Source organism: Mobula hypostoma, unplaced genomic scaffold (assembly GCF_963921235.1).
Source record: "Mobula hypostoma unplaced genomic scaffold, sMobHyp1.1 scaffold_115, whole genome shotgun sequence".
Lineage (NCBI taxonomy): Eukaryota > Metazoa > Chordata > Chondrichthyes > Myliobatiformes > Myliobatidae > Mobula > Mobula hypostoma.
The window spans coordinates 3,375-75,463 of NW_026948263.1; the positions used below are offsets into that span (position 1 = coordinate 3,375).

The 72,089-nt window shown below is 43.6% G+C and overlaps 1 protein-coding gene and 2 pseudogenes across 1 annotated transcript; 2 read left to right on the forward strand and 1 right to left on the reverse strand.

Moving 5' to 3' along the window:
- Positions 1-41,039: 41,039 nt before the first annotated feature.
- On the reverse strand, positions 41,040-57,104 carry LOC134342252 (probable G-protein coupled receptor 139). Its single transcript, XM_063040215.1, has 3 exons — positions 57,038-57,104; positions 43,796-43,972; positions 41,040-41,920 (listed from the first exon to the last, which is right to left on the reverse strand). The coding sequence occupies exons 1-3, from the start codon at positions 57,075-57,077 to the stop codon at positions 41,046-41,048; spliced, it is 1,092 nt and encodes a 363-aa protein (XP_062896285.1). The 5' UTR covers positions 57,078-57,104; the 3' UTR covers positions 41,040-41,045.
- LOC134342251 (probable G-protein coupled receptor 139) lies at positions 48,146-52,649 on the forward strand (annotated as a pseudogene).
- Positions 57,105-61,904: 4,800 nt separating the features above from the next.
- Positions 61,905-69,722, forward strand: LOC134342253 (probable G-protein coupled receptor 139; annotated as a pseudogene).
- The last annotated feature ends 2,367 nt before the right edge of the window (positions 69,723-72,089 follow it).

The window sequence follows — 72,089 nt, forward strand, 5'->3', positions numbered from 1 at the left end:
TGATTGGGTCTCCCATGCTGTTTAAGGTCTAGATGGTTAGAGTTTGTAAAATGTATTCAGGAAAGTTTTCTGAATCAATATATAGAGGTACCAACTAGGGAGGATGCAATATTAGATCTCCTATTAGGAAATGAGTTAGGACAGGTGACGTAAGTGTGTATAGGGGAACACTTTGGTTCCAGTGATCATAACACCATTAGTTTCAACTTGATCATGGATAAAAATAGATCTGGTCATCGGGTTGAGGTTCTAAACTGGAATAAGGCCAAATTTGAAGAAATGAGAAAGGATCTAAAACGTGTGGATTGGGACAGGTTGTCCTCTGGCAAGGATGTGATTGGTAAGTGGGAGGCCTTCAAAGGTGAAGTTTTGAGAGTGCAGAGTTTGTATGATCCTGTCAAGATTAAAGGCAAAGTGCAAAAGAATAAGGAACCTTGGTTCTCAAGGGATATTGGAACTCTGATAAAGATGAAGATGGAGATGTATGACATGTATAGGAAACGGAGCAAATAAGATGCTTGAGGAGTATAAAAAGTGCAAGGGTGATAAGGGATAAAATTGGTCCTCTTGAAGATCAGAGTGGTTGGCTATGTATGGAACCAAAAGAAATGGGGGAGATCTTAAATGTTTTTTTTTGTGCCTGTATTTAAGAAGGAAACTGGCATGGAGTCTATGGAAATAAGGCAAACAAGTAATGAGGTCATGGAAACTATACAGATTGAAGAGGTGGAGCTGCTTGCTATCTTGAGGCAAATTGGAGTAGTTAAATCCCCAGGACCTGGCAGGGTATTCCCTCGGAACTTGAAGGAGACTAGTGTTGAAATTGCAGGGGATCTGGCAGATATATTTAAAATTTTGGTATCTATGGGTGAGGTGCCGGAGGATTGGAGGATAGCTCATGTTGTTCTGTTGTTAAAAAGGGTCTAAAAGTAATCCGGGAAATTATTGGCCAGTAAGTTTGACGTTAGTAGTAGGTAAATTATTTTATGTAGTACTAAGAGATAGGATCTACAAGTATTTGGATAGACAGGGACTTATGAAGGAGAGTCAACATGGCTTTGTGCATGGTAGGTCATGTTTAACCAATCTATCAGAGTTTTTAGAGGAGGTTACCAGAAAAGTGGATGGAGGGAAGGCAGTGGATGTTGTCTGCATGGACTTCAGTCAGGCCTTTGACGAGGTCCCGCATGGGAGGTTAGTTAGGAAGATCCAGTTCCTAGCTATATATGGAGAGGTAGTAAATTGGATTAGACATTGGGTCAATGAAAGAAGCCAGAGAGTGGTAGTAGAGAATTGCTTCTCAGGGTGGAGGCCTGTGATGAGTGGTGTGCCACAGGGATCAGTGTGGGGTCCATTGTTATTTGTCATCTATATCAATGATCTGGATGAAAATGTGGCAAAAGAAAATTGGATCAAATTTGCTGATGATACAAAGATTGGATGTGTAGTGGAGAGTGAGGAAGGTTTTCAAAGCTTGCAGAGGAATTTGGACCAGCTGGGAAAATGGGCTGAAAAATGGCATATGGAGTTTAATACAGACAAGCGTGAGGTATTGCACTTTGGAAGGACAAACCAAGGTAGAGCATACAGGGTAAATGGTAGGGTACTGAGGAGTGCAGTAGAACAGAGGGATCTGGGAATACAGATACAAAATTCCCTAAAAGTGGCGAAGAGAGCTTTTGGTACATTGGCCTTTATAAATTAAAGTATTGAGTATTAGAGTTGGAATGTTATGGTGAGGTTGTATAACGCATTGCTGAGGCCAAATTTGGAGTATTGTGTACAGTTTTGGTCACCAAATTACAGGAAGGGTATTAATAAGGTTGAAAGAGTGCAGAGAATGTTTACAAGGATGTTGCCGGGACTTGAGAAACTCAGTTACAGAGAAAGTTTGAATAGGTTAGGACATTATTCCCTGGAGCGTAGAAGAATGAGTGGAGATTTGATAGAGGTATATAAAATTATGGTGGGTAGAGATGGAGTGAATACAAGCAGGCTTTTTCCACTGAGGCAAGGGGAGAAAAAAAAGCAGAGGAGATGGGTTAAGGATGAAGGGGGAAAAGTTTAAAGGGAATATGGGGGGGGGTTCTTCACACAGAGAGTGGTGGGAGTTTGGAATGAGCTGCCAGATGAAGTGGTAAATGCGGGCTCACTTTTAACATTTAAGAAAAACTTGGACAGGTACATGGATGGGAGGTGTATGGAGAGATATGGTCCAGGTGCGGGTTAATGGGATTAGGCAGAAAATTGTTTCGGCACAGCTGTAATGTTCAATGGTTCTACGATACCGGAGAGGGCACAGCCTCCAGTGGTTCGACAGAGCTCGGTCCCGACGATTTTCCACTGCAACCGGCCCCCGATTTACACGAACCCGACATCAGCCCCTTTCTCACCGGAGAGCCACGGCGACACCTGGGTTCGGAACTGCGCCTGCATCCAGCAGGAAGCTCGGAGTTTGCCACAGCGCCACGGGCGCCCGGGGGTCTGCACATCGCCGTCGGTTGTCGGAGGTCTCCGCAGCGCCTCCGGTAGCTGGAGCATCGCCGCCGGTTGTCGGAGGTCTCCACAGCGCCACGGGCGACCGGAGGTCTGCACATCGCCGTCGGTTGTCGGAGGTCTCCATAGCCCCACTGTTTGTCGGAGGTGTCCACAGCCCCACTGGTAGCCGGAGGTCTGCACATCGCCGCCGGTTGTCGGAGGTCTCCACAGCCCCACTGGTAGCCGGAGGTCTGCACATCGCCGGCGGATGTCGGAGGTCTCCACAGCCCCACTGGTAGCCGGAGATCTGCATCTCGCTGCTGGTTGTCGGAGGTCTCCACAGCGCCACTGGTAGCCGGAGGTCTGCACATCGCCACCGGGTGTCGGAGGTCTGCACATCGCCGCCGGTTGTCGGAGGTCTCCACAGCGCCACGGGCGACCGGAGGTCTGCGCATCGCCGTCGGTTGTCGGAGGTCTCCATCGCCCCACTGATTGTCGGAGGTCTCCACAGCGCCACTGGTAGCCGGAGGTCTGCACAGCGCCACTGGTAGCCGGAGGTCTGCACATCGCTGCTGGTTGTCGGAGGTCTCCACAGCCCCACTGGTAGCCGGAGGTCTGCACATCGCCGCCGGTTGTCGGAGGTCTCCACAGCCCCACTGGTAGCCGGAGGTCTGCACATCGCCGCCGGTTGTCGGAAATCTCCACAGCCACACTGGTAGCCGGAGGACTGCACACCGCCACCGAGTGTCGGAGGTCTGCACATCGCCGCCGGTTGTCGGAGGTCTCCACAGCGCCACTGGTAGCCGGAGGTCTGCACCTCGCCGTCGGTTGTCGGAGGTCTCCGCAGCGCATCCGGTAGCCGGAGCATCGCCACCGGCTGTCGGAGGTCTGCATATGGCCGCCGGTTGTCGGAGGTCTCCACAGCCCCACTGGTAGCCGGAGGTCTGCACATCGCCGCCGCTTGTCGGAGGTCTCCACAGCGCCACTGGTAGCCGGAGGTCTGCACATCGCCGCCGGTTGTCGGAGGTCTCCACAGCGCCACGGGCGACCGGAGGTCTGCACATCGCCGCCGGTTGTCGGAGGTCTCCATAGCCCCACTGGTAGCCGGAGGTCTGCACATCGCCGCCGGTTGTCGGAGGTCTCCACAGCGCCACGGGCGACCGGAGGTCTGCACATCGCCGTCGGTTGTCGGAGGTCTCCATAGCCCCACTGGTAGCCGGAGGTCTGCACATCGCCGTCGGTTGTCGGAGGTCTCCATAGCCCCACTGGTAGCCGGAGGTCTGCACATCGCCGTCGGTTGTCGGAGGTCTCCATAGCCCCAATGGTTGTCGGAGGTCTCCACAGCACCACTGGTACCCGGAGGTCTGCACATCGCCGCCGGTTGTCGGAGGTCTCCACAGCCCCACTGGTAGCCGGAGGTCTGCACCTCGCTGCCGGTTGTCGGAGGTCACAACAGCGCCACTGGTAGCCGGAGGTCTGCACATCGCCACCGGGTGTCGGAGGTCTGCACATCGCCGCCGGTTGTCGGAGGTCTCCACAGAGCCACTGGTAGCCGGAGGTCTGCACCTCGCCGTTGGTTGTCGGGGGTCTCCGCAGCGCCTCCGGTAGCCGGAGCATCGCCACCGGGTGTCGGAGGTCTGCACATCGCCGCCGGTTGTCGGAGTTCTCCACAGCCCCACTGGTAGCCAGAGGTCTGCACATCGCCGCCGGTTGTCGGAGGTCTCCACAGCCCCACTGGTAGCCGGAGGTCTGAACATCGCCGCCGGTTGTCGGAGGTCTCCACAGCGCCAAGGGCGACCGGAGGACTGCACATCGCCGTCGGTTGTCGGAGGTCTCCATAGTCCCACTGGTTGTCGGAGGTCTCCACAGCGCCACTGGTAGCCGGAGGTCTGCACATCGCTGCTGGTTGTCGGAGGTCTCCACAGCCCCACTGGTAGCCGGAGGTCTGCACATCGCCGCCGGTTGTCGGAGGTCTCCACAACCCCACTGGTAGCCGGAGGTCTGCACCTCGCTGCTGGTTGTCGGAGGTCTCCACAGCGCCACTGGTAGCCGGAGGTCTGCACATCGCCACCGGGTGTCGGAGGTCTGCACATCGCCGCCAGTTGTCGGAGGTCTCCACAGCGCCACGGGCGACCGGAGGTCTGCACATCGCCGCCGGTTGTCGGAGGTCTCCATTGCCCCACTTGTAGCCGGAGGTCTGCACATCGCCGCCGGTTGTCGGAGGTCTCCACAGCGCCACGGACGACCGGAGGTCTGCACATCGCCGCCGGTTGTCGGAGGTCTCCATAGCCCCACTGGTAGCCGGAGGTCTGCACATCGCCACCGGGTGTCGGAGGTCTGCACATCGCCGCCGGTTGTCGGAGGTCTCCACAGCGCCATTGGTAGCCGGAGGTCTGCACCTCGCCGTCGGTTGTTGGGGGTCTCCGCAGCGCCTCCGGTAGCCGGAGCATCGCCACCGGGTGTCGGAGGTCTGCACATCGCCGCCGGTTGTCGGAGGTCTCCACAGCCCCACTGGTAGCCAGAGGTCTGCACATCGCCGCCGGTTGTCGGAGGTCTCCACAGCCCCACTGGTAGCCGGAGGTCTGAACATCGCCGCCGGTTGTCGGAGGTCTCCACAGCGCCATGGGCGACCGGAGGTCTGCACATCGCCGCCGGTTGTCGGAGGTCTCCATTGCCCCACTTGTAGCCGGAGGTCTGCACATCGCCGCCGGTTGTCGGAGGTCTCCACAGCGCCACGGACGACCGGAGGTCTGCACATCGCCGCCGGTTGTCGGAGGTCTCCATAGCCCCACTGGTAGCCGGAGGTCTGCACATCGCCGCCGGTTGTCGGAGGTCTCCATAGCCCCACTGGTAGCCGGAGGTCTGCACATCGCCACCGGGTGTCGGAGGTCTGCACATCGCCGCCGGTTGTCGGAGGTCTCCACAGCGCCATTGGTAGCCGGAGGTCTGCACCTCGCCGTCGGTTGTTGGGGGTCTCCGCAGCGCCTCCGGTAGCCGGAGCATCGCCACCGGGTGTCGGAGGTCTGCACATCGCCGCCGGTTGTCGGAGGTCTCCACAGCCCCACTGGTAGCCAGAGGTCTGCACATCGCCGCCGGTTGTCGGAGGTCTCCACAGCCCCACTGGTAGCCGGAGGTCTGAACATCGCCGCCGGTTGTCGGAGGTCTCCACAGCGCCATGGGCGACCGGAGGTCTGCACATCGCCGTCGGTTGTCGGAGGTCTCCATAGTCCCACTGGTTGTCGGAGGTCTCCACAGCGCCACTGGTAGCCGGAGGTCTGCACATCGCTGCCGGTTTCGGAGGTCTGCACATCGCTGCTGGTTGTCGGAGGTCTCCACAGCGCCACTGGTAGCCGGAGATCTGCACATCGCTGCTGGTTGTCAGAGGTCTCCACAGCGCCACTGGTAGCCGGAGGTCTCCACAGCGCCTCGGGTGGCCGGAGTGACGACTAAGAGATAAATCACAAACCCGAGGAAGTCTGCATATGCGGGAAATCCAAAACAACTCTCACAAAATGCTGAAGGTCAGGTAGCATCTATCGAAAAGAGTCGACGTTTCCGGTTGAGATCCTTCTTCAGGACTGAGAAAGAAGAGGGGAAATATCTGAATAAAAACTGGGCGGCTGAGGAAAAGGCTTGCACGAAGGTGATAGTTGAAGCCAGGTCGGTGGGAAACCTCAAAAGCAGGAAGGTAAAAACATCTAATAGCAGAGGAGATTAGAGAATAGGAGAAAGGGATGGAGGAGAAGACCCAGGGAGAAGTGAAAAGCAGGTGAGAGTAATGAAAGGTCAGAGGAAGTAAATTGTGAATTGCTGCCTCAGCTGCAAAGACTGTTTGGACAACGGAGAGAGTGACACCCCCGAACTCCGCATCACATCCATACACACGAATCTGTGCGAACTTCAATGACCAGAAAATATAATTCCTCTCAGCGATCAGCTGTCTGAATGAATAACAGACTTTAAAGAGAAAGCGTATCTATGGTTCACATTGTCAGGGTGTTGAGTTTACCAGGAGACAGAGACTGCAGGGACGAGAGGTTTTCTGTTGACTAATACACTGTGTGTGGACCCCGCTGGCAATTCTGGTGTTGTGACCCGAATCGAGACAAACACCACGCTGCCCACTCCACCAACAACACGGCACAGCCGGACACATAACAGGGGACGTTACATCTCACAACACTGGATTCAGTGATGAAACCCGTGATTAATGTTGTTGTCCCACTGAAATCATAAGAAACGTCCATTCAGATGTTTTTAAATACCAGCGCTCCCCCACAGGTGACGTCACACAGGCGCACCCACGCGCCTAACGTGACACACCAGGGTCTGCCCTCACGTGCGCGGTGTCTTACGTCACCCACGCGCTGGTGAGCGCGAGCTTGGTCAGTTTAACGACTGGGCTGCTAATCACGTGATCAGCCCCTTCCCTCCGCTGTCAACTGAGGATTCAGGAGCTGCCTAAATCCAACTGGTGCACAGCGATGTCAATCACGGATTACAACCAGTCGCGGAGGCGGACCAGCCGAGGGGGCGTTACCCCGTTGACCCCGTTTCCCGCTCAAGCTCGAAATCACCTTCAAAGCGGAGCAAATCTTAAAGTAAATGTCCGCTTTCTGATTTATTTCCATTTCCCTCCGAGGGAAGTTGGGGCGTTTGTGAAGCGTCTCCTGCGGCCGGAGTCTGATGCGTCGCTGAGAGGTAGGAGGAGACCGCTCGGCCCGTCGGTTTGATGCCGGTTCCCCGGGGAGGGAGAGGGGGATTTTATTGAAAGGATGAAGACGGTGAGAGAGGGGGCGGACAGGATGTTTGTCCCGGTGGGGACAGGAGGGGCTCATCTGTGGAAATGTCTGAGCCCACGGTGGTGGCGATTCACCACATTGGGGGGCAAACACCGGCAGACTGTTGCCCTGCAAGCGGGGCCAATGGTCCGGGCAAAGTGACAAATATTTGTGTTTTGTTGAGATTGTACCGGGAATATGGTGTAAAATCCCGCTCCCCACACTAACACGGGTTATACAGACCAAAGAACAAACTGCCGGAGGAACTCAGTGGGTCGGGCAGCATCTGTGGAGGGAAATGGACCGTCAACATTTCGGGCCGAGACCCTCCCTCTGGACTGAGAGTGGACGGGAAATAGTCAGAGAAAAGAGGTGAGGGGTGGGGATGGGGCAAGAGCTGGGGAGTGAGAGGTGGATCCAGGTGAGGGGGAGGTGGGAAGGTGGAAATAGTGACAGGGGTGGGAGGTGAGTGGTTGGGGCAACACGGGGCTGCAGAAGATAGAAATTAATTCCATAGAGGGTTAACAAAGAGGTTAGAGAGTATTTGTTATAGAGAGTGCAATGAAGATTCACCAGACTGATCCCTGGAGTGGTGGCGTCATCATATGAAGAAATATCAAATGCGATAACCCTTTCATTTAGAGAATCGAGGATTGAGAGGTGATCACATTGAAATGCACAACATCATTACCGGTTGAACCAGGGATCCCAGTCTCTGAAAAAGGGGGTGGACTGTCCGGGACTGAGATGAGGGGAAATGTCTCCACTCCGAGGGTGGTGAATGTCTGTAAATCCACACCACAGAGGGTGGTGAATAGTCGGTGATCGTCCTCACATAAAACAGAGGCTGGCAGATGGGTGGAGACCGGAGGGATCGAGGAAATGAGGATCGGACAGAAAGATGTAGCTGAGATGGGTGAGCAGCCAACATCTTGTTGATGGTTTGAGGGGCTGAATGGCCACCTCCTGCTGTTTCAGTGTTCCTGTCAGTGAGGACAGAGGAATGTTGAATTGAAATTAGAAACATAGAAAAACTACAGTAGAATAGAAGCCCTTTGGCCCGCAATGCTGTGCCGAATATGTTCTTATTTTAGAAATTACCGAGGGTTACCCATAGCCCTCTATCTCTCTAAGCTCCATGTACCTATCCAAAAGTCTCTTAAAAGACTCTATTGTATCCGCCTCCACCACCGTTGCTGGCAGCCCATTCCATGTACTCACCACTCTGCATGAAAAAACTTACCCCTGACATCTCCTCTGTACCTACTCTCCAGCACCTTAAACCTGTGTCCTCTTGTGGCAGCCATTTCAGCCCTGGGAAAAAGCCCCTGACTATCCATATGGTCAATGCCTCTCATCATCTTATACAGCTCTATCAGGTCACCTCCCATCCTCCGTTGCTCCAAGGAGAAAAGGCAGAGGTCACTCAACCTATTCTCATTAGGTATGCTCCCCAATCCAGGCAACACACTTGTATATCCCCTCTGCACTCTTTCAATGGTTTTCACATCCTTCCTGCAGTGAGGCGACCAGAACTGAGCACAGAACTCCAAGTGGGGTCTATTCAGGTTCCTATAAACCTGCAACATTACCCCTCGGCTCCTAAATTCAATTCCACGGAAGGCCAATGCACTGTACGCCTTCTTTACCACAGAGTGAACCTGCGTAGCAGCTTTGAGTGTCCTATGGACTCGACGCCAAGATCCCTGTGATCCTCCACGTTGCCGAGAGTCTCACCATTAATGCTATATTCTGCCATCATATTTGGCCTAACAAAACGAACTACCTCACATTTATTTGTGTTGAACTCCATTTACCACTTCTCAGCCCAGTTTTGCATCCTATCAATATCCCACTGTAAGCTCTGACAGCCCTCCACACTATCCACAACACCCCCAACCTTTGTGTTATCAGTAAATTTACTAACCTACCACTTCCTCATCCAGGGCATTTATATAAAGAGTAGGGGTCCCAGAACAGATCCCTGAGTCACACCACTGGTCACCGACCTCCATGCAGAATATGACCCATCTACAACCACCCTTTGCCTTCTGTGGGCAAGCTAGTTCTGAATCCACAAAGCAATGTCCTCTTGGATCCCATGCCTCCTTACTTTCTCAATAAGCCTTGCATGGGGTACCTTGTTAAAGATCATCTGAAAGTCTAAGCAACCAACATGCACTGCCTCTGCTTTATCTATCCTGCCTGTATTTCCTCAAAGTATTCCAAAAGATTTGTCTGACGCAATTTCCTCTAAAGGAATCCTGCTGACTTTGTCCTGTATATAACTGCCATCATCATTCGTCCCCAATTACAGTACCCAAAAATTTCACACTTAATACACTCAAACATATTCCTGACCACTGAGGTCAAACTAACAGACCTATAATTTTCTTTCTTCTGGCTCCCTCTCTTCTTAAAGAGTGGAGTGACATTTGCAACTTTCTGGTCTGCCAGAACTGTTCCAAAATCCAGTGATTCATGATAGTAGTGACTCATTACTTTAAGAGAAAACTAAGGGGGAAATTATTTGATCAGAGGCAGGGAGAGTGTGCAACCAGCTGCCAGAGCAAGTGGCAGGGATGATTTCAACCTTTAAGAGAAGTTTGCTTTGGTCCATGGATGAGAAGGATATGGAGGGCCATGGTCCAGGTGGAAGTTGTTGGAACTCGGCAGATTAATACTTTGGCACAGACTAGATTGGCCGAATGGCATTTTCCTGTGTTGTGGTGTTCTATGATTCTAATGCCTTCACAATCTCTTCAGCTACCTCTTTCTGAACCCCGGGGTGTTCACCTTCCGGTCCAGGAGTCTTATCTACCTTCAGGCCTTTCAGATTCCAAAACACCGCCTGTCCTTGGTAAAAGCATGTATCCTCACTTCTGCCCCAGATACTCCTGAATGTTAGGCATTTATGTAATAAGTTTAATGACACAATTGACTTCAATCTGCAGGAGGATTGGGAAAGTCAGATTTGTGTGAGATCCCAAGAGAGGGAATGTATTGAGTTCTTATGAAATGGGTTTTTAGAGCAGCTGATGGTTGAGCCTACTCGGGGAACTGCTATCTTAGATTGAGTGTCGTGTAATGATCCAGATCTTATTAGGGAGGTTAGTGTCAAGGAACCATTACAAGGCAGTGATTATAATATGATTGAATTCCTACTGCAATTTGTGAGAGAGGAGCATGGGTCACATGCATAGTATCTCAATGGAACAAAGGGAATTACAGAGGCATGAGAGAGGTGATTCCACAGGTGGATTGGAGAAGGACACCGGTGGGGATGATGCCAGAGCAGAAATGGCTGACGTTTCCGGGAATAGTTCATAATGTACTGAACAGATATGTCCCGCAGAAGTAGTTCTCAAACAGTGGGGCTAGGCTACCGTGGCTGACAAAGGAAGTTAAGGACTGTATAAAAGTCAAGGAAAGTGCATATCAGGTAGCAAAAGTGATTAGGAAGTTAGATAATTGGGTAGCTTTTAAAATCCAACAACAAGCAACTAAAAAAAAGCTATTTGAAGGGGAAAGATGAAATACGAGAGCAAACTAGACAATAATATAAACCATTATAAAATTGTGAAAGGGAGGTGAGAGTCTATATTGGACCACTGGAAAATGATGCTAATGGGGTAGAAATGGGGAAGAGATGGTAGATGAACTTGATAGGTACTTTGCATCCGTCTTCTCTGTGGAAGACACTGGCAGTGTGCCAGAGATCCGTAAGTGTCAGGGAGCAGGAGTGAGTGCCATTGCTATTACAAAGGAAAATGAGCTCAGTCAAACTCAATTTCTTAAAGTGGATAAGTCAACTGCCCCAGATGGACTACATCCCAGAGTGCTGAGAGAGGTTGCTGAAGAGATAACAGATGTATTGGTCATGACCTGTCAAGAATCACTTGATCCTGGTATGGTCCTGGAGGACAGGAAGATTGCAAATGTCATCCACTCTTTGAGAAGGGAGGAAGGCAAAAGAAAGCAAATTATAGTCCAGTTAGACTAACCTCAGTGGCTGGGAAAGTGTTTGAGTCTATTATAACAGATGAGGTTTTGGGGTACTCGGAGACTAATGATAAAATAAGTCAAAGCCAGCATAGCTTCTGTACAGGGAAATCTTGCCAGACAAATCTGTTAGAGGAAGTGATAAGCAGGATGGACCAATGAGAGGCAGTGTATATCATTCACTTGGATTTTCAGAAGGCATCTGATAAGGTGTCACACATGAGACTGCTTACCAGGATAATAATCAGAAGAAATACTGGCATGGATAGAGGAATGGCTGACAGTCAAGAGGCAGCAAGTGGGAATAAAAGGAGCCTTTTCTGGTTGGGTAGCAGTGACTAGTGGACTTCAGGGGTCAGTATTCAGTCCGCTACTTTTTACATTGTTTGTCAGTCATTCGGATAATGGAACTGATGGCTTTTTGGCAAGGTTTGCGGATGATACAGAGATAGGTGGAGACGTTGGTACTGCTGAGGAAGCAATGCGATTGCAGCAGGACACAGACAAATTAGAAGAACAGCAAAAAGTTGGCAGATGAAATACAATATTGGATAATGCATTTTGGCAAAAAGAACAATAGTGAACTATTATCTGATTGGGGAGAAGGTTCAAACAACAGAAGTACAGAAGGAAATACGAGTCCTCAGGCAAGACTCCCAGAAGGTTAATTTACAGGTTGAGCCTGTGGTAGAGAAGGCAAATGCAATGCTGGCATCTAAAGTGAAGTAGAAAATATAAGCAAGGAGATAATGCTGACAATGTATACAACGCTACTTAGGCCGCAGTTATTTGGACCCATATCTCAGAAAAGGTGTGTTGTCGTTGGAGAGAGTCCGGAGGATGTTCAAGAAGATGATTCCGGGAATGAGGGGTTAAGATATGAGGAGTGTTTGCCAGCCTTGGGCCTGTACCCTGCACTGACCTATAGTTAATAAATGCAAATGATGGGTGGTAAATCTCACTGAAACCCACCGAATGTGGAAAGCTCTGAATAGGGTGGATGAGGAGAGGACTTTTTGTATGGTGGGGGTAGCCATAACAGAGGGCACAGCCTCAAAACTGAGGAGCGACCTTTTAGAGTAGTTAAGGAGGATTTTATTTAGTCAGAGAGCAGTGAATCTGTGGAATTCTCTGACACAGACGGCGGTGGGGGCCAAGTCTGTGGGTACATTTAAGGCAGAAGCTAATAGTTTGCTGATCAGTCAGGGCATTACAGGATATGCCGAGGAGGCAGGTGCATGGGGTTGAGTGAGAACCAGGATCAGCCTTGATAGAACAGCGGAGCAGACTCGATGGGGCTGAATGGCCTAATTCTGCTCCTGTGTCTTATGGTCTTATACAGCTAGAGTCTTACAGAGTGAAGATTGACACAAAATACTTATTACATTCAGCCGCTATTTCTTTGCTCTATTAGTGACTCTCCAGCATCATCTTCCAGCGGTACAACATCAGCTCATCAACTCTTGCCTCTCTTTAACTCTTTATATATCTGGACTTTTGATACTTGATATCACTGGCTCACATATCTTAATTATTCATCTTGTCTCTCCTGTGTGTTTTTTTCAGTTGTCTCCTGTTGGTTATGTAAAAGCTTTCCAATCCTTCAACTTCCCACCATTTTCCTGCTGTATTATATGACCCCACTTTTGTTTTTATCAGAAACAGGAGAAAATCTGTGGATACTGGAAATCCAAGCAACACATACACAAGATGCTGGAGGAACATAGGAGGCCAGGCAGCATATATGGGAAATAGTAAACAGTCGATATTTCGGGCCGAGACCCTTCATCAGGACTGGGGGATAAAAGCTGAGACGTCAGATGAAGAAGTGTGGGGGTGAGAGGGGTAGAATAAGTGGTAGGTGATAGGTGAAACTGGGAGAGGGGGAGTAGTGAAGGAAAAAACTTCTGAGGATATAATTTCCTTAACGATTCTCGAAACATCATTGCTAATGCCTCCACATCTCTTCAGCCACCTCTTTCAGATCTCTGGGGTGTTCACCATCTGGTCCAGGTGACCTATTTACCTTCAGACCATCTCTGTTTCCCAAGAACCTTCTCCCGAGTAAAGTAACTTTACACATTCTGACCACTGACATCTGGGACTTCCATATTCCTGCCAGTGTCTTCGACAGATAAGAGTGATGTACAATACTTATTCAGTTCATCTGCCATCACCTTGCACCCCCACCCCATTACTACCTCTCCACCATCATTTTTCAGTGGTTTGATATCCACTTCCACCTCTCTTTTTCACCATATGTACCTGAAGAAAAATTTGGTATCCTCTTTAATATTACTGGCTAGCTCACCACTGTATCCGATCTTTTCCTACTTAATTATTTTAGTTGCATTCTGTTGTTGTTTTAAAAGCTTCCCAATCCTCTAACTTCCCAGTAATTTTTGCTCCATGCCCCCTCTTTGGTTTTTATGTTGTCTTTGATTTCCCTTATCAGCCACGGTTTTGTCACCTCACCTTCAGAATACTACTTCCTCTTTGTGATGTGTATATCCCGTGCCTTCCGAATTCCAGCCATCGCTGCTGTTTTCATCCCTGCCCATGTCCTTTTCAAATTAAATTTTGCCCAATTCTTCTTTCTTGCTCTCAAATTCTCTTTATTCCACATCCAACTTCAGACTCTCCTTCTCTAATGTCAGGGTGAATTGGATTATATTAAGATCACTTGCTCCTAAGGGATCTTTGATCTTAAGTGACCTAATTAATTCCGGTTCATTACAACACCCAGTCCAGAATAGGTGATCCCCAAGTGGGCTCAACCATGAGCTGCTCTAAAAAAAAAACTTGTTGTAAGCATTCTAGGAATTCCTCCTCGAGACCAACACCATCCTAATTTTCCTAATCACCTGCATGACAATCCCCCATGACTACTGTAACACTGCCCTTTTGGCACGCCTTTTCTATCTCCCATTGTAATTTGTAATTTGTGGACCACATACTTACTACTGTTTGGGGTTCTTTATACAATTCCCATTCAAGGATTTTGTTTTATTTTTACATTTGCTCTTCCTTAATTGTACCCACAGAGATTCTACACCTTCCAGCCCTTTGCCACCCCTTTCTAATGATTTTATTTAACATTTTACCAACAGAGCCACGCAACCCAACTACCGGCTTGTTATTTCAAGAAACATACAAGTATCTGTGAAACAAGAGGATCTGCAGACGCTAGAAATCTGGAGAACTACACACAAAGTGCTGGAGGAGCTCAGCATGTCAGGCAGCATCTATTCATGGGAATCAACATTTCAGGCCAAGACCCTTCACTGGGACTCTTGATACCCACGTATCTGGAAAATCAACAAGCAAATACAATAGAAAGTAGTGCAAAATCGAGAAAACCTTTGACAAAATTTAGTTCAAGGCTGAAAAAAAAACCTGCCAAACAGAGCTAAATAGTTGACAAATACAACAAAGGCAATAAACAGTTTCACCAATACCGACACTGACTTTTTTTTTATATAAAAATATCTTGGTCCCATTTCAATCAGTAAAATTTACAAAGATAAATAAGAACTGAAGTGACAACTTTAGAAAAGACTATTTAAACTCAACCCACTTAGATTAACACTACCTTGGACAGAAGGAGGAAGAGAAAAAACATACATGAAAAACAAAAATCACACAACAGTCAGAATAAAACTTCTAGGTATATATTTCCATCAAAAATGAACAGGATTCAACGCTTCATGTGTGTATATGCAATCGTGATAAGAAATTCAGACCAGAAAATTTTAATGACAGACCAACTCAGAGAGATGAATCATCACTGTGGAAGAAAACATTAACCAGTGGAATGAGTATGACCCTCCATGGGAGACATCCCAATGATCTGAGCAGACGAGACGGTGACAAAGAAGCATCGAGCACCTGACTGAGAGTTGGAGACCTCTTCCCAGAAACAGAGGGGGTCCTTGCAGAAATACAGGACAAGGTGGTTAACAAAAGGAAGAAAAATTGAAAATACATGAAATACAAACAAGCAAGACAGTAAGTGCAGAAAATGCTAAGAGAAACCAGAGACAATCCAACACATTGCGGGATCCTGCAGCAGTTTAACTCAATCTGATTACTTACAAAGGTACAATCAAGTGGCAAATATCACTCACCAAATTCTTGCTTTAAAATACAAACTCACGAATGCCCTCCGTCGCTTCATAAAGGCACCATAAATTCAAGCCTGATCCAGTTTTATAGTCAAAATCTTACAAATTATATGATAATCAATACATTATTTCAGATAGGACAATCCATAATAACCATCCAGATATAATATGACAGGATAAACAAGCAGGAACAACTCCCTCAATAGATAAAACCATTCCCAACACACACATGTTCCTTGACCAGTCGAGCACCTCACCACAGGTATTATTTGTGTCATCTGTCAGACAAACAAAAGGTTTTCTCTGTCAATCACCTTCCAAACGTTGCTACTCTGTCATTTGTTGCCACGTCCCGCTGCTCATTCCCTTCTTCTCATCATACGTTCTTACCCCAACCATCGTCCAGAGCCCCAAACTCTGCCCTGTGCAGACCTGCCTCTGGTTTCTGACCCTGCTCCATTGAAAATCCAACTGATGGTTTCCCAATCTGCTTTCAGTCTTTAGAGGACAGTGGTGTTTTCTAACAACCCTTTAGAAGCAGGGAAAATGACCCATAATGTGGAAATGAGTCGTAATTAAGGAGGTTAACTACCAGTGTTATTCTTCGTCAGTCCAGAGATTTCAGTGGGAAGAACATCTCAGACAGAACTGCAGTCAGCTCGACTCCTTCAGTCTGCAGAAAATTCAAGGGAAACCTCTTCACCCACAGAGTGGCGACTGTTTGGAACCCATCACCACAGGGAGAGCGAGAGATGAACAACAGGGCAGGATTTAAAAGGACTGCCGTGGAACAGAATCACTGGCAGGGTACAGCCGGCCTGAGTTGACTCTCTACTGTACACTAAGTATGTTATAAATTCACTAAGTACCGGAGACAGAGCTCAAAATAGAACTGATTTATTTGTCTCAGATCCGGATTATTAAACTCCAGTCCCATTAAAGGTGAATATGCAGCAGAAGAAACTCCTCCAATGCCCAGTGACCAGGGTGCAGAACTGGGTGTGGTGACCAGCAGCAATAATTGCAGAGTTCAGCACCGATAGTCATTCTCGAAATTGTATTCAGCAATGGTGATGGACAAATATCCAGCAAGCAGCTTATTGAAACTTTCTCCTCAGTGTGAACCCAGTAATGTGTCACAAGGTTAGATGACTGAGTGAATCCCTTCCCACATTCACAGCAGGTGAACCACCTCTCCCCGGTGTGAACTGAATGATGCACGTTTGGTGAAGATGGCTAAGAGAATCTCTTCCCAAAGTCTGAGCAGGTGAACGGCCTCTCCCCAGTGTGAACTCGCTGGTGTGCCAGTAATTTGGATGACCAAGTGAATCCCTTCCCACATTCACGGCAGGTGAATGGCCACTCCCCGGTGTGAACTGACTGGTGTGCCAGTAGTTTGGAAGACTGACTGAATCCTTTCCCACATTCTGAGCAGGGGAACCGCCACTCCCCAGTGTGAAGTGACTGGTGTGCCAATAGGGTGGATGATTCAGTGAATCGCTTTCCACAGTCTGAGCAGGTGAACGGCTTCTCCCCAGTGTGAACTCGCTGATGACTCTGCAGGTGGGATGACCGAGAGAATCTCTTCCCACAGACCGAGCAGATGAACAGCCTCTCCCCAGTGTGAACTCGCTGGTGTCTCTGTAGGTTGGATGATCGAGTGAATCCCTTCCCACAGTCTGAGCAGGTGAACAGCTTCTCCCCAGTGTGAACTTGCTGATGACTCTGCAGGTGGGATGACTGAGAGAATCTCTTCCCACAGACCGAGCAGATGAACAGCCTCTCCCCAGTGTGAACTCGCTGGTGTCTCTGTAGGTTGGATGATCGAGTGAATCCCTTCCCACAGTCTGAGCAGGTGAACGGCTTCTCCCCAGTGTGAACTCGCTGATGACTCTGTAGGTGGGATGACCGAGAGAATCTCTTCCCACAGACTGAGCAGATGAACAGCCTCTCCCCAGTGTGAACTCGCTGATGTCTCTGCAGGGTGGAAAAGTGAGGGAATCTCTTCCCACAGTCTGAGCAGGTGAAATCCCTCTCTGCAGCGTGAACTGACAGATGTATCAGTAGCTGAGATGACTGAGTGAATCCCTTCCCACAGTCCGAGCAGGTGAATGGCCCCTCCCCCGTGTGGACTCGCTTGTGAGCCATTAGGTCAGATGACCGAGTGAATCCTTCCCCACAAATTCAGCAGATGAACAGCCTCTGCCCAGTGTGAACTGACTGGTGTGTCCACAGGTGGGAAGACCAACTGAATCCCTTCTCACACACAGAACAGATGAATGGTCTTGTCCCAGTGTGAACCTGCTGATGTACCCTCAGTTGAGATGACTGAGTGAATCCATTCCCACTGTCTGAGAAGGTGAACGGCCTCTCTGCTCTGTAAAATGACGGGCATGCCAGTCAGTCAGATGATCCAAGTGAATCCCTCCCCACAGTCTGAGCAGGAAGGATGGTCAGTTGAATACCTTGCTCCACTTCTTAAATATCTAGACAGAGACAGCAAAACTGGCATGCTGTGTTCGAGATTCCCACATTCCGTCATGTTTAACCTGTAAAAAGATTTACAAAATCCATCAATGGGTGAAGGATTTCAGATGAGATCACTTGATTTGCCAAGGAATGATCTGACAACACACTGTTGCAGTGAGGTTCAACCCAAGTTGGAGAGAGAAATCATCTTCTAACCGGGCACAGTGCTGGTATCTGGAATGATCACCAAACTCTCTGATGCTCTTCCTGTCTCTTTAAGTATGGGGCATTTCCGCCATCTCCAATCTGTGACCTGGCTCAGTTTGACTCTCTCCATTGGTATTATTCCCTGTTCACACTGAGCTGCATGGGTGCCTGGCCCCAGAGCAACTGAAACACTCTCACGCAAATAGCCTTTGTTGACGTGCAGCTGGGATTTTCTTCTATGTACTGTTAGTTCAAAGTGCCGCAGTTTTAACGCCATGTAAATATTTCCTACTCAGATGTATGGTTGGTCTGCACAGCCGTTAAAAGGAATTAGAGTGAATATTGGTATAATTTAAGGTTCTTGTCACGGTCATAGAAAAGTACAACATAGAAACAGGCCCTTTGGCCCATCTAGTTTGTGCTGAACTATTTAAACTTTCTACACCCATACCCCTACCATCCAGGTACCGATACAAACCTCTTAAGTGTTGAAATTGAGCTTGCATGCACCACTTGTGCTGGCTGCTCATTCCACACCTGGTTAACCGTCTGTGTGAAGATGTTTCCCCTCTTGTTCCCCTTAACACTTCACCTTTCACCCTTAACCCATGGCCTCTGGTTGTAGTCCCACCCAATCTCAGTGGTAAAAGCCAGCTTGCATTTACCCTATCTATACCCCTCTTAATTGTGGTATACCTCCATCAAATCTCCCCTCAATCTTCGATGTTCCAAGGAATAAAGTCCTGACCTGTTCAATCTTTCTTTATGACCCAAGTTCTCCAGACGTGGCAACATCCTTGTGAATTTTCTCTGAACTCTTTGAACCTCTTTTACATCTTTCCTGCAGGTTGGTGACCAAACCTACACACAATACTCCAGATTAGGCCTCACCAATGTCTTGTACAACATCAACATAACATCCATCTCCTGTACTCAGTACTTTGGTTTTAAAGGGCAATGTGCCAAAATCATTCTTTCCATTCCTATTGAACTGTGACACCACTTTCAGTGAATTATAGACCTGTATTCCCAGATCCCTTTCTTCAACAACACATCTCAGTGCCCTACCAGTCACTGTGTAAGACCTACCCTGGTAGGTCCTACCAAAGTGCAACACCTCACACTTGTCTGCATGAACTTCCATTTTCCATTTCTCTACCCATTTTTCCAGCGGGTTCAGATCGCATTGCAAGCCATGATAGTATTCCTCGCACTACACCCCTAGTCTTGGTTTCATCCACAAACGTGCTGATCCAGCTAACCATGTTATCATCCAGATTACTGATACAGGTGACAAACAACAACAGATCCAGCACTGATCCCTGTGACACACCACTAGTCACAGGTCTCCAGTCAGAGAGGCAACCATCTGCTACCAGTCTGGCTTCTCCCAAAGACAGGGTCTCATCCAATTTACTATCTCATCTTGAATGCTGAGTGACTGAACCTTCTTGACCAACCTCCCATATGAGATTTTGTCAAGTGCCTTGCTGAAGTCGATGTAGACACCATCCACTGACTTGCCTTCATCCACTTTCCCGATAACTTCCTCGAGAGACTCTATTAGATTGGTGAGACATGAACTACCGTGCACAAAGCCATGCTGTCTATCCTTAATCAGTCGACATCTATCCAAATACTTATATATCCGGTTCCTGCACATATGTTCCAATAACTTTCACACTACTGACGTCAAGCTCACAAACATAGAATTTCCTCGTTTATTTTCAGAGCCTTTCTTGAACAGTGGAACAACATTGGCTGTCCTCCAATCCTCCAGTACCTCACCTGTCACTGAGGATGATCTAAATATCTGAGCCTGGGCTCCAAAAATTTCTGCACTTCTCTTCCGCAGGGTCCCAGGCGCTGGGGATTTATCCATGGTAATTTGCCTTGAGACAGCAAAAACCTCCACCTCTGTAATCTGTACAGGGTCCATGAAGTTGATGCTGCTTTGCCTCACTTCTATAAACCCTGTGACCATCTGAGTAAATACGGCTGTGAAAAAAAATCTCCCCCATCTATTTTGTCTCCTCATATGGGATACCATTCTGATCTTCCAGAGGATTAATTTTGTCCCTTCCAATCTTTTTGCTCTTAACATATCTGCAGAGTCCCTGAGGATTCTCCTTCACCTTGTCTGCTGGGGCAACCTCATGCCTTCTTTTATTTCTTTCATAAGTGTTCACTTGAATTTCCTGTATTTCAATTTGTTCCTATCTGCCTGTACCTGGTATGCACCTCCTTTTTATTGACCAGGGAGATGAAGCACAAAGGGGTGATAGAGCTGCATGGTGGGAGGTGGGGGAAGGGGGAGTTAAACTAAAGTTGCAGGGGGAATGGAAGCATGAATAACAGAACAGATAGTGGAGGTGTTGTGGAGACATATGTTGTTCAGTCCTCAGACAACGTCAGGAATGAAAAAGTTGAGCATGGTGCAGTGAATATGCTCAATCCTGTATATTTCAATACAGGGAACACTGTAGGAAAGGCAGATGTGTTCACGGCATGGAACAACACTGGAATTATGACACTAGGATCTGGCAACTATGGATTGGGACAGGCTGCTTTATGGCAAAGGTGTGCTTGGTTAATGGGAGGCCTTCGAAGCGAAATTTTGAGAGTACAATGCGGGTACGTGCTTGTCAGAATAAAAGGTAAAGTTAGAAACTGTATCTCTTGGTTTTCAAGAGATATTGAGACCCTGGTGAAGCACAAAATGGAGTTGCATAACAGGGATAGGCAGGTAGATTCTTATGGAGTATAAGAAATGCAAGAGAACAAGTAAGATATAAATTAGGATGACTAAAAGAAGGCATGAGTTGTCCTCGCAGAAAAGATGAAGGATAACCCTCAGGGATTCTACAAGTAGATTGAGAGCAAAAGGATTACAAGGCACAAAGTTGGTCCTCTGGAAGACCAGAATGGCAATCCACGTGTGGAAGCAAAGCAGGTGGGGGAGATCTTAAATATTTTTTTTCATCTCTGTTCACTTAGGAGATGGACACAGGGTCTATGGGAGTGTGGAAAAGCGGCATTAAAATCGTGGACCCGGTACAGATTAAAGAAGAGGAGATGCTTGCTATGCTGAGGCAGATTAGGGTGGATAAATCTCCAGGGCATGACAAGGACCTTGGACCCTATGGGAGACAAGTGTAGAAATTGACAGGGCCCAAGAAGAAATAATTAAATCATCCTTAGTGACGAGGGAGTTATCAGAGGATTGTAGAAGAGCCAAAGTGATTTCGCTGTTCAACATAGAACATAGAAATCTACAGCATATTCCAGGCCATTCAGCCCACAATGTTGTGCCAACCATGTAACCTACTCTAGAAACTGCCTAGAGTTTCCCTAGCGCATAGCCCTCTATTTTCCTAAGCTCCATGTACCTACCTAAGAGACTGTTAAAAGACCCTATTGTATCTGCCTCGACAACCACTGCTGGCAGTGCATTCCACGCACCCACCACTCTCTGTGTAATAAAACATACCCATGACATCACCTCGGTATCTATTTCCAAGCACCTTAAAACTATGCCCTCTCGTGTTAGCCATTTTACCCCTGGGAGAAAAACCTCTGGCTATCCCCACGATCAATGCCCCTCATCATCTTATACACCTAAAAAAGGCTCTAGGCATAAATAAGGAAATTATACATTGCTTTGAGGATTTTTTGGAAGTATATAAAATTAGGAAGGTATCGATAGGGTACAAGCAAGCAGCTTTTTCCACTGATGTTGGGTGGGATGACAACCAGAGGTCAGGGGTAAGTGGCCCATCTAACGAAAATTTAATGGGTACATGTGGAAAACCTCTTCCCTGAATTGAATGTGAGTGTATGTGAGAGTATGGAATGAGGTGCCAGCACAAGTGGTGCACGTGAGCTCGATTTCACCATTTAAGAGAAGTTTGAATAGGTACCTGGATGGTAGCGTTATGGACGGCTATGGTCCCAGTGCAGGTCATTGCATCAGACAGCTTAAATGTTTTCAGCATTGTCTATATGGGACAAATGGCCTGTTTCTGTACTGAACTTCCCCATGATTCTTTGACAGAGAAGCTGGCCAAACTTGATTGGAAGGGGAAACTGGTATTAATTCATGCTGATACAATTGCATTTCCATGTTATATTGACTGTCCTATCTACAAACGACTTAGTATAAATTACTACAAATTGTACATTGCACATTCAGACGGAGACAAAACGTAAAGATTTTTACTCCTCAGGTATATGAAAGATATAAATAATAAAGTCAATTCAATTCAACTCACCCTCTCCACTCTCTGTTCTGTCATTCTGGCCTCCCATTCCCCATGCAACTTTAGTTCAACCGGCCACCCACCACCGCCCCCCCCCCAAACACTAGCAAAAGTAAGCCTTACCACTAGGATATTAGTCATAGTCATACTTTATTCATCCCAGGGTAAATTGGTTTTCGTTACAGTTGCACCATAAATAATTAAATAGTAATAGAACCATAAATAGTAATATGTAAACTATGTCAGGAAACAAGTCCAGGACCAGCCTATTGGCTCAGGGTGTCTGACCCTCCAAGGGAGGAGTTGTAAAGTTTGATTGCCACAGTTAGGAATGACTTCCTATGACGCTCTGTGCTGCATCTCGGTGGAATGAATCTCTGGCTGAATGTACTCCTGTGCCCAACCAGTACATTATGTAGTGGATGGGAGACATTGATCAAGCGGGCATGCAACTTAGACAGCATCCGCTTTTCAGACACCACCGTGAGAGAGTCCAGTTCCATCCCCACAACATCACTGGCCTGCTGAATGAGTTTGTTGATTCTGTTGGTGTCTGCTACCCTCAGCCTGCTGCCCCAGCACACAACAGCAAACATGATAGCACTGGCCACCACAAACTCATAGAACATCCTCAGCATCATCTGGCAGATGTTAACTGACCTCAGTCTCCTCAGGAAATAGAGATGGTTCTGACCCTTCTTGCAGACAGTCTCAGTGTTCTTTGACCAGTCCAGTTTATTGTCAATTCATACCCCCAGGTATTTGTAATCCTCCACCATGTCCACACTGACTCCCCGGATGGAAACAGGGGTCACCGGTACCTTAGCTCTCCTCAGGTCTACCACCAGCTCCTTAGTCTTTTTTCACATTATACTACCATTTTCCACTATCAGCCCTTTGAATTCCCTCTGCCAGGTAGTGCCCCCCGACAGTTTCTAAAGTGGTCCACCTGTTGTTGTGCGGGACAGCAACAAGAGTACTCTGCAATGGCTATTTAACCTCATTCCCGTTCCTGACTCTCACCCAGTTTCCTGTGTCCTGCACTCTGGGTGTAACTCACCTCTCTTCATGTCATATCTATCACCCCCTTCAACTCCCAAATGATCTGCAATTCATCCATTTCGAGTTCCAACTCCCTAACGTGCAGGGTTACAAGCTGCAGCTGGATGCCCATCTTGTAGGTGAGGGTGTCAAGGACACTGGAGGTCTCTCCACCTTCCCACCAATGTCCCCTCAAATTTGTAATGACTGGTGTGCCGAAAAATCTTGTGCTGTGCAATTTTTACCCAGTGATAGCAACATGTGCACACTGAATTTTAAATAGAGGGGTATTTATTTTAACAGCCAGCAAATCACTGTTAATAAGATTTCCTCTGGGTTTGATCATTCATCTGCACTCTCACACAACCTATGTAGCAGGCCTGTAGAGGGTGATGAAGGATTTTCTCACCAGACCTTTTGCACACCATACATATCTGATTTGCTTGCTAAATGATGTTTTAAAAAGTCAGATTTCCAAATATCACTCCAGTTCCACCCACTTGCAAATTCGCCAGCAACTTTTGCATTCCCACAATACACACAGGTAATACCAGTTTCTGTATTGTACATAAATATTTCCCCTGAACCCTTCCCCAGGTGACTGACGGCCAATGAATATGAAGGGAAGGGCAGTAGTCTGTTTCATTTAGTGATGTGAAAGCTACTTGTTGCTCAGGATAAAGGTGTGATATCATTATGTACCCAGAGAGAATGGGTCAAAACATGTTCTCACAGTTAGAAAGGTCCAGAACAAGAGGAGGTAGAACAAGCAACACACACGAAATGCTGCAGGAACTCAGCAGGTCAGGCAGTATTTATGGAAAAGAGTACAAATGCTGAGTTCCTCCAGCATTTTGTGTGTGTTGCTTAGATTTTCAGTATCTGCAGGTTTTCTCTTGTTTTTGATTGGAGGCAGAACAAAGGTGATTTTCTCACCTGCTGATGAAAAAGATTTTGTTCCCTTTCTCCGAGTTCCCAATCCTTGCATTTGGACAGCTGGAGCTTAGCTCTGTCTGAGAGATCCATCGGTTCCCATTCCCTCAGCAGCCGGAAGTTCCCCGGGACCCGTGTACGGATCGTGGGGCTGAGAGAGAGGGAAGAGAACAGGACTGTCCCGGGATTGCGGGCCACGGTGTCCGGAGCTCACAGCAATTGTCCCGAATTCGGTGTTGAAAATTCCCACCCGCAGCCGGGGAATATCTCTTACCTGAAGCTGATTTCGCGAGATGCCGTTTATGTACTGCGCGCATGCGCGATATTCGGGAACAGCCACAACCCCGACGCCTGCGCATTCGATCGGTGCTTCAGCGAACGTGACTATGACTATAGGAGGCGGCGAAATAGATAGGGTAGATTTTACATAGTATTTTTGCATCTGTATTTACTCAGGAGACAGATACCCATTCAAACTTCTCATCAATGGTGGAATCGAGCTCACATGCATCACTTGTGCTGACATCTCATTCCACATAAAGTAAAGTATGACTATGACTATGAACCTTGTTACAATTGCAGATATATAGCACAAGAGATTCTGCAGTTTCTGGAAATGTAGACACATGCACACAAGATGCTGGAAAAACTCTGCAGTTCAGGCAGCAACTAAGCAGAGGGGTACACAGTCTATGCATGCTGAAGGGACTCGGGCCAAACATTGTCTATTTATTCCTCTCCACATTTGCGGCCTGATCTGTTGATCTCCTCCAGTATTTTGCAGAAATTAACCACCTTTTTTTTAATCAAACAGTTACAGAATGTTTCTGATCTTTCATTTGAGCCACATCCTGCTCGTCTGATTCCTCTTCCTCCTCTTCCTTGTAAACTCTAGTTCCCATCTCTTTCTGGAGCCCCAAAGCCCTGACTCAGGCTGGTAACTCTTTGGTTTTTGACTCTACAGCATTGAAGATTCACTTGCTCGTCTGCTGTCAGACTTTAGAGACGCATTGCAGCTGTCTGAGGCACAGTCTTTTGAATGAGTGAAAATGACACAAAACGTTGAAAAGAGCAGGGAAGAAGGAGCTTAATCACCTTAGACCAGAGCCCTGAAGAACGTTAAAACCACAGTGAACTCATCATTTTATTCAACCTGGAGAGATGCCTGCAAGAAATTCTTTATTTTCAAATCTTTTCATTGTTATATTATACAAAAGAAATAACACGAGCACATTGAAGTAACACCTACAATGTCTCAAAAAAGACATTATCTTAAAGATTGAAAAAAATCGTAATAACAAAAAAGCCTTCTAAGCAGAAAAAGTGAGGAAAAAAAAGAACCCATTAGGTGTACAACCCCGGAGTCATACGTCATACAAAAAGCTTCTAAAAATAAACATCAAACCGCCAGCAAGAAAAGAAAATATACTAAAAAAGTTACAATTAGATCCTGGAAAAAATCTATCAATTAGCTCAAATGATAATATCTAGCAAACGAGCCCCACCTTTTCTCAAAATCAAATAAAGGTTCAAAGGTTCGACTTCTAATTTTCTCCAAACTAAGACAGAGCATCACTTGAGAGAACCATTGTGACAAAGTGGGAGCTGATGTATCCTTCCACTTCAACAAAATGGACCCCTAGCTATCGATGTAACAAATGCAATAACATGTTGGTCAGCACAGAAATACCATGAATATTTTGAGGAATTATTCCAAAAAGCACAGTTAATTTATTAGGTTGTAGATTGATTTTAAGTGCTTTAGAAATTGTTGAAAAAAACAACTTTCAGAACTGTTCCAATATAGAACAAGACCAAAATATATGTGCCAGTGTAGCTATCTCAGTTTCACGTCTATCTCAATGACTATCATCATTAGAAAAGATTTTAGAAAGTCTCTGCTTTGTCAAATGATAACGCTGTACAGTTTTAAATTGAATTAATGAATGGCTAGCACAAATTGAAGAAGAGTTAACCAACTTCAAAATCCGCACCCAATCCTCCATCATAAAAGTCAAATTAAGTTCCTTTTCCCAATCCTGTTTAATCTTAGATAAAGGACGCTTATCCCATTGTAGTAATAAATTATAAATTCTTCCAATAGAAATCTTGATCGACGGGATCATACTCATAATAGTATCTAACAGGTCAGCCTCCAATATGTAAGGAAAATTACTTAAATATTTTTGTAAAAAAATGTCTCACTTGAAGGTATTGCAGAAAGTGTGAGTATGAAAGAGAATATTTATCAATTAATTGTTCAAAAGACATCAATATATCTTCTTTAAATAAATCCAAAAAAGAATTAATACCTTTATTTTCCCAAAGTAAAAAAAAATGGATCACTCAAAGAAGGCTTATAAAAGTAATTTCGATAAATTAATCTACAAAGTTTACATTATTTAAGATTTAAAAAAATGCAGAACTGGAGCCAAATTTGTAAAGAATACTTAATCACAGGATATATGTTTAAATTAACAACTTTAGCTAATTTCATAGGTAAAGCAACTCCCAATAACGAGGTTAAATAAAACTGTTTTACAACTTTCAGTTCCAGATCTACCCAAATTGGCCGATCACTCTTATCAACCCAATATAACCAAAAAGACATATATCGCACATTAACAGTCCAATAATACATTCTTAGATTAGGCAAAGCAAGACCTCCATCCTTTTTCAATTTTTGTAAGTGACATTTACTAATTCTTGGTCTTTTATTATTCCAAATAAAAGATGAAATAATAGAATCAATCCGATCAAAAAACTTCCTAGTAAAAAAAACAGGAATATTCTGAAAGAAATATATATATTTTTGTAAAATCATCATTTTAACTATATGAATACGACAAACAAGTGAAGATGTAAGTGGACTCCATCTACTAAATAAATACTTCATAGAGTCTACTAAAGGAACAAAATTGTCTTCATAAAGATCCTTATAATTTTTAGTAATTATAATACTTAAATATCTAAAAGAATCTGTGATTTTAAAAGGAGTACTATCATATATAGAGACGGAATCATTTAAAGGAAACAATTCACTTTTACCAAAATTTATTTTATATCCTGAAAAACCTCCAAATTCATTAAATAATTTTAGCAAGGCAGGAATAGATTCGTTAGGATTAGACATATAAACCAATAAAGCATCAACGTAAAGAGAGATCTTATGCATGGTCTCATTCACAAAAATTCCATGGATATTTTTAGCCTCACGAAGAGCAATAGCAAGGGGTTCTAATATTAAATTAAACAAAAAAGGACTTAATGGACAGCCTTGCCTTGTCCCCCGTGAAAGCTGAAAAAAAAGGAGACCTACAATTGTTAGTGACAATGGTAGCAATAGAGGCTTTATATATAATTTTAATCCAATTATTAAAATTAACACCAAAACCAAATTTCTCTAAAACATTGAATAAATATTTCCATTCGACTCGATCGAACGCTTTTTCAGCATCCAAAGGTATAACACGTTGTGGAGTTTTAAAAGAGGACGAATATATAATGTTAAATAGTCTCCGAACATTTGAAAAAGAATAGCGACCCTTTATAAAGCCTGTTTGATCTTTAAAAATAATTTTACTCAAAATATTCTCCAACCGATTGGCCATTATCTTTGACAAAATCTTAGCATCAACATTCAGTAATGAAATAGGTCTATATGAAGCACAGCCAGTGGGATCTTTATCTTTTTTAAGAATTAAAGAAATAGAGGCCTCATAAAAAGTAGCGGGTAAGTCACCTTTCACAAAAGAATCCTTAAACATTTCCAACATATACGGGGAGAGCAACGTTCCAGTTTTTTTTTATAAATTCTGCAGGATAGCCATCAAGTCCTGGGGACTTAACAGATTTCATTGAAAAAATAGCTTTATGAATTTCGGCTTCAGTAATTTGAGCATCGAGAGTCTTTTGATCCTCAGCCGAGATTTTAGGAAAAACAACATTTTGTTAAAAAAAACATTCATTTTAGAGGAATCTAACGGACATTGAGATTTATATAGCTCAGCATAAAAATCTTAAGAAAAATTTTATTAATTTCTTCATATTCCTGAGCTAAGGTACCATCTTTCCTACGAATTTTCATGATTTGCCTTTTGGCTGCAGCCAGTTTAAATTGAGATGCAAGCAGTTTATTATTTTTTTAAATCTCCAGACATGTAAAATTGGCTCTTTAGCTTAAGCAAATAACCTTCAATGGGATGAGTTAATAACAGGTTATATTGTGATTGAAGTTCCACCCTTTGTTTAAAAAAAATCAGTATTGGAGGAAATTGCATAAATATTATCTAAATATTTAATTTGTTTTGAAATTCTATCTAATTCAGCTTTAGTTTGTTTTTTTTTCAAGTTTAGCTGAATAAGAAATAATCTGACCACGTAAAATTCTTTAAGTGTATCCCATATAAGTATTTTAGACATACCTCCTATATCATTAAAAAGAAAAAAAAATCTTTTATTTGGGTTTCAGTGGAACTGACAAAGTCAGAGTTTTGCAATAATGTCTGAGATATGCACCAAGGCGGGCGGGCAAGAATGACATCATCAAATTCAAAAGACAAACTCAGAGGCGAATGATCAGATAGAGCAATAACGTCATATTCGCAAGTTTTAACACTAGGCAAGAAGCTGGGATCGATTATAATATAATCGATCCTCGATTTTTTTTATAAACGTGTGAGAAGAAAGAATATTCTCTATTATCGGGATGAAGATACCTCCACAAATCAATCGACCCAAAATCAATCAAAAAGGAATTAATAAATGATGCGGATCGATTTGGAAGTCGCTGATTGGTTGAGCTCTTATCAATCATAGGGTTTAAACAACAATTACAATCCCCACCCATTATGAGCATATATTCATTTAAGTCAGGCAGTAAGGCAAATACCTTTTTTTTAAAAAAAAAGAGGATCGTCCAAGTTAGAACCATACAAATTAATCAAAACAACTTTTCTGTTACAGATTGTTTCTTTAACATTTAAAAATCTACCATTAAAATCTGATTCAATATGCTCTTGAATAAATATATTAGGTTTAATGAAAATAGACACGCCCTTTGTTTTACTCTGAGAAGTAGAGTGGAATTGCAAACCATTCCACCATCTAAAAATCTATTTTGATCTCCCGCCCTGATATGTGTCTCTTGAGCAAAAATTATATCAAGTTGGAATTGTTTAATACTTTTAAAAGACTTCTTTCGTTTAATAGGATGTTTCCAACCACGTACATTCCAACTTATTATATTAATCCGTTTTAACAGCATACTGTAATTTCATTCTACTTTATATGCACAACGCACATACCAAAGCAGGATGATCAAAGGTGGCGCTGATGAATAATACAACCAAATGAAAAAAAAACACGCATGCTCCGGAACCACCCAATGGGAAAAAAAAACTCCTAACTCTAAACCCACCCACCCACACCCGGAAACCCGAAAAAGACAAGCGATCTACAATGGAATTCAAAGCTAATGACTGCTCTGTCTGTGTTTTCTTTCCCTCCCCCCAGTTAGAAAAAAGTAGAGTGTCCTTGTGAAAAAGACAATAAAGTCTCAGGGAAAAGGTATTTACACTCCATCGACTAATAAACAAGAACCAAAATAATGTTACCTCTTCGAGAGGAAAAATAGCGCCATGTTTAAGTTTAATATTATTTTCCTAAAACGCTTTAAATTCAATTATAAAATGTTATAATAAAACAGAAAAAAATATATAAAAAGCCCTAGTAGTAGGAAAAAAGCTACCAATTAGCTGCCAATTATTAAAGGAACAAATCGCCTTATCTTCTTCCCTCAGTCATAAAATGTCCAGAGATCATTTGAGCAGAGATACTTAAACCATAAATCTTTTCAAAGGAAAACCAATAATATGCAATAAAGAACAACTCTCCGTGTTCTTTAATTAGTCTCTCGATGAAATATACAAGTGACCTTCATAAATCTTCTTTCCAAAATGCGAATAATATACAAATAGCCAAACAGCCTTTCAGATGGATCATTCAACAGCGGCGTCGGTGCCAGCGGCAGGTAAAGCCTGAACAAAATCCAGTGGATCTTTTGGATGAAAAAAAGTACGAGGAGGAGAATCAGCAGGGAAAATTTTAATTCTTGTCGGGTACCTCAAAGACAGGAAAAGATTCTTATCATATGTTTGTTTCATTACCAGGGCAAATTTTGATCTTTGTTCCATTATCTCTCTTGGATAATCTTCTGAAAATGATAACTTCGGAAGTCCAACAGTTTTACACATTCAATTGGGAGAGACTTCTCTGGTGAACGATTTCTTCACCGACGCACCTTTACTGCTGGTTCTGTCCACAGGATTCCCGATGCCGAAAATAAACAGTTTAAATCAACTGACCTTAAATTCCTTTAGAGAGAGAGAGAGAGAGAGAGAGAGAGCACCATTTTGGATGAACTCATTGCCCTATTGCAAGAGTTATCTCAATGCAGGTTCTCTTCAACGAAGACTCAATAGGGTCGATTCTTTATTAAACTGCCAAACGATGCCGACTTCTCTCGCTCCTTCACTTCGACGAATTCTTCACTCTCCCTTCAAAACTGTCGGAATTGAGTAAATTGGCACTTCCAGCCACATATTTCCAGTGCAATAATACAACATCTTGTAAGAGAACGCACCTTCCATTTTAAAAATGAAACTGCGTCACAAAAAAACAAACACGCAATAGAAACGGAGACACAACACGTTCTACCTGGAAATCCACAAACTCAAAAACTAACTGCGTCACCTGAGTCGACCTTTATATAGTCACGGGGGAGGGCGGGGGGGGGGGCGCGCACAAGTCATCACGTGACCTCACATCGGCGGGAAAATCACATCAGGTGACCTCCAAAAGACCATTACATCATTCTCTCAAAAAAAACAGATCTCCTTGAGCATGTAACACCTCCCTCCAAAAAAAAGGTCTCTTGAAGAACAAGATTTTAACAATTTATACAAAAACTACAAAGGTATAAAATACACAAAATACACAATATATTCAATCTTATCTTTCAGCCCTTTACAAACTAATGTACAGTCGGAGTGTTACAAATGATAGAATATCACTCCGGAAAAAAAACAAATTTTCATTGTACATTTAACATCTAGACGGACAATCAGTGATCACATTGTCTTTACCCTTAATATGAGTGATCAAAATATTGTACTCCTGTAACATTAAACTCCAATTTAATAATCTTCTATTTTTGTTTTTCATCTTACTTATAAACACTAATGGATTGTGATCGGTATGAACTGTGAGTGGTTTATGCGTAGAATAAACATACACTTCAAAATGTTGCAAAGCTAAAACAAGAGATAACAATTCCTTTTTTTTATTGTTGAACAATTCATTTGATTTGCATTAAATTTCTTAGAAAAGATAAGCTACCGGACGATCAACTTCATCACCATCATCTTTTTGAAGCAACACTGCTCCTGCAGCTTCATCACTGGCATCTACAGCTAACGAAAATGTTTTTTCAAAGTCAGGAGATTTAAGTACAGGTTGACGACATATTATAGCTTTCAATTTATCAAATACCTCCTGACAAATCTCTGCCCAAAGAAACTTCTCATTTTCTTCAAGAGATTAGTTAATGGGAGAGCAATGTTTGCAAGATCCTTACAAAACGTTCTGTAATATCCCACCATACGCAAGAATCTTCTGAGGGATTTTCTACCAGTGGGAGTGGGCACTTCCAAAATTGCCTGAACTTTTGCTTGAAAAGGTGCTAATTTTCCCTGCCCGGCAACATAACCAAGGTAAGTCACTGTGGCATGCCCAAATTCACTTTTAGATAAGTTAATAGTTAAGTTAACTTCTGGAAGTCTCTCAAATAATTTCTCCACCGCCGCAATATGTGCTTTCACATATTATTCCCTGTAACCAGATCATCAATATAGGCATGGGTATCTTTTAATCCCTGAATCACGCTATTAATCATCCCCTGAAAAGTACTTGGTGCATTCTTCATCCCAAACGGAAGAACAAAATATTCGTATAACCCAGAGGGGGTTACAAATGCTGAAATCTCTCTGCCTCTATCCGTCAATAGAACACACCAATAACCTTTTAACAAATCAATTTTTGTAAGGAATTTGGCCTGTTCAACTTTATCCACACAATCTTCTACTCTAGGCATTGGATATGCATCGATCTTTGTCACAGCATTCACTTTTCTGTAATCCATACAAAACCTAATACTATTGTCTGGCTTAGGCACCATAACACACGATGAACTCCAATTCTAATTAAAATGTCGTATAATATTATTTTCTAACATGTACTTAATTTCCTGTTCAGCAAGTTCACATTTCCCCCTGTTCATTCGATATGGATGTTGTTTTATAGGTTTTGCATCTCCCACATCTACATCATGAGTAGCTACGGTGGTTCTTCTAGGGACGTCTGGAAATAAATCTCTGTACTTAAAAAAAAAAAAATGACTGTTTCATCTGTTCTCTCTGCTCCGGCTGTAAATGAGCTAATTTTTCATCAATGTTTTCTAGAAGTTTTGAATTTGGTAACCTGGCTGGAATAATGTTGGGATTAAAATGAGTTTCAGATGAATCCTCCATTAAGTTTTTATCAAGATCAGACTCATTATTAATCACAACAGTCATAGTAGCAGCTTCTCTCTCATAATTTGGTTTTATCATATTTATATGACACAGCTGTGTTGCCTTTCTCTGATCTGGGGTTTTTAGCATGTAATCTACATCATCTACCTTAGATTTAATCTCATAAGGACCATGAAATTTGGCTTGTAATGGGTTCGTTTGCACTGCAAAAAGAACCAACACGTTATCTTCAGACTTAAATGACCTCATCCTAGCTTCCTTATCATACCAAGTCTTCATCTTCTCTTGAGCCAATTTTAAATTTTCCTTGGCCAAGCTACAAACGTTATACAATCTTTCTTTAAATTTTGAAACATAATCTAGCAAATTAGTGTGTACTTATTTATTAATCCACTGTTCCTTCAACAAGGCCAAAGGTCCTCGAACTCTATGTCCAAACACGTTCAAAAGGATAAAAACCTAATGATTCCTGTACTGCCTCCCTTACTGCAAAGAGTAGTAAATGTATACCTTCATCCCAGTCCTTTTCATTTTCCACACAATATGTCCTAATCATAGTTTTTAGTGTAGAATGAAATCTCTCCAAGGCTCCTTGTGATTCTGGAAGACAGGCTGAGGAAATAACCTGTTTTACTCCCAGTTTATAAACTACCTGCTGAAACAATCCGGACATAAAATTACTACCTTGATCCGATTGTATTTCCTTACGCAACCCAAAATAAGTAAATAATTTTATGAGAGCCTTTGTCACAGAGTTGGCTGTTATATCCCTAAGAGGTTCTGCCTGTGGAAACCTAGACGCTGTGCACATAATGGTTAATAAATATTGATGTCCAGTTTTAGTTTTTGGCAAAGGACTTACACAGTCTACAAAGATTTTTGAGAACGGCTCACCGAATACTGGAATTGGTTGCAGTTGGGCCACTGGAGTGACCTGATTAGGTTTACCCACAATTTGACACGTATGACACGTTCTACAAAATGACACACATATTGTCTTAAACTAGGCCAATAAAAATGTTTACAAACTTTGTTCATAGTTTTCTTCACACCTAAATGACCACCCAAAGGAATACTATGAGCCATTGTCTTTAATATCATTTCGGTAAATTTTAGGAACTACTACCTAATGAATAACTTCCCATTCCTCACTAGCAGGAATTGTAGGGGATCTCCTTTTCTCATTAATACCTCCTTTTCTAAATAATATCCTACTGGTACTTTTTTAATTTCACTATCTGGAAGAGCTTGTTCTTTTAATTTAACTATCTCAGGATCTCTACCCTGCTCTGCTATCATTTCCTTTCGCGATAAAGACTAATCATCCTGATCAGACTTACCACCATATCCTGATCAAATAATGTGGGTAAGAAAGTTTATGATACATCCTCGAAATTCGAATCTTGATTTGAATGATCATGGGTAACAACTTCATTCTTTACATCAGTCTTGTTAGCCATAGCTCTTGTTACAACACAGGAAGAATCTGTGTTAGAATCCCTCTGTGGTTCCTCAAAGTTTGAATTTATTGGCAAATCCATTTCAGGAAAAACCTGTCCACCCGCTAAATCATTCCCTAACAAAAGAGAAACATCGTTCACAGATAAACTGGACTGTATTCCTACTTTAACAACCCTTGTAACTAATCCTGACCTTAAATTTATTCTATGTAAATATACTGGCATAAGGGCACTCCCAACTCCTCTTATATAATTCACCTCACTAGTGTCAGACTCACCACTAACCTTTAGCTACTGTCTAATATTAGTGATTGAGAAGCTCCAGTAATTCTAAGCATCCTTATTGGTACTGAATTGGATTCCTTGTTCAAGGATACAAATCCTTCTGTTATAAAAGTTTCATATCCCTTCTTAACTTGGTCAGACTCTGACACATCTTCATTAGTATTTTCTGAACCCTGTTGCTTTACAGGTTTTTCAATATGCTGCACACAAGCATCGGGGACCACTTCTTTCTCTTCCTTTTCAATCGGAAGCAATTAGCTACTGCATGTCCAGGTGTCTACAATAATTACTAATAATACCAGAATGTTTTTCCCTCCCATGTCTCCCTTCATCCTTACTTTTCTCACTAACTTCAGGTTTAATTTCTGGTTTACCTTGACTCTATGTGCTATTTTTCCTTTTAAGAATTTTACCTGGAGAAAATTTATTCTTGTGAATTCAAAAATACTCATCAGTTAATTTAGCAATCTCCTGCAATGTAGCAGTGTCCCTTTCATTTAAATATGTTCTCGCTTCAACAGGAATGCTTCTTTTAAATTCTTCCAGTAAAATCAACACTTTTTAATTGATAATGCTCCCCATTCACATTTCTAGAGGAAACCCATCTCTCAAAACACATTGATTTCTCATAGGCAAATTCCCAATAAGTTTTTTCCACCGATTTCTTTAAACTTCTGAATCTTTCTCTATACGCTTCCAGAACCATATCATATGCCTTTAATATATGCTGCTTAACAATATCATAATCCAGTGCTTGCTCAGCATCTAAAGCTGTATAAACTTGTTGTGCCCTACCTTTAATTACGCATTGCAACATCACTGGCCATTGGGCTTTCGGCCAGTTTAAACTCAGAGCAACAGTTTCGAAATGCTAGAAATATTTGTCCACTTCAGCTTCATTAAATGGAGGAGCCAAAATAACCTCACGACTAGCAATAAACTGTTTTGTAGAACCAGAAGACTGATTCCCGGACTTTAATTTCTGCATCTCTAGCTCAAATTTCCTCTGTTTTTCAGCTTCTTTTTCTTCAAATTCCCTTTTTTTATTAGCCGCGCTTTCTTTAAATTCCCTTTTTTTTATTAGCCTTTTTTTCTTCAAATTCCTTTATTTTAATAGCCTCCCTAGCCTCGAATTCCTTCTGTTTATTTACAGCTTCTGACCGACACTTTTCCAAATCAGCTTCTAATTGTTTTAAATTTATTTGTTCAAGATGTAACTGCATTTCCAGCTTACTCATTGGAAACTTATCTAACACCTCCTCATCAAACAATTTCAAATTAATATAACGCTCAGCGATTTGTCTTTGTATGAAATACTTCGTGGAATTCTTGCTAATTCCTTTAATAACAAACTTCCTAGCAATCTCCAATACCTCAGGTTTCCTCGCATTCTCTAAAGACCCCGAGTCAGATGTTTCCATAAACCCGTCAATATCAATTGTTGTCGAATACCAGTCACACACCAATCAAACCAAAAAAAAAAAAAAATCGCATATTTCCCTTTGCCAAATCAAAATGGCAATTACCAGCACTTTAACTCAAAATCGGAACATCTCCCGCGAGCCCCCACAGATTTTGTTACGTAACCGGCAAAAATGAAAATCAATCGAGACAGGTTATATAAAAACAACCAAACATTTATTAAACACGGATCAACGGTTAAAAAAAGAAAGAAAACTTTAACTGGAAGTTAACCGCTATGCAGCTGTTCAACAAATCGTCACTCGGTCCTGGCTCTTAAAGCATTAAGTGCGAAAACAGTTCTTAAAGCGATAAAGTCAGATATAGTTCTTAAAATGGTATGTTCGAAAGTACAACAGATTTATACGTTGAATTGCGAGAGACTTCTCTGGAGAAGGATTTCTTCATAGACGCGGCTTTCCTGTTGGTTCTGTCCACAGCATTCACGATGCAGTAAATAAACAGTTTAAAACAACTGACTTTAATTTCTTTTAGAGAGAGCAAACCTTTGCATGAACTCTTTGCTCTTTTGACAAGAGTTACCCTGGATGCAGGTCTCTACTCCTTCACCGAAGACTCAATAAGGTCGATCCTTTGTTAAACTGCCGAACGATGCCGACTCCTCTCAATCTTCGGTCCTGTACTTCGATAAAGTGTTCACTCTCCCTTCTACTGCTGGAATAGGGTAAATCAATAGATCTAGCCAAAAATTTCCAGTCCAGTATTATTGTATCTTGTAACAGAACGTACAACCGTTTTAAAAAGTGAAACTGCGTCATAAAAACACATACACAACAGAAACGGAGTCACAGTACGTTCTACCTGGAAATCTAAAAGCTAATAACTAACTGCGTCATCTGGGGTCGACCCTTATATACTCATGGTGCACATGTCATCACGTGACCTCACATCGGCGGGAAAATTACATCAGGAGAAAATTACTTGTCGTTGTTTGTTTTGTCGTTACATGTCCGAGTCCCGGTTCTGCATCCAAGTTTGAGTCCAGGCTCCGTGTTCGATTCCGAGTTCAGGCTTCGTGTCCAAGTCCAGGTCCAGGGTCCGAGTCCAAGTCCAGGCTCCGTGAACATGACGAAGTCCAGGCTCCGTGTTCAAGTCCAGGCTTCGTGTTCAAGTCCAGGCTCCATGACCAAGTTCCGGGTCCAGGCTCCTCCGGTTTGTTGTCCAACGTTCACGTCCGCGTAAGCATCTAATCCTCGCTCTCCGGCCTTCCTTGCAACTATTAATAAACATACTTCTGCTAATGCTACCTACGTGTCTATGTCCTGCACTTGGGTCCGCTTCCAGTCGCTGATTGTAACAGAATCATTCAGAAATAATTCACGCGGAACATGTTTTCGGAGAAAACGTGGAAAAAAAAATAAAATCATCCCTACTCATAATTTCAGCAGGAATAAAATTCAGCAGAAAAATAAACAAAAGTGTATCACTTCTTGTGGTCTGCTCCATATAATGATGGATTTTACACGAACGAGAAACACCCTGTAATAACGCAATACCTCACAACGGTGGTGCACCTCAAAATAACACAGAAGCTGTCACACTTTACCAATCAGGCTATTTCAGCTTCTGGAGTGGTAGTAACGTATCAGCAAATTTCCAGAAATTTATAATCAGTGTCCCACAGAGCAGGGTATCAGATCCTAATGCAAATAGCAATGCAGTGCGACAAAGCAATGGCGACCAGACGGAGCAATGCCGAAAACGCTTTTAGTATCTTCAGCTAAAAATATGCCTCCAGCACCGCGGACCGATAAAGCGTATCTGATTATGAATTATTTCAGTCTGGCTTTCAACACGAAAATAATAAAACATCACGGAACAACAAACAAAAATGTGTTATGTTGAAGAGCCAACATATCCCCTTGCCACTGAGAACTTGGATCAAACTTCCCAAATGTCGAATGGTTCTTTTCCTGCCACCCACTGTCGAAAGTAGCGCTGCATTCAATTCGAAAGGCCCATTTAGAAAACAAATCATATCTGGAGTGATACCTAGAATATGAGGGAGTGTTTTTCACAACTAGAAATTTCAGCCAATTTTCTAGCTAGCGTGCAGGGAAGTATTTTGCAACAGCAACTGTAAATTATGGGCAAATCACCCTGAGTTTCTCATGTACAAGTTAACATAATTTGCATTCGAGGTAAAACTTGCAAATGACTGGATTGCAGATTGAGCAGAGAACCAATCTGGATTGTAAACGGCATAATCCGTGTCGCGAATACAGTTGTCCGTGTCCCACTTCCGCTGTAACGACGTGGGATACATGAAGCAGGGGGCAAATGAATGGGGTGCATTGGAGCCAGATGGATACGAACATAATACCACAATGTTCAAACCAAGGGAGCAGTGTTTTCATTATATTTAATAGTCAATCAGATATAGGTTTGAGGGGGAATCTCTTCACTGTGACGCAGTAACGGGAACCCCATGTTTCACACAGTAAGCTTCACTAGGGGACCAGAAATTTCTGTTTTGGCCCGATTAGTTCCGAGGGTGGAATTGTCCGCAATCCAGACACCCATCGCACTAGTTTCATCACGTGATGCCCGAACTCAGGTGCCTGATTCACGCTCCATGCAGAAAAGCACGGAGAGAGTTGGTCGGTAAAGTAAAGTCGGTGCATCATACCAACTTCCCCCCATGTCTACACGTTACAGACAGACGATTATTCCTCTGTGGCTTTTCTTTACTTTCACATTCTACAATCCCGTCTCCGAAAGTGACAGGATTTCCTGAACTATTGGTATTGTAGGTCGATTCCTTGTTTTCCCGGTCACAGCCTGTAATTCAGAGAGTATCCTGGTGAAGCACTCTTACAAAAGCTGCCGCATACTCGTTTGCCATAGGAGTAGTACCAGACGACTGGAGGGTGACAAATGGTATTCCTCTGTTCAGGAAATGTGGAGAAGAAAACACTGAGAATTACAGACCAGAGTCTTACTTCAGCGGAGGCTGCATTACTGGACAGACAGGATTTGCCAGTATTTGGATAAATATAGTCTGATTAAGGATAGTCTACATGGATTTCTAAGGATCAAGTCACGAAACACGAGCCTGACAAATTCTGTGATGATGTGAGGAAGCACAATGATGAAGGTAGAGCAGTGGATGTGGTGTATATGGACTTTAGTAATGCGTTTGATAGGGTTCCCATTGTAGAGTCATCATAAGCTCTGGGGGCACGCGAGCCAAATGTCTGGCTGTGTGCATACAGAATTAGCCTTCACAGAGAAGTCCGAGGATAGTGGTATTTGGAGAGTATTCCGCTTGGAGGTCTAAGACCATTGGTGTCTTCAGGGGAATCTGTTCTGAAACCACTGTACTTTGCAACTTTTAAAAATGGCTTGGTTGGGGTAGTCGGGGCGAGACTGGAAGTTTGCAGACGATACGAATGTTGATTGAGTCATCGTTGGGGTGGAGTATTATTTTAGTTGGAGCGGAACATTGCTGATCGTTTAGAGCATCAACGGATATGGCGAGAAGACAGGTGAATGGGGTTTAGTGGGATCTGGGATCAACCATGATGGAATGGCAGAGATCACTCAGTGAGTTGAATGACTTGATTCTGTTCCCATGTCTTATGGTCTTATGGTCTATACAGGTCTGTTGGAGGCACGTTCGTTGCACAGAGAATAGTGGGAGCATGGACCGTTCTGCTGGGCGTGTTTGTAGAAGCAGATATATTAGGGGTATTTAAAAAAAAACTCTTAGTTAGGCACATTGGTTATATAAATGGTAGGTAAAAGACGGCAACTTAATTATGAGCACAGAGTAAATCCTAAACAGATGGACATAATACATAAAAGACCATTTTGAAGACCGAAGAGGAGAAACTCCGAACATAAAGAAGAATTTTGAAGGACCTAACAACCTAAAATCAGAAATACGAACAGCCATAAATAAAACAAAACATAACAGAGTAACTGGTCCAGACAACATCGCTGTTGAAATGATACAGGCTTTAGAAGATATTGGAATAGAGAAAATAACATAAATAGCAAATGAAATCTATGATGATGGGGAGATGCCTGATGATTTAAGTAAATCAGTGTTCATCACACTTCCAAAGAATAAGTTTGTATAAACGCGGGGAAAACGACGTAATATAGCTCACGGGTAACGGAAGGCACTGTGTAGCGATCCTGCAGCTGTCTGAAACCCATACATGGTCATGAATTCTTGCCACCCTTATTATGTGTTTGTAAAGAGAATGTGATGTCCCCAACCACACCTTACACCCCACCAAGAATACATGTGGACGTCACAACACAGAGGATTAGCGAGTGACAAAGACGTCATTGATGCCTGCACATGCATAAGAGACCATGACGTACAGCACACATCTTGGATTCAGCCGATGTTTTTTTTTTAACATACAACAAATAGATAAGCAAGTCAGACACCATCTATGGAGAGGATTGTGCAGTTGTGACTCCAGACCTCATTCGGAATGGAAAAGAAGTTAACAGAGGTCAGACTAATGCAATGTGGTTGGATTCGAGACCACATATTGCAAGGTTGTATTGCAAGTATATGCATAAAAGTTCCCCCAGATTCGGCAGTTAATCTTTTACAAACTTCTACAGGACACAGTGGTTGGTACATTTTGTCTGCTTTTGCATGTTCATTGTCGTATCTCGTGTCATCGGCGTACCTATTTTATAAAATTACTTTCATATTTAAACTTCATCATTCTAAGTTCTGAGTTTCAGTTCCTCATCTACCACACAGGAGTTTAATCTAATGTTATACGTATGAACAGCCACGTGGTGCGCAAAGATAATAATCGCATTGTTGCTGCTGGTAAAGTTTCTGTGCAAAGCAGTAGGTTGTAGGGTGAAAACTGAAATCGGTGCGGCACTAAACAGAGATACAAAACAAAATTCTACATATTTATGGCAAAACACAATTAGGGATGATTGCATTTGTATTTTATTTACAGAGCTTCCCATTTAGTGTAAACAGGTACGTCGCCCCATTCTTCAGTTCCTCCCTGAGTTTCCTCTGTGACAGTCCATAGATACACGTGTTGGTGCAGGAACTGAGCAACATCAACATATACCCAGACTCTTGTAGGATAAATGTAGGTGTGTTGTAATATTTGTCAGTGAAAAACACGTTTACCGCTGCCCAGGTCATCGACTGCACAATATTGGTTATCCACAATAATACGAAATTGGCAGATAGAGCGAACAACAAAACCATTGACTTTCTCCGGTTCTTAACCTCTGGATCACTTTGGCTGTCAGTATTTCTCCGAAGTCCACGGCGAAGCATATTCACTGCTATAATATATCTGGTGGTTAAAACATTGAACAGCAGAATTAAACCAAGTGGTAATAATGGGTTCATGATGGTGTCAAATAACTCGTAACCTCTCCACAGGGATGATGTATAGTACTCGGGTTTTGGAATGCACGTCCCTGGTTGAGCTGCAAAGTAAAATGGAAATGTCTGAACACAGCTGCCTATGACCACTGCCACGATCACCACGGTCGCTGTTCTCTCCGTACAATATCGCGTCCGCAGCTTCTGAAGGCAGATCGCGACATAGCGATCGAAAGTGAAAGCGACGGTCAGCCAAACGGAACAGTCCATGGCGGCAATAGTCAGAATAGGTCCCACACCACACAGCGGGGGTTTCACCAAAAAATCAGCATACAGATAGAGAGCATTGATTTTATCCAATACAACACCAAAGACAACGACCATCAGATCTGCTGCCGCCATGGCCATGAGGTAGCGAGTGATACATTTGGACAGCCCACAATTTCGGCGAGACAGGATCACAATTGCCGCTAAATTAACTGAGAAAAGACAGAATAAAAGAGACAGTTATTTCTTAATGTGTCTCGAATAATCAGTGTGACTTTTGCTTGCATGGGAAGGCTGGCAGTCCATATCGTGCCGTTTAGATAACAGTCCGCACTATTGTTCGTTTTACCAAAATGCATTATCGTACATTTCCCAATACAGTATTCCATCTGTCACCTGTATTTCCATTGTTCCAATATGTCTAAGTCCTGCTGCAATCGCATTGCTTCCTCAGCACAACCTACCCCTCCACCTGTCTTTGTATCATCAGCAAAGTTTGCCACAAAACCTTCAGTTAAATAATGGTAATCCTTGATGGTAGGAAGAGGGAAGCCGTGGCGCAAATTTGATTCCGGGATGGCAAGTCAGCTAATAGTGATTTGTTCGGCGATCTTTGCTGGGCCAATTGTCGTGAGTCATATATGTCGAAGATTTGGATAACAAAGTGCAAGACCCGGGGAATAAACTTACAGACAACAATATATGCCTAGTGGAGAGCGAGATCAGCTATCAAAAAGTAGATGGTTATCTTCATCAGTTCAGTAAGTTGGTCAAAGAATGGAATGGTAGAGTTTAATTGGGACAATGGAGGGTTATTTTTTTGAAGGTTAAGCAAGGTAGGAGTTTCTCAGCGAACACTGGGTCTCCGTGGAGTCTAGAGAATAGTGGGATCTTGTATTTCAAGAACTTGGTTCACTAGAAGTGGAATATAAGGTAGACAGGGTGGTTCTGAAGCTCGGATCGATAGGCTTCAGTGAAGGAATTGAGTAGAAAAGTTTGGATGGAGATGCAAATGCGCACGTCTCTGTTACGCTTGTACGCACAGAACTGTGAGTGTTCTGGACGCCTTGTAGTAGGAAAGGCTCACACTGAATCAGTCCAGAAACAATTTACCAGAATGTTTCCGGGATTTTAGAAACTGATTTGCAGAGAGAGATTGATCAGATCCGGAACATATTCGCTGCAGGGAAGGTAGATGGGTGTTAATCACACAGAAGCACAGAAAACCACCAGGGACAGAGACAGTGTGAATTCCCCCTGTCTATTTTTACAGTGTTGAGGAATCCTGATCCTAACGGCGCGGGTATAAATTGAGTGGGAAAGGTACAATAGGTATCTGAGGGACAACGTTTAAACAAATAGGGCAATTAGGTGAAATATGCTGCGCGATGATGTGGCTGCGGCAGGCCAAATAATAAAAGGCAGTTGGACGGGCAAACGGTTATGAAGCGTTTGTAAGGTTGGGAGGCGAACGCTGAAACATCGCCCGGCATCTTATTTGGCATGGAATCTTTGGATCAAATATCTCTTTTCCGTGCTGCATAACTCTATCCCTCCAAAATAAATTATTATTCTTATTAATCCTGAATTCAGGGTATTTCCATAGAATACTTTTCCCTATGGGTTGTTTTTACTTTTCCCCTGTATCCCCTATGACCCTTCAGATAACAAACTCCAGTAGCTTGATAACCAAGGCAGCACATACCCTTTAGCTGAATACATAGGACAGCCACCATAACTATTCCAGGCAGAGGACATCATGAATCAAACGCAATCACTTTGCATTAGAGTCTGAACCAGACTCAGGTTTAATATCAGTGGCAAATGTGGTGAGGGTCATTACAACCGAAACATAAACGTGTAAGGTTATGATAAAGTACATTAAAGCAAACAAGAATAAAACAATAAAGGCGTCAAAGTCACGTAAATCATATTTTAAACAAATCCATGAAACGCGCTTCTATTTTCATTATTTCCTTATTATGAGCTTATATTAAAAGACGCGAATAGCAACGTCCGCTCTAAATTGCAGTGCATAATTTAAAGACTACAGTATGTCACACATCTCGGCATTTCCACGACCTTACCTGGAATTCCAACGGCTGCCAGTATTGGATAGTAAATAGAGACGATATAATAAATTGCTGAATATCCCATTTTCTGCCAGTAGCGGCGATCAGTCGTACGAAATGTGCCAACTGTCCGGAAGCGCTGGTTCCAGGAGCTCTTATACATCAGGAGGAATGTCCCTTTAGTTACATTAGCTACAGGACAGTGAACAAACAGCCAGTGTTTATTTCGGTCTATTTTTTACCCATTGTGACACTGGGTAACACACTTTTCTCTTCGCGGGGCATGACAAACAATGGATTCGATGTTCATTCAATGTATCTTAGAGGAGTCAGAGAAATAGTGTACCACAGTACAAAAAAAAACTGGACCCATCAAAATCGTGTCAAGTTCTGCCTGGACTTCCATACCGTTACATTCACATACTTACCCAAATTTGTCTTAACTGTTACATAAAACCCATGTCCACCACTTTCGCTGGCAGCTAGTTGCACACTCTTAGTCTCTCCACTCTTAGAATACAGCTCCCCATCAGTTTTCCCGTAAACATTTCACTTTTCATCCCTAATCTATGAACAATAGTTTCAGTCTCACCCAAACAGTGACGAAAGCCTGCTTTTCTATACCCCTCATAATTTGTATGCCTCTCTGTAATCTCCCCACATTCTCCTACGCTCAAAATAAGGGGAAAAGCAATGCCCTAACCTATTCAACCATTCCCTGTAAATCAGGTTTTCAAGTTTCGACCAAGACCTTGTAAACTTTCTCTGTATATGTTCACTCTTAGTGATTTATATGTGTAGGTAGTTGATTAGAACTCTACACAATACTCCAAATTGATCCTCACCAAGGTACAGAGCAATTTCAGAATTACATCCTCAACTGAACAGTCTGATTTATCAATGCCTAACTGCCCAAAACCCGCTTTACGACCCAATCTACCTACGGCGCCACCATCAATGAATAATGGATCTGTGTTCACAGTCCCTTTTGTTCCACTGCACAACTCAGTGGCGTACTATTCCATGTTTACGTCCTACATTGGTCAGTCCTCCCAGTGTGAAACATCCCACACGTCTGCACTAACAACAGAGCCAGTAGTGATCACTGCAGTACTCCACTACTTTGAGGCCTCCATTCAGAGTAGCAACCATATAACTTCACTCTCTGGCTTCTACCGTAGTCATGTTGAATCCGGTTCACTACATCCCACTGACAGAAAGGGACTGAACCGTTTGGACTAACCTCCCATGTGTGTTTTGTCAAAAGCCTTGTTAATGTCCAAGTCAACGAGATCCACTGACACGTCTTAGACCATAAGACCATAAGACAAAGGTGCAGAGGTCGGCCTTTCGGCCCATCGAGTCTCCTCCGTCATTTTATCATGAGATGATCCATTCTCCCATTTAGCCCCACTCTCCCTCCTCCTCTCCATAACCTTTGAGGCCCTGGCTACTCAGATACCTATCAATCTCTGCCTTAAATACACCCAATGATTTGGCCTCCACTGCCGCTGGTGGCAACAAATTCCACAGATTCACCACCCTCTGGCTAAAAGAAAACTTCGCATCGCTGTTCTGAATGGGCGCCCTTCAATCCTTAATAAATGCCCTCTCGTACACTCCCACACCATGGGAAACAACTTTGCCACATCCACTCTGTCCATGCCTTTCAACATTCGAAATGTTTCTATGAGGTCTTCCCTCATGCTTCTAAACTCCAAAAAGTACAGTCCAAGAGCGGACAAACGTTCCTCATATGTTAACCCTCTCATTCCCGGAATCATTCTAGTGAATCTTCTCTGAACCCGCTCCAACGTCAGTGCAACCTTTCTTAAATAAGGAGCCCAAAACTGCACACAGTACTCCAAGTGAGGTCTTACCAGTGTCTTATAGAGCATTAGCATCACATCCTTGATTCTATACTCTATTCCTCTAGAAATGAATGCCAATATTTTATTCGCCTTCTTCACCACCGACTCAACCTGGAGGTTAACCTTAAGTGTATCCTGCACGTGGACTCCCAAGTCCCGTTGCATCTCAGAATTTTGAATTCTCTCCCCATTTAAATAATAGTTTGCCCGTTTATTTCTTCTAGCAGAGTGTATAACCATACACTTTCCAACATTGTACTTCATTTGCCACTTATTTTCTTATTCTCCCAATCTATCCAAGTCTCTCTGCAGACTCTCTGTTTTCTCAGCACTACCGGCCCCTCCACCAGACTTTGTATCATCAGCAAACTTAGCCACAAAGCCATCGATTCCATAATCCAAATCGTTGATGTACAATGTAAAAAGAAGCGGTCCCAACACTGATCCCTGTGGAACACCACTGGTAACCGGCAGCCAACTAGAATGGGATCCCTTTATTCCCACTGTCTGTTTCCTGCCAATCAGCCAACGCTCTATCCACGTATGTAACTTTCCCATAATTCCATGGGCTCTTATCTTGTTAAGCAGCCTCATGTGTGGCACCTTGTCAAAGGCCTTCCGAAAATCCAAATATACAACATCCACTGCATCTCCCTTGTCTAGCCTACTGGTAATTTTGTCAGGTAGGATTTTTTTCTTTAAGGAAACCATGCTGAGTTCTGCCTATCTTGCCATATGCCTCCAGGTCCTCCGTAACCTCATCCTTGACAATTGAATCCAACAACTTCTCAACCACCGATGTCAAGCTAATAGGACTATAATTTCCTTTTTGCTTCCTTGCCCCCTTCTTAAATAGTGGAGTGACATTTGCAATTTTCCAGTCCTCCGGAACCATGCCAGAATCTATTGACTTTTGAAAGATCATTGCTAATGCCTCCGCAATCTCTACAGCTACTTCCTTCAGAACACGAGGTTGCATTCCATCTGGTCCGAGAGATTTATCTACCTTTAGACTATTCAGCTTCCTGAGTACTTTCTCTGTCGTAATTGTGACTGCGCACACTATTCATTCCTTGGGCCCTTAAGTGTCCGGTATACTGCTGATGTCTTCCTCAGTGAAGACTGAGGCAAAATACGCGTTCAAATCCTCCGCCATCTCCTTATCCCCCATTACAATTTCTCCAGCATCATTTTCTATCTGTCCTGTATCTGCTCTCACCTGTCTTTTACTCTTTATATATTTGAAGACACTTTTAGTATCCTCTTTGATATTATTTGCTAGCTTCCTTTCATAGTTCATCTTTTCTATCTTAATGACCTTTTTAGTTTCTTTTTGTAAGCTTTTTAAAACTTCCCAATCCTCTGTCCTCCCACTAATTTTTGCTTCCTTGTATGGCCCCTCCTTTGCTTTAATTTTGTCTTTGATTTCCCTTGTCAGCCACGGTTGCATCCTTATTCCATTCGAAAATGTCTTCTTTTTTGGAATATATCTTTATCAATTTTCTGGCTAACTCCTAGAAAAAGAGTTTGTGAGATTGGTTAGACACTCCGTAACACCCACAACAATAATTCCTTGTCTATCGAAATTCCGAACATTTATATGCTGTCCCTTCGAGTACCTTGAAATAATTAACCCACTGCAGGCGTCAGACTCACTGGTCTATAATTTCCCGACATAATCCAAGCCCTTTCCGAGCAGAAACAATGACAATACCTGTTCTCCAGTCACCTGGCCTCTTAACCGTGATTAAGGATATTTTAAACATTTCAGCGGATACCCCAAAAATTAATTCACTTTCCTCTCGCAAGATTCGCGTGGACAACTTTTCAAGGAACTGGAAATTAGCCACCATAATTTGACTGATTACAGATTTATCGGTCTATCTGTCTATATATATGCCTATTTCTCTTTCTATTTATCTGTCAATCTATCTATCTATCTATCTATCTATCTATCTATCTATCTATCTATCTATCTATCTATCTATCTATCTATCTATCTATCTATCTATCCATCCATCCATCCATCTATCTATCTATCTATCTATCTATCTATCTATCTATCTATCTATCTATCTATCTATCTATCTATCTATCTATCTGACTATCTATCTATCTGACTGTCTATCTATCTGACTACCTAATTCCCCTTCAGGATTTCTGCTAGAGCAACATTATGACAGGTTTTAAAACTGCTGATTTCCCTCTTGTGTTCTCTTGAATGTTGTATACTCCTCCCGTTTGTTATACAGCCCCGTCTGCCTAACCAAAGTAAATATACCCCTTGAAACGGAAAGTACCGTAAGAATGGTGGCCTTTTGAGGTTCTGGTGACGTCATCGTCGAGAATAGCAATTAAATCAACAGCTCCTTTGGAAAAATGCATATTTTGCCCTGTTAATGCATCAAATATAAGGTCTTTCGAAAAGATCTTTCACAACGGAAAAAATATCGTGATTTATAATGTTCCCGAAGGAGCGGAGGAGTTGTTGATGATGGAGTTTGTAGAAAAGTTGCCGCGGAAAGCGCTGGAGATTTCCTCGACTATGGAGACTGAGATTGAGAGGGCGCATCGTGCGCTCGTCCCGAGGCTTCCCCAGGACGGAGAAAGTAAGTCGCGGTCCATGCTACTTAGATTCCTTCGATTCAAGAGAAAGGCGGAGATTCTGCGAAGGGCCTGGGGTAGGTAGAGGGCGTTTTGGAAAGAGAATTTAATACATTTCGATCAAGATTAGTCCCCTTAACCAGCTGATTTATTTTGAGTCCATAAAAGTGCATTACCCGCAATCCAATGTGCTTATCGGATTTTTTTTTTACATTCCACCTGCACCACATTCATCAGTTCCCAATTTCCATCTGTTTATCCATTTCCGAACCCACGCGGACTCTGGCAATGCTGTTGTTGCTGTCCATCCAGTCCTGTGGGTAGGGATGTTGTGTCTAGGTCTGTGTGTTTCCCTGCAGGATCCTGTGTACAGAATACAATGGAAAGATTGACTGTTTGTGGTTCAGTGTAACAGTTCTATTGGAAATCTGTGTCTGCATCTCGGGCTTAGTGTGGGACTGAATATCTCTGCTGTCTGAGAAGGTGGAACTAAAGAGCGGCTGGTCTCTTGGTGCTCTGTAACGCACCTTGTGTGTTCTGTACCTTGTCCCTGGACAGGAGTGAATAACGGATTTGAATGAAGCCTTTCCCTGTGGGTAGGAGAGGAAACAGGGTCAGTGAAGGACAGGGAAACGTTAGACGGCTGTGTGAAACGGCCGGTGCAGCCACTGTTAGTATCTCTCTCTCTCTCTCTCTCTCTCTCTCTCTCTCTCTCTCTCAAACACATAACACAGCACGCACACACACACACACACACACAAACAGATCTAACGTTGTCATTCACTTCCAGCCATCCTATATGTATTTATATCCAGGTTAGAGTAGATTGTTTTATCACTTAACCTGTCTGTCCATTCCATTGAAGTCTAAAACATTTCATCTCAATTTTCGTTTGAACTCTGGCAGATTTGAGACGTTCATCAAATTCTATGACATCAGCAACATCAGAAACTGCTGGAGGAACTCAGAAGAGATTTTCAGCACAGTTTCTGTGTTGACTTGCAATTCCAGCATCTGCACATTTTTAGTGTCTGTACACCAGCAACGGGTTTTATATCGTGACGAACACGTCCTTGTTCTGTCCATTGTATTTCTGTCCGTAGCTGTGTTTCCGTGTTGTGTCTGTGTGTCTCCGAGTGAGTCTGTGTCTGTCGGCGGACAGGGCAGATGTTTGCTGTCGGTCGGACTGCGTTGGCGATCTCCTTTTACAGATGTATAATTAGCCAACAGAAACCTGAAATCTGTAAATGCGGCTGGTGCGTGACAAAGCTCATTGGAACTGTATGTCTGGGTCTTGGGCTCAGTACGGGACTGAACGTCTTTGCTGTCTGAGTCTGCGGAAATGGTGACCTGTCAGTATCGCTGTGCTCTGTATCACACCTTGTGTGTGACAGAAGCGGCTACTCTGTCCCTTGGGCCTCACGGGAGGGAATATCGGAGTTGAAGGAAATCTTTGTCTGTGTGTAGGAGGAGGAAACTGGGTTAGTGGGGGAGAGGTAAATGTCAGACGGTTGTGCGAAACCAGTGCCAGTGCCAATCTATCTGTCTGTCTCTCTGTCCCTCTCTGTCACACACACACACACACACACACACACACACACACACGGACACACACACACACACACACACACACACACACACGGACACGGACACACACACACACGGACACACACACACACACACACACACACACACGGACCTAAAATTGTATCTGATGCTTGTCATTCACTATCAGCCATGCTGCATCTGTTCATCTCCCAACTGAGCGGACTATTTGTCTTATTTAAGCTGTCAGTCCATTCTTTTGCAGATGAAACATTTTTGGTTCAATTTTCATTTGGCTTCTGTCTGATTTCAGACGCCCATAGTAGTCTATTACATCAGTAGTATCACAAAAGGCCGGAGGAGTTCAGTAATGTGACAGTCTTTGTGCCTGTGTGTTTGTCTCTGTGTGTGTGTGTGTGTGTGTGTGTGTGTGTGTCTGTGTCTGTGTGTGTGTGTGTGTGTCTGTGTGTTTGTCTGTCTGTGTGTGTGTGTGTGTGTGTGTGTGTGTGTGTGTGTGTGTGTGTGTGTGTGTGTGTGTGTGTGTGTGTGTGTGTGTGTGTGTGTGTGTGTGTGTGTGTGTGTGTGTGTGTGTGTGTGTGTTTCTGTGCCTGTGTATGTGCGTGTATGTGACTGTTTGTGTGTGTGGAGGGGGGATGTTGGAGCAGTAGGAAATTGAAGTTCTAAATGGGAAACCGCAGAGCAGCAGTTTGGGTTCGATGGTTCGCCAAATATAAACGTGAAATCTGTAACTGCAGCTACTCCGTGACAAAGCTCAGTCTTTGACATTAGAATTTAGACATGATTCCACCAGCCGAGTCATTGCTGAGGTAATGCTCAGGAATTTTGAAATGTTTGTCTTGAATCGGCCGAATATTTACATCACAGACAATGGTGTTGAATTAAAGTGTTTGTTCAAGTAACTGTAACTAAGAAAGTTAGTCAGGGGTATATCCGTATCTCTGGAGACCGATCCAATGTATAAATCAGGGCCGTTTAGAATACATCAGCTCAGTGTTTCTGCCAGAGCTGTGAATTCGGGAGTAACATACGTCGCAGGTTCTCACTGAAATGTTGAATACTGTCATCTTCCGAATAGAAAAAGTTTACTATCCTTTAATTTCAGTCTTTGGAATTCCCGGTAAGCCACAGAGGCAGCTTCCGTTGGTCAGAACTGAACTTCAATTCCAATGTTGTTATTATTTCTGTCGCTCTCAGGGGCACTTCGAGAACAATTCTGAGAAGACTTTAACTGTTTTTTCACATATTCTGTTTTGCCTGGATGGGTGTTTCCGCGCATTCCATGTTTCTGTTCCGTCCTTCGGTGTCCTATCGCTGACAGGGAGAACCATGGAAGTTTATGATTGTCTAATGGAACAATCCCTCCATCACCGTCCGGATTTATTCATTGCAACTAGATGAGACGGCGAAGGCGTCGGTAGAAAATATTTAATTCACTATTGATTCCGAGGAGGGTATACACAGTTATAGATTTTCGCTCTCACTTTTTATTCCGGTAGTCAGTAAGAAATCGGGATACAGATCATATTGACGTTAGTTTACCGACCAAACTCGTTTTCTACGCCGCGTGTGCACGCCAGCTAAATGCAACAGAAAAGTGGAAATAGTACAGGATCCCTCAAACCGTTGCATTGACTTTTGCTCAGGAATTTCTCAATTTGCCGTTCCCTCTCTCTCTTCCAGCGAACTTGGTGGCGGTTATGATCCTGTCCCGGGGAAAATGTGGTCTCTCCAAATGTGTCACTCGCTACCTGGTGGGAATGGCAGCGGCCGATCTCCTGGTCGTTATCTCGGATCCACTGCTGAGGTGGACTGCAGAGATTTATTTTCCCCGATCATTCTTGTTCATCACTCCCGTGTGCAGACTCCGTCAGTGGCTGATTTTTGCGAGCACTGCGACCTCCATCTGGCTGACTGTGCTTTCACCGTCGATCGATTTGTAGCGATTTGCTGTCAGAAGATGAAAACAAAATATTGTACCGAGAGAACGGCGGCTGTGATTATGGGGACAGTGAGTGCGCTGGCCTGTTTGGAGACTGTCCCCTGGTACTTTGCATATGAGCATAGAGAAATAATTGATGGTGTTCCCTGGTTTTGTGTTCTCTCATCCAGCTACAAAATCTCTCTATCATGGGCGGCATTTGAGATGTTCCACCGTATTTTAACCCCCTGTGTCGCTTTCTTTCTGATTTTGCTGTTCAATATTCAGACTGTCAGGAGTATTCTGGCAGCCAGTCGAGCCCGCACGAGGCTCCGGGGACAAAAGAGTGGAGAGAATGACAAGGACCGGGAGATGGAGAGCAGACATAAATCCATCGTTTTGCTCTTCAGCATAACCGCTAGTTTCATATTGTTGTGGGTAACACAGGTGGTATTTTATATCTACCAACGGATTTCAAAGAGTTTTATTTATTCTGCCACTGACCCCCGTTACATCACAGTAAAGACAGCGGGAATGCTGCAAGTTCTGAGTTCCTGCACCAACACGTGTATTTACGCCCTGACTCAGAGCAAATTCCGAGAGGAACTCAAGAATGCGTTGAAATATCCATTGAATCGGATTTTGAAATTCATGAAACGTTAGAAATAAATGCTGCAAAGAATTGCAGTTCAGCTGATATCTCATGTTCCCTATTTTGTACCCTCGGTGGTGGGTAAATGGAAAAAATGTGATGAACAGAGTTACCAAACTAATAATAGACAATATACTGATGCTAGAAATACAAAACAACACACACACAATCAGCGCCCTGATGAAGACTGGCGGCCCGAAACTTCCAGTGTTTACTCTCATCCGCTTCTGCTGCCTGGTCTGCTGAGTTGCTCCAGCATCATGTCTGTGTTGCCTTAGCGTTACAAAACTGCTTTTTTACAGCTGACACCGCAGTATCACTCACATCAGCTCCCATAAAAATCCCATTTACACCTCACCTCCCCCTCGATTAAATTGAAGATTAAGGCGAACCTGCCACCCCAGCTTCCCGGTTCTGACAAAACTGCCTGATATTGGAGAATATTTTCGTCTGCAGCAAACACCCCTGCTTCCGTTATAATCCGTCATGTCCTTTACCCCCTTTTGCTCCTATTTCTTTACATATAGTTTGACCTTCTCTCTGACACCTTGAACTAAGTTCTAGGAACCAAATTTAAATTGTTTTACAAATGGAGACAGAATACCACTGTCTTTATTTGCGAGAGAGTGTGTGTGTGTGAGAGAGAGAGAGAGATAGATAGATAGAGAGAGAGAGAGAGAGAGAGAGAGAGAGAGAGAGAGAGAGCGCTTCAGCATGGACTCGAGTCTGGACAAGCCGGTAATGGATGAAATGGGCAAACTGACAGATTTCAAACAGACAGAGAGCCACGTGGAAAACAGCGGAACAACGGTTCAGTTAATTTTATTATCACACAAGTGGGAATTTTGGGTTTCTCCTCAAACAAACACGAACGACATTATTAATTATGTAGAAATATGACGAGAAAAGTAGCAGTTTTGTAGTGAGAAACTAGCCACTCAAGATGAAGCTAGTTTGAGGAATGTTCTCCAGGCTCTTCAGTCAGGGGACTTTTCTTCACCATTTGGTCACTGGAGCTCACTCAAGTTCATCCAGACCGGACAATATCAAAACATGAACACTACATATAAGCTTGATCAGGAAAGGTAATAGATAAGAGCCCGTTAACCCCGTCAACAGTGAAATAAACAGTGACTCTTGCATGAATTGAGGCTGGACTATTGGAGATGATTCATCGAGACGGGATTGATGAGTAGTTGCAGATGCATACAGTAAATAGAGTAAGAGGTGTCAATGGCAGCGACAAATTAAATTCATGAGGGGAGAACACTGAATCGAGTAGGCGTTCGACAGGAGTTCAATAACAGTAGATCAAACCGTATGCTTGTGGCAACTTGGCTGACTGTAAATGAAATGGCGTGAGACTTTTGACAAGGGTTCCTATAATACACTCATTCAGAAAATCAGGAGGAACGGGATCGATGGACATTTAGTTTTCTGAATATGGAATTATCTTGCCCAGTGAGTGTGTAACTGTCAGTTAGTGGAGCACTTCCAATATATCTGTTCTGTTACCCTGCTGTTCTTTTTTTTCTGTTTCTTTGTAAATGACTTGCAACGGGAAGTGGAAAGGTGGGCTGGTTTGTTGTTGGTTTGGCCGCCACGGAGTTTAGTGGCTAGAGTGGCGCTATTCCGCCTCAAGGCAATAGAAGTCGCAGTTTAATGCTGGCTTCTTCTGTAAGGTGTTTGTTCATTCTCTCCTTCATATGTGCGAGGTTTTCTCCCAAGCGCAAAATCACTAGAGTTATAGGTCATCATACATTGTCCTGCTATTAGACTCGGGTTAAATTGAGTGTTCTGGGCTCTGCGGCTCATTGTTCCTCGCTTCATCTCTAAAGAAATAAATGACACAGGGGCTGGTGTCGTTGAAGATGGCCCAGAATGTGTTCATAGGTTGCAATGGAACATCGGCACGGTGCAGGACTGCGCTGAGAAGTGGCAGATGGAGTTTCACCGGGAAATGTGTGAGCTGATACAGAATGAGAAATCAATCTAGATTACAGAGTACCAATGGCAGAATTTATCGCCGTGTGTTGGAACAGTGGGGTAATGCTATGTAGGTCCATATACACACATCCCCACCCATAATTTCCAAGCAAGTCATTTGGGTGCTTACGAAGGCCAATGGCTTACGAAATAGTCACGCTGGGTGGGAATCTCAGGATTACTTCCGGTTTCACATACTTGCTATTTTAGAAATTGTAAGTTAGTACAGTTAATCGTGAGGCTAATGATCTGGTGCAGGAGGGAGGGCATCAACGTATACGGATCATCGGGCTCTCTTCCAGGACATCTGGGACTGGCATAAAGAGGATGGGCGACACGCGTACTGGAGCGGAACTAATATTCTCAGAGGGACGTTTGCACGAGTTACCCGGGCAGAGCTTTAACATGGGGCAAACGAAGTACGGAGTTGGAATCAGAGCTTCAGGGTCAGCAAGTAGGATGCGGAACGGTCACAGGATATCCACATGGGGCCACGCTAATGAGCACTGTGGCATCGAGAGGCTAAAGTGAATTTATTTCAGTGCAGGCTTTCTTAAGGTCCGGATTAGTTCGTGACACAGTGATTCAGCCATTACAGAGATCTGGTTGAGAGACGGGCGGGACTGGTAGCTAAACATTACAGATTTCAGATGATACAGACATTTCAGCTGGGTGTAAAGGAAGTTGTGTAATTACACTGCTGATCAGGCAGAAACCCAGGGCCAATGTCATCTCACAGGCTCATCTTGTAAGGCTATGTAGGAAGAGCTCGAAAATAAGAAAGATGCAATCACTCTGTTGGTATCATACCGGCAGGCCTCGCAATTGCCACTAAGGGAGAAGAACATTTATGTTGGCAGGTTATGGACTGAGTTGAAAACAATGGAGTAGCTGCAATTGCTGCTAAATATTTGCAGAATAGCGGGGATTCTCTTACAGTATCAGGCTCCGATGGGGCATTATTTGTTAGAACTGTTGAGAGAAGTTTTCTGAAACTGTATGTAGACAGTTCACCAGGGAGGGCGCATATTTAACTTCTAATTTGGAGTTTCAGTAGAAAAGTTTTAAGGATTATAATTATGGACGTTTTCAAACGGTCACTGATAGGGATAAGACTGGACCTCTAGGCAGTGTCAATTTGGCGAATGCTAATTCAGCAGGATTGGGCAGGAATCGTAGAAAATATAGCGAGAAGGGATGTTGCGTGATACGTCCATATCTGTCACGTGAGAGTCACGTACAGTGCAGCTGGTCGGAAGACAGGAGTTCCCTGACCTGGTAAGGAACGTGGTACAGGATGGGGACAATCAGGAACTAAGGATGATGAGAGATATGGTCTATAGTTAAAGAAAAAAAGTAAAATGAGTTGGATGTCAGATTTAGGAAGCCACAATTGAACTGAGTGTTGGACGAACATAAAAGAAGTCAGAAAGAAACATAATGTGAATCAGGAGAGTGAACTACGTCCAGGAAATGTCCTCAGCTCCAAAATGGAGGAACACAGACCCTAACAACCCCAACACTGCCCCGTGTTCCCACAGATTTCCAGCACCAGCCCAATTTCCATACACATAAAAACATGGCAAACCTTACATTACACTGAGAAATGGTAAACCTTACATTACACTGAGAAAATACAGCCGAACAACAGCCACCTGCAACATTGGAAGATCACAGACCTGCACAAACCAGCTCTGGACTGCGTTGTCACTGCGTTGTATATTTCCAGCACCGCACAGGGAAGGAGGTGGGCAAATAGAAACCACACACGGTCCTGCAGGGTCACAAGTTGCTACAAATCAGTATGGTGAGGGATGGGAGAGGGTATCCACTAGTGAACAGCTGTGATTAGTTACATTCATACCTGACCTGTGGGGTTATTCAGAAACAAGTGTTTCAGAATGAAAACTGTTCTGTCTGGGGGGAAAAGACAAGGATACAAGTTATGAGAACAGAGGATGATCAGAGATGTTGTAAATACCTTCGAAAAGGAAAAGGAGCCATAATGATGGTTGTTGTTGTTGAGTGTCATCCAGTCGTCCCTGACACACGGCGATCCAAAGGATACTTCGCGAGGCGACTTGTGTGCCAGTAGAACTCTCATTCGATAGAATTAAATATTCTCCTTTCAGCCTGATAGAGCTAAAAAGCACAGCTGCTTCCAAGGTCACTACAGTCAACAAAAATATCTTAGTACGCTTAGTCGAACTATCGCTGTTCAAACCGGGCGGAAACAATGCCAATGATGGACGGACTCCTCGCCGGGTTCCACGCAGGAAACGTGGCTTCAGGGCAGGGATACAAGTGCGCTGAAGGAAACGGGCTTTTAAACTCCCTGCACTGACTGTCTCGCTGGCAAACGTGCAGTCTCTGGTAAATAAAATTTATGATCTCAGAGCTAAGGTGTCTAAATAGACGGAAATTAGGACCGCGTGTGCTCTTTTACACTGAATCCTGGGTAAACTCTTCCGGATACAGCGATTCATGTCGACGGGTTTACTATACCCCGTCAGGATAGATCTACAGAGTCTCGCAAAAGCAGAGGTGATGGAGTTTGCCTCATGATTAACTCTTCTTGGTGCACAAATATATCAGGTTTTCCGAATTCTGCTCACCAGACCTGGAACAGCTAGCAGTCAAGTGCCGTCCATTTTACCTACCACGGGAGATTTCTGGGGTAATTTTGGTGGCGGTATTCATTCCAGCTCACGTCTATGTCAATCAGGCTTTAGATGATCGGAGCGGTGGTATCAACGTGCACGAAACAGCACACTCGAACGCTTTCACCATCGTTTTGGGGGATTTTAACCAGGCCAGTCTGAAAAAAAAATCACTAAGCAATTTCCATAACAGATCACTTGTAATACTAGAGGAAACAACACAATGGATCACTGTTTCACCACAATGAAGAATGTCCACCGACCTATTCCACGCCCTCACTTCCGGACGTCCGATCACCTGGCTGTACTTCTACTACCTGAGCATAGGCAGAGACTGAAGACTGCAACATCAGTAGTGAGGAACAAGAAGGTTTGGACTAGGGAAGTATAGGAGCGCCTACAGGATTCAGCTGAACGAGGAGATGGGGATTCACTTACTCAGAGATGAAGATTATTCCTCGGGGATGTAGATTCTTACTCAGGGATCGTGATGTGTTTAGGGATGATTTTCCTCAGATACACTACAAGAGAACACAATGAGCTTTGTTTTCTTTTTGTTAGTGGAGGGTAAGGGAAACGCAGTGGGTGTGCACACAGCTATTTACTAGACATTTATTACGAGGCCGCTTTCGAAAATGTCCTGTTCATTCTCGAAGAATTATCGAGGAATGGAACGGGGATGACTCTGAAAATCATATCCCAGTGAGTCACACTTCAGCGGTCGGTGAACTGTTGGAGAAAATCATAGATGCAGGATGTATGGGAATTTGAAGAAGCAGATCCTGATTGGGAATTTTCGGTATGACTTGGTAAGGGACAGGTGAAGCCTCAGCAGTTTGGTTGAATTCTGTGACGATGTAAGCACAGTGATAAAGGTAGAGAAGGTGATATGGTATAAACAGACTTTAGCGAGGAATTTGATACGATTCCCCACGGTAGGCTTTTTTCAATAGGCATGGTATCTGCGGATATCTGTTCTGGGATCTCTATTTTTGGCGATTTTCATAAGTGATTTGGATGAGGAAATGGAAGTGTGGTTTATTGTGATTGCAATGATATTGAGTTTGATGTAGATCTGGACAGTGCTGACGGCTGTCGTGTGTAACAACAGGATATTGACAGGATGCAGAGCCGAGCTGAGCAGTGGCAGATGGAGTTCAACTTTAAAATATATGAAATTATTCACTTGTGAAAGACGAATATGCAGGCCGAATACGGAGATATTACCAGTATTGTTGATTGGGAACAGCTACTGTATTTCTTGGTAAATCAACACACTGTCTGTGGGAGCTTCAAAGACCATCTGACCAGGGTAGTGGACTGGTATGTTCTAGTCAGAAGGAAGGACCAAGATGGCAAGGTAAGAGAACTGTGGATGTCGAGAGAAGGCATGAATGTCGTAAAGAAGGAAAAGGATAAGTATGTGAAGCTCAGAAACCTCAACTCAAACAGAGCACTGGCGGAATATATATATATTTAAAAAGCAGCATGAAAGGACTCAAAAAAGGAATGAGGCAAGCCAGAAGGGGCAGGGAAAAGTCCTTGGGAAGTAGGATAAAAAACCCCAATACATACATCAGGAGCAGGAGGATAACTGGGAAAGGGTGGGACCACACAAGGATGAAGAGAGCCACACGTGTTTGTATGTGAAGGATGTGAGTGAGGTCTTTAATGAGTACCATACATCTGTATGTACTAAGACGGATGTCGAGAATGGGGAGAATAATGTTGAGAGTATTAATATGCTGGATATTTGTAAATAAAAGTAGTATTGCATCCCTTACATAACATTGAATTGAAAATGTACCAGGTTATTAAGAAAGGCAAGTTAAGAGATTGCTAGGGCCTTGCCCCATAACTTTGTGTCTTCCCCAGCCATAGGCAAGGTCCCAGAAGACTGTGAGAACCGAACGTTGATCCATTTTTCAGAAAGGGATCCAGGGATAAACCTGGAAACTACCGACCAGTGGGTCTCACATTAATGTCCAGGAAAATACTGGAGGGAATTCAATGATAAGGAATTTACGAGCGTTTGGAAAATCATGGCCGAATTAAGAAGAGACAGCTGAGAGCAAGACAAGTCTTATAAGCTTGTTTGGAAATGTTGACGATATGACAAGGACGAATGGTGAAGGTAGAGCTATAGATATTGTTCACGTGCATTTTACAAAAGCCTTTTGACAGTGTCTCATAAGGATGAAAGGAACATGCTATAATGAGTGGCAGGCCAAAATGTATGATTTTCTCGCGAGCGTCAGAGGCTGAAGGTAGATCTGGTAGAGATTGATAGGATTAACAGAGGCATAGACAAAGTTCACACACAGTATCTCTTTCCCTGTGTAGAATCGTCTCAGACCAGATGCTGTGCTTCTAATGTGAGAAGGGCTGCACTCAAAGGAGATGGGCGACGCAAGTACTTATACGCAGAGATTGTTGGATCATTAGAACCCATGCCTGGGGTAGTGGTGGAGACGGATACAATCAATAAATTTAAGGAACACGTAGATAGGCACATGAATCTGAGGCAAATGACGTATATGGACATTATGCAGGCATCAGATAATAGTTTGTTAGCCATTTGGTGAGTAATTTATTTGACTCCCATCCCGTGCTGGACTGTTCTATGTTCACACTCTATGACTTTGTTATAACTACAGTGTTTTAATGTGATTTTCGGTTCTGTGTGTTGTTTTACCATACCGATCCAGAACTTCTTTCAGCATTTTTTGTCCAACATTGCCAACACATTCCTTATTTCCACAAATGATTCCCACATCATTCCCTGGGACCAGGAGAGACATTCCCCATCACCAAACTGAGGTTGAGTCGGGAGCCCTCTGTAGGTGTTCCATCTTCTGTGAGTTTGGTTATTTCCTGTAAATAGTGAGCTTGTTGACTGACAGACTGAGTGAAATAGAATGGATTTTCACGTTTCAAAACACATTTATTACCAAAGATTGTATAATTTATAAAATTGTAACTCTCAGGCTCGCCAAGCTCGTGTTCGTCTTGGGGAAAATAGCTTTTGGCCCCGCCAAACTGAGAAATCACGTTTTTGTGGATATTGTGTAATGCACTGCCCAGTAACAAACCCACAATGCAAGAAACTGTATCAGACAGTAGACAACATGCAATTAAATGATTGAACCTTTTCACTCGTAATCTGAATATAGTGTTAGTAATGAATATAAAAAGGACCCAATTCAAGGACAAGTCAGAAGTTCACGGTGGAGCTCATTCATTCGGCATTCTTCCACCATTAATCTCCTCCGAGCGTCGCCGACCTTCGAACCCTCAGGTGCCAGTCCACTCCGTCCGGTGGTCTACCAGCTCTCTCCACACGCGTCTGCCCTTTTCATCTCTCCTCGACCAAGACCGTGAAGAACCTCCTTCCAGATTCACAAGACAGAACAACAATCTCTGATTGGCTAACATGCATACCACAGTCCTGTTATCTCCAGTCATAACCCGAACATTGCTGCTACAGAGAAACTGTTACCTCAGCAGTGAACATTACAGAGAAGCTATTACATTAGTCTCAGCAGTGGTTACTTACAGCGCGTTACACACTTAACTAAAACAGTTACCAGTTATTCCCTAGTAAATGTCCGCGCTCACCCTGTCCATTACTGTATGATTTATGAGGACCTGCTCAGTGATGGTTCCGAGGAGGCAACACGTTTACCTGTGGGGTGAATGATAGACCAGGAGGGACAGTAATACCCCCGGCCTGGTATCGTATGCTGCGGCAGGGATTAGGCAGATCCAGCAGAATGTGGTTCATATCTCTCCCCAAACGTAAAGCTCTCTGTATTCGAACCTCAGACATTTCTCTGCTATTCGAGTGATAGATGGATTTATACTTTATTACAAGATATTTTGAATAAGCGCAGGCCCCACTGGTTTGCCTTTGGTTAAATAGTTCCTCCATGTATCAGGTAAAATGGTTCGCCTTTAAGTGTATTTCATGGCCGAGTATGATCAAAGCAACATCGAGATTGAAATTTCAACCATTGTATAGTTTTATATGTAACACGTAGGAATGCAAACCCTTCTCTCCTTAGAAGCAAATCTGCAAATGAGCAAAGTTTCTATCATCAGCTTACATTATCTTCAATTCTTCATCGCACAATTGATACAATGTTACATCCATTGTTGATTATTCCATCTCATTTGTAGTATGCAGTTTGGTGCCTAATCGATATTAAAATAATGATGAACGTCTTCTGGCAAATGATAATCCATTAGATGCGCCTAAGGAAATGGAAGACGCAAAGTCAAGGTCACTGCTCCTGCTATTGGTTTGTTTTTGACAGCCGCGCCGACTAAATATTGCTCAGAGTCGCATATTTTTAAAGCCCCGGGGCTCCTTGTTTATTTATTTATTGTCATCTGCACACTCTGAACGTTTAGAGTGAAAATAGAAAAATCACATACTTTGATTTCATTTATTAATTGACGGGTATAATGAAATATAATACAACAAATAAAATCTTCCACATTTCGAAAAAAAAACTTTTTCTAACTGGACAGGAACAGAGGTTACGTGCGCAGGAGTATTTCAGTTACTGAGCGATGGCGCACCCGTGCGGTTAACAGGGAACAGTGTAAATTAAGCAGCAAGTTATTGTACTGGGTGGGTAATGAAAGTATATTTTGCTTCTAGTTGCGATTCGGTTGAAGAAGTAACCTAGGAATTAATCATATTACTGCATAATTTCCTACATTTTATCTTGGCTAATATCGCAACGCTGCTCGGCGGACAACAAGTAAGATGGATAACGACCTGTACAGGATCGCTGGATACAGTCTGTTGACGCTGTTCAGATAGTTCATTGGTGTCTGGTGATTGCAGCGATCACACGGGATGTATGCTCAATATCAAATGAGCCGACAAGGTCAGTGTCATTGGTGTGTTGTATTAGGGATTACTTTGTCAGAGTGGTCAACAGTGACATGTCATCTCTGCTGAGAGATGGTCCCAGAAAAAAAAAGTAGGATAACATCAGAGTTGTCACTGTTCTTATAAAACGTAGACTGTTCTGTTTATTGAACTGAAGAATGTCTCTTAGACGATAAAGCTACGCGTGTGATGGCTCACACCTTCCAGCTTTGCATCCACGTTGTTTGATTCCTGTACTTTCCCAAGACGGAATCACACAAGTGCGGTCAGTGTGTTCAGTGGAGAATATCTGCAGATGAAGCACGCTTTGCTGCATCCCTTCTGAAATGTATAGCTCCCTTTATTCGGTGCCTCAGAAATATGTATGTTTCTCTACAAGTATCTGTGTTTGTACTTTTATTTCTAAATAATTAAAATGATGTGTCTTATGTTCATACCACACAAACAAGTGAAGGTGTATGCTCGAAGCATTCGAATGCTGAACTCCAACAGCTTAACCGCATCTCTTCTGCACTGTAAATAATCTCACGTGCATTGTGCCTTAATTGTCCCTCGCTGTCCTCGATACCACACAAACAGCCGCAATTTTTCGCAGCATTCAGCAAAATGACGGCATTTGTATTCGTAGCGTTCATCAGAACGAGTTCAATATATCACAATCACGGATTCCGCAGTGCGGTAGCTACGGATATTGAGTTTGTTAAGGTGCAGGTGTCAGCTAATTATTATTTCATTGTGATAGTATTTAACTCCATTCATTCCGTCGTGGAATTACTCGAGACTTGAACACAGCGATACTCCCTGCTGGCTTGCATTCGGGCTCGCCTGAGAAATTGGACTGTCTGGTCAACTGACCGTGAAGACCAGCGGTATTCGTTTTATAATTAGGTGTTTTTATTTTATTTTCAGTCTCAGTGAAAGCATCGTTTTCGATTTGACAGTTTTAGTTAACGGCTCTGTTTGACCGAGTGTTTATTGTTTTCTTTTCACTTTAACACTGTTCGCATTAAAGTCTTTGAAATATCGTCCCACGTCAGTGTCTCTCACTCGGCGCTTGGGTCATGTCCGAACCCGCTTTGGAGGCCAAGTCTCTATGTATATTTCAGGCATAGATTGGCAGGTTATTGATTGGTCAGGGCATGAAGGGATACAGGGACAAGGCATGAAAATGGGGCGGAAAGGAAAATTAGATCAAATTGGATGATGAAATAGCGGAGCAGACCTGATGGGCAAAATGGCCTAATTCTGCCCGTATATCTTATGGCCCATGATTTAATATAGTGGCTTTGCAAGATATTGATCAGACAGCACTTTGAGTACAGTGAGCAGTTTTGGGCCCCTCTTCTGAGAAATTGTGTGTTGGGATTGGAGAGCTGTTCCCTCCGAGCAGTGCAGGTGTGTGTCCGGGCAGTAGTTCAAATGTTCCCACGCATGTAGCCTTTTTTGCTGCGCAACTTGAATTTTCATTTTTTTTAAAATTATTGTGTAATGTTCATTTAAAGCGCTGAACATTTTTCAGGCTATATAAGAATTTCCAGCTCAGAGGAATTGTTGGCCCGGACAGCAGAAAAAAAGAACAAAGGGATCTAGATCATGAGCCCTGGCAGAAATATTTAAAATGTCGCTGTCTATGGGTGAAGTGCCGGAGGATTGGAGAGTGGCTCATGTTGTTCCGTTGTTTAAAAAAGGATCGAAAAGTAATCCGGGAAATTATAGGCCGGTGAGTTTAACGTCAGTAGTAGGTAAGTTATTGGGGAGTACTAAGAGACAGAATCTACAAGCATTTGGAAGAGGGGCTTATTAGGGAGAGTCAACATGGCTTTGTGCGTGGTAGGTCATGTTTGACCAATCTGTTGGAGTTTTTCGAGGAGGTTACCAGGAGAGTGGATGAAGGGAAGGCAGTGGATATTGTCAACATGGACTTCAGTAAGGCCTTTGACAAGGTCCCGCATGGGAGGTTAGTTAGGAAAATTCAGTCGCTAGATATACATGGAGAGGTGGTAAATTGGATTAGACATTGGCTCGATGGAAGAAGCCAGAGAGTGGTGGTAGAGAATTGCTACTCTGAGTGGAGGCCTGTGACTAGTGGTGTGCCACAGGGATCAGTGCTGGGTCCATTGTTACTTGTCATCTATATCAATGATCTGGATGATAATGTGGTAAATTGGATCAGCAACTTTCCTGATGATACAAAGATTGGAGGTGCAGAAGACAGTGAGGAAGGTTTTCAGAGCCTGCAGAGGGATTTGGACCAGCTGGAAAAATGGGCTGAAAAATGGCAGATGGAGTTTAATACAGACAAGTGTGAGGTATTGCACGTTGGAAGGACAAACCAAGGTAGAACATACAGGGTTAATGGTAAGGCACTGAGGAGTGCAGTGGAACAGAGGGATCTGGGAATACAGATACAAAATTCCCTAAAAGTGGCGTCACAGGTAGATAGGGTCGTAAACAGAGCTTTTGGTACATTGGCCTTTATTAATCAAAGTGTTGAGTATAAGAGCTGGAATGTTATGATGAGGTTGTATAAGGCATTGGTGAGGCCGAATCTGGAGTATTGTGTTCAGTTTTGGTCACCAAATTACAGGAAGGGTATAAATAAGGTTGAAAGAGTGCAGAGAAGGTTACAAGGATGTTGCCGGGACTTGAGAAACTCAGTTACAGAGAAAGGTTGAATAGGTTAGGACTTTATTCCCTGGAGCGTAGAAGAATGAGGGGAGATTTGATAGAGGTATGTAAAATTATGATGGATATAGATAGAGTGAATGCAAGCAGGCTTTTTCCACTGAGGCAAAGGGAGAAAAAAAAACAGAGGACATGGGTTAAGGGTGAGGGGGGAAAAGTTTAAAGGGAACATTAGTGGGGGCTTCTTCACACAGAGAGTGGTGGGAGTTTGGAATGAGCTGCCAGACGAGGTGGTAAATGCGGGTTCTTTTTTAACATTTAAGAATAAATTGGACAGATACATGGATGGGAGGTGTATGGAGGGATATGGTCCGTGTGCAGGTCGGTGGGACTAGGCAGAAAATGGTTCGGCACAACCAAGAAGGGCCAAAGGGCCTGTTTCTGTGCTGTAGTTTCTATGGTTCTATGCATTGTTCTTCACAAAAAAGATTCCAGGACTAAAGAGGGTGAGGAATGTTTGATGCCTCTGGGCCTGTAATCACAGGAGTCTGGAAAACTGAGGGGACATCTCATTGAAACCTACTGAATTTTAACAGTCCTAAATCCTAAATGAACTGGATATGACTAGCTTACGTGCTGTATGACTTTATGAATCTATGGTATACCTCTCTGCTGATGGAAAGATAAACTGGCGTAAATGTCTGATTTTGTTCCAACAAGCATAAAGCATACTGCTGAACAATGCAAAGTTCTGCATTCAATAACCAAATTCTTGCTCCAAAGCAACAATGAAATGCTTGTACAGTTTACAAACACGGGTGGATATTGGTAAACAATGCTGGTATCGTGTAAAAATAGCAACACTTAAGTGGTGTTCAGAGCATAAGACCATAAGACATAGGAGCAGAATTGGGCCATTTAACACATCGAGTCTGCTCTGCCATTCAATCATGGCTGATCCTTTTATTTCTCCTCCTCAACTTCATTTCCTGGACTTCTCCCCGTAACCTTAGATTCCATGTCCAATCAATAAGCTATCATTCTCTGCCTTAAATACACCCAACAACCGGCCCTCGACAGCTGAAGGTGGTAACAAATTCCACAAGTTCACCGCCCTCTGGCTACAGAAAATTCTCCGTATTTCTTTTTTGAATGGACGCCACTCCATTCTGAGGCTGTGCCCTCTTGTCCTGGACTCTCCCACATGGGGAAACATCCTTTCCACATCTACTCTGTCTAGGCCTTTCAACGTTCGAAAGGTTTCAGTGAGATCCCCCCTCATCCTTTTGAATTCCGGCGAGTACAGACCCAGAGTCATCAAAATATCTGTGTATGATAACCCTTTCATTCCTGGAGTCATCATTGAGAACCTCCTATGGACTCTCCCCAATGCCAGCACATCTCCTCTAAGATGAGGAGCCCAAAACTGTGCTCAATACTCAAACTGAAGCCTCAGCAGTGCCTTATAAAGCCTGAGCGTCGCATCTCTGCTCTTGTATTCTGGGCCTCTCTAACTGAATGCTAACATTGCATTTGCCTTCCTCACCATCGCCTCAACCTCCAAGTTAACGCTTAGGGTGTTCTGCACAAGCACTCCCAAGTCCCTTTGCATCTCAGATCTTTGAATTTTGTCTCAGGTAAAAAAAAAATAGTCTGCACATTTATTTATACTACCGAAGCGCATGACCATGCGTTTTCCAACTTTATATTTAATTTTCCATATCCCTGCCCATTCACCTAATATGTCTAAGAAGTCCTTCTGCATCCTACATGTTTCCTCAACAGTACCTGTACCTTCACCAATCTTCATATCAACTGAAAACTTGGCAACAAAACCATCTATTTCATCATCAGGCATGCAAATATTTACTTTACTAACTTGGAAACTGTCATGGAGATCTGTCAAGGAATAGTGTTGTCTGCATTCAATTCTGAACATACATTGGAGACTTAATAGTTTCTAGGCTGACACAGGAGACTTTAGACCAGATCAGTCTTGTCTGGTGATGATGCAGGGCTGTGGTCAAGTTACAACAGGACTTACGTTTTCCCATTCTGTAGAATCTGGGAGCACAGATCCAAGGCAGAACAGGAAGCCATGGTTTGCTGAGAACATTACTGATCTCTCAAAACCGCATCTGAAGAAATGACATTCATATGGCCCCTAATTTCTCTCTGCACAGTTTCTGCCTGCCTTGCTGATGTTTCTGATTGTCTGTCTTTATAATTTCAGCGTTATATCATTCGGGTTATTTTGTCTTTCAGTCACTCGGAAAAAATGTACCAATTTTCTCTGTGGTTATTTGAGATGGATGTGCAGAACGTGAATGCCCAGATTACACGCCACTGGCTGCATCATCAGATTTTTTTTTCAGGATCACTAGCTCGGTTGAATAGGTTTCCTGGAAGCTGCATCTCACTGAAAGCCAATGGGCACCCTTCACCTGAGCTCCATGCTTGCCGACAGACAGAAACAACTTTCTATTTAAACATGCGAGCCATTACACGTGACATTTGATCAGTTTGCTCTTTTCATCAGGTGCCAAAGCAAATTCTTCTCACCCTCTATGAACAATTTTTTTTTCACAATCTCTGTCTTCCTTTCATATTTCATCGTTTCATATTTCATCGCGGGATTATCACAGGTTCCGAACATCTGCGGCATATGTCTATTTTCAAAGAGACTTTCAGGGATCCAGAGCGGTGACATTGTCGGCAGTGTGTTCCTGGCTGGGCGTCACAGAACACTTCAGCTGACATGCAGGGGTTAAACTGTCCACGTGATCAGACAACGCGACGTCCGCTCAATACGACAAGCACACAACCCTTCTCCCCAACCCCTCCCCCGCCACACACACACACACACACACGACACACACACACACACACACACACACACACACACACACACACACACACACACACACACACGCACACACACACACACAGACACACACACACACACGCACACACACACACGGACACACACACACACACACACACACACACACACACACACACACACACACACACACACACACACACACACACACACACACACACACACACACACACACACACACACACACACGGACCTAAAATTGTATCTGATGCTTGTCATTCACTATCAGCCATGCTGCATCTGTTCATCTCCCAACTGAGAGAACTGTTTGTATTATTTCTGTGCCTATGTATGTGCGTGTATATGTGCCTGTTTGTGTGTGTGGAGGGGAGAGATTGGAGCAGTAGGAAATTGAAGTTCTAAATGGGAAACCGCAGAGCAGAAGTTTGGGTTCGATGGTTCGCCAAATATAAACGTGAAATCTGTAACTGCAGCTACTCCGTGACAAAGCTCAGTCTTTGACATTAGAATTTAGACATGATTCCACCAGACGAGTCATTGCTGAGGTAATGCTCAGGTATTTTGATATGTTTGTCTTGAATCGGCCGAATACTTACATCAGAGACAATGGTGTTGAATTACAGTGTTTGTTCAAGTGACTGTAACTAAGAAAGTTAGTCAGGGGTATATCCGTATCTCTGGAGACCGATCCAATGTATAAATCAGGACCGTTTAGAATGCATCAGCTCAGAGTTTCTGCCAGAGCTGTGAATTCGGGAGTAACATACGTCACAGGTTCTCACTGAAATGGTGAATACTGTCATCTTCCGAATAGAAGAAATTTACTATCCTTTAATTTCAGTCTTTGGAATTCCCGGTAAGCCACAGAGTTGTTATTATTTCTGTAGCTCTCAGGGGCACTTCGAGAACAATTCTGAGAAGAGACACTTTAACTGTTTTTCCACATATTCTGTTTTGCCTCGATGGGTGTTTCCAGCACTCCATGTTTCTGCTCCGTCCTTCGGCGTCCTGTCGCTGATAGGGAGAACCATGGAAGTTTATGATTGTCTAATGGAAGAATCTCTCCATTACCGTCCGTATGTATTCATTACAACTGGATGAGACGGCGAAGGTGTCGGTAGAAAATATTCCGAGGAGGGTGTTACCCAGTTATAGCTTTCCGCTCTCACTTTATATTCCGGTAATCAGTAAGGAATCGGGATTCAGATCATATTGACTTTAGTTTACCGTGCAAACTCATTTTTCTACGCCGCGTGTGCACGCCGTCTCGACCTTTCCCCAGGTAAATGCAATCGTAAAGTGGAAATAGTACAGGACCCCCTCAAGCCGTTGCATTGGCTTCTGCTCAGTATTTCCTCAATTTCCCGTTCCCTCTCTCTCTTCCAGCGAACTTGGTGGCGATTATGATCCTGTCCCGGGGAAAGTGCGGTCTCTCCAAATGTGTCACTCGCTATCTGGTAGGAATGGCAGCGGCCGATCTCCTGGTCGTTATCTTGGATCCTCTGCTGAGGTGGACTGCTGAGATTTATTTTCCCCGATCATTCTTGTTCATCACTCCCGTGTGCAGACTCCGTCAATGGTTGATTTTTGCGAGCACTGCGACCTCCGTCTGGCTGACTGTCGCTTTCACCGTCGATCGATTTGTAGCGATTTGCTGTCAGAAGATGAAAACAAAATATTGCACCGAGTGAACAGCAGCTGTGGTTATGGGGACAGTGAGTGCGCTGGCCTGTTTGGAGACTGTCCCCTGGTACTTTGCATATGAGCGTAGAGAAATAATTGACGGTGTTCCTTGGTTTTGTGTTCTCTCATCGAGCTACAAAATCTCTCTATCATGGGCGGCATTTCAGATGTTTCACCGTATTTTAACCCCCTGTGTCGCTTTCTTTCTGATTTTGCTGTTCAATATTCAGACTGTCAGGAGTATTCTGGCAGCCAGTCGAGCCCGCAGGGGGCTCCGGGGACAAAAGAGCGGAGAGAATGACAAGGACCGGGAGATGGAGAACCGACATAAATCCATCGTTTTGCTTTTCAGCATAACCGCTAGTTTCATACTGTTGTGGGTAACACAGGTGGTATTTTATATCTATCAACGGATTTCAAAGAGTTTTGTTTATTCTGGCACGGATCCCCGTTACATCACAGTAAAGACAGCGGCAATGCTGCAAGTTCTGAGTTCCTGCACCAACACGTGTATTTACGCCCTGACTCAGAGCAAATTCCGAGAGGAACTCAAGAATGCGTTGAAATATCCATTGAATCGGATCTTGAAACTTATGAAACTTCAGAAATAAATGCTGCAAAGAATTGCAGTTCAGCTGATATCTCATGCTCCCTATTTTGTACCCTCAGTGGTGGTTAAATGGAAACAATACGATGAACAGAGTTACAAAACTAATAACAGACAATATACCGATGCTAGAAATACAAAACAACACACACACAGTCAGCGCCCTGATGGAGACTGGCGGCCCGAAACTTCCAGTGTTTACTCTCATCCACTTCTGCTGCCTGGTCGGCTGAGTTGCTCCAGCATCATGTCTCTGTTGCCTTACCGTTACAAAACAGCTTCTTACAGCTGATACCGCAGCATCACTCACATCAGCTCCCATAAAAATCCCATTTGCACCTTACCTCCCTTCCGATTAAATTAAAGATTAAGGCGAACCTGCTATACCGGCTTCCCTGTTCTGACAAAACTGCCTGATATTGGGGAATATTTTCGTCTGCATCAAACACTCCTGCTTCCGTTATAACCCGTCGTTTCCCTTACCCCCTTTTGTTCCTGTTTCTTTACATATACTTTGATCTTGTCTCTAACGCCTTGAAGTAAGTTCTAGGAACCTAATTTAAACTGTTTTACAAATGAAGGCAGAATACCATTGTCTTTACTTGCAGCTGACTGAGAGAGAGAGAGAGAGAGAGAGAGAGAGAGATTCAGATTGAGATTCAGCATGGACTCCAGACCTGGACAAAGAACAAGCGGGTAATGGATAAACAGACGAAGAGTCACATGGAAACCAGTGGAACAAGTTTCAGTTAATTTTAATATCACACAGGCAGGAAATTGGGGTTTCTTCCCAAACAAACACGAACGGCATTAATAATTATGTAGAAATATGACGAGATAAATAACAGTTTTGTATTGAGAATCTACCCACTCGAGATGAAGCTGGTTTGAGGAATGTTCTCCAAGCCCTTCAGTCAGGGGACTGTTCTTCACCAGTTGGTCCTTGGAGCTCATTCAAGTTCATCCAGACCGGACAATATCAGAACATGGACACTATATATAAGCTTGATCAGGAAAGGTAATACTGTAGATAAGAGCCCGTTTACCCCGTCAACAGTGCAACAGTGACTCTTGCATGAACTGAGGCTGGGCTATTGGAGAGGATTCTTCGAGATGGGATTGATGAGTAGTCGCAGATGCATACAGTAAATGGAGTAGGAGGTGTCAATGGGAGCGACAAATTAAATTCCTGAGGGGAGAACTCTGGATGCTATGCACACAGAATTGAATAGGCGTTCGACAGGAGTTCAATAACAGTAAGTCAAGAGCTATGAGCTCGAGGAAACTCGGCTGACTGTAAATGAAATTGTGTGAGACTTTGACAAGGGATCCCACTCATTCAGAAAATCAGGAGGAACGGGAACGATGGAAACTTAGCTTTCTAAATATGGAATTATTTTGCCCAGTGAGTGTGGAACTGTCAGTTTATGGAGCACTTCCAAGATATCTGTTCTGTTACCCTGCTGTTCTTTTTTTCTGTTACTTTGTAAATGAGTTGAGCCGGAAGTGAGTCACAGGGATCAGTGCTGGGTCCATTGTTATTTGTCATCTATATCAATGATCTGGATGATAATGTGGTAAATTGGATCAGACATTGGCTCGATGGGAGAAGCCAGAGAGTGGTGGTAGAGAATTGCTTCTCCGAGTGGGGGCCTGTGACTAGTGGTGTGCCACAGGGATCAGTGCGGGGTCCATTGTTATCTGTCATCTGTATCAATGATCTGGATGATAATGTGGTAAATTGGATCAGACATTGGCTCGATGGGAGAAGCCAGAGAGTGGTGGTAGAGAATTGCTTCTCTGAGTGGAGGCCTGTGACTAGTGGTGTGCCACAGGGATCAGTGCGGAGTCCATTGTTATTTGTCATCTATATCAATGATCTGGATGATAATGTGGTAAATTGGATTAGACATTGGCTCGATGGGAGAAGCCAGAGAGTGGTGGTAGAGAATTGCTTCTCCGAGTGGGGGCCTGTGACTAGTGGTGTGCCACAGGGATCAGTGCGGGGTCCATTGTTATTTGTCATCTGTATCAATGATCTGGATGATAATGTGGTAAATTGGATTAGACATTGGCTCGATGGGAGAAGCCAGAGAGTGGTGGTAGAGAATTGCTTCTCCGAGTGGAGGCCTGTGACTAGTGGTGTGCCACAGGGATCAGTGCGGGGTCCATTGTTATTTGTCATCTATATCAATGATCTGGATGATAATGTGGTAAATTGGATTAGACATTGGCTCGATGGGAGAAGCCAGAGAGTGGTGGTAGAGAATTGCTTCTCCGAGTGGAGGCCTGTGACTAGTGGTGTGCCACAGGGATCAGTGCGGAGTCCATTGTTATTTGTCATCTATATCAATGATCTGGATGATAATGT

Coding starts and splice junctions, on each gene's coding strand:
- LOC134342252 (XM_063040215.1), bottom strand. CDS start 57,077: ATGAATACCGCCACCAAAATTACCCCAGAAATCTCCCGTG. Junction 43,973..57,037: donor TACCCCAGAAATCTCCCGTG/GTAGGTAAAATG, acceptor ACTGTCCTGTAG/CTAATGTAACTAAAGGGACA. Junction 41,921..43,795: donor GGCAGCCGTTGGAATTCCAG/GTAAGGTCGTGG, acceptor GTCTTTTCTCAG/TTAATTTAGCGGCAATTGTG.